This window comes from Mytilus trossulus, chromosome 7 (assembly GCF_036588685.1).
Source record: "Mytilus trossulus isolate FHL-02 chromosome 7, PNRI_Mtr1.1.1.hap1, whole genome shotgun sequence".
Classification (NCBI taxonomy): Eukaryota; Metazoa; Mollusca; class Bivalvia; order Mytilida; family Mytilidae; genus Mytilus; species Mytilus trossulus.
In genome coordinates, this window is record NC_086379.1 from 25,268,835 (window position 1) to 25,321,423 (window position 52,589).

A 52,589-nucleotide genomic window follows, 5' to 3' on the forward strand; every position below is an offset into this window, starting at 1 on the left:
TTTATACATAAACAGTTACAAATAATAAATAAGAAACAACACGAACTCCATTAAAAAAGTTACAATTAAATATGTATCATAATCTAGTTGTTCTTTATCACTTAGATCACATTTTTTTTCCAGATCCGTCAATAGAACAAACACTACCAGTGATAGATATTCAGTTCTAGATGAGATATTAGTTACTTCCAAATTCATCAACATATCATCAATTGATTGTAATGTTTACATGTATATTGTATGTCGAACAAGGTTTATTTGACCTTGATCTCATTTTCATTTGCATGGAATATGGTTGAAATAATTTGGAACCAGTATGTATATATGTTTCTCAACATGTTTTAGGCTAACGTGAAGGTACCCAAATTGTGGCATCTATTTTGACAGTTTTTTCAACAATGTTTTTTAATCTAGACAAACTGAAATTCTATTCTGTGTTTATTTTGAAGCCACATCGTTCTTTATTATATACTGGGTACACAAATTTGATTATTAATCCCTATTGAGTCTATCTGAGACTACTATATATGTGTTATAGTAGTCTCAGAGTCTATAGAAAAATGGGTTGGAATCGATCTCCAAAACTTGAGACTACTATAACACTAACTACTGTGTTATAGTAGTCTCAGCCGGCAAACTATCCATGATTCCGTAATGAGGAGTACCCAATTGCATCCATGGTTAAATTCACATCATTAAAAATCAATTAACAGATGTTTTGTTTTTATCTTTCAAATATTTAGAACAGTTTAACATTAGTACATGCTCACTATTCTTTTTTTTATGGATGCTTCTAACATATTTTTTTGTTCGAGGCCGGCATTTTTAAAAGATGGCGTTTTCGTACATTTTTCAGTGAAAGCTTCATCTGTTGCTAAAAACTGTGTACATGATTTAGTGCATATTTGAATATATTCGCCAATTTTGCAAGACGTGTATAATAATCAAAATACATTGTTTCAAGTTAGTTTCAACAGAGACATATATACATATGTGTATATATGTCTCTGGTTTCAAGGAAAACTTTTACGAATTACTCAAACAGGCACTGAGAATTTTATTTCCTATATACCTTTTTATAACAAAAATCATTTAAATGTTCTAATTATTCATCCACGTGAACATAAAGTATTAAGTTTTTATATTCAGTCTTATTTCAACGGAAACTTTAAAATTCGGTTTTTACAGATTGTTTACGGAAATGTGATCCGTATTTGGACAGTTTTAATAATTTTAAATTGGAGATAACTCTAGGTAAACATGGCTGGAAACCAACGAGACACGTCAACTATTTGTGTTTTTGATGTTGATGGGACTCTGACTGCAGCCAGACAGGTTAATTTATAAGAAATATTATCATTCATTTCTTTCAAGTCGGTTCCTCTTTTATTATCACAATCATTAAGTAATCCGACAGTGTAAAACTTATCTCTTTTATGTTGTTGCGTCAGCCGGCAAGCCGGATCACGGATGTTTGGACTGCTTGAATAATTATGGTGATATGTATTGACCAAATTCATCCATAACATACATATAACTAAACATTAATAGTGAAACAAAATAATTTATGTTTTCATAACTTTAGATATGCAGTGGTAGTGCTATTAGTGGGCTCGGGCACCAGGTGCCGATTTGACTAGAATACACCTTATCGCTAATCCCGGCTGAACCAACTGCTTGAACTTTTGACGCATACAACAATCACTTTTAAATTGTGGCATCAGATATTTGTTTTATGACGTCAAAATTTTAAGGGAACCTGTGTGATATCTACTAGATAATCTAGTAATGGCGGACAAATAACAATAAGGTGTATAATTTTTCGTGGACACAGGCTCACCACAGGGTAGAGTACATTTTGAAAATTTACTTTGGTTTAAATTCTGTCCGTCCTCTATTTTTTAAAAGAGTAAATATTATAGAATGTACATGTACATGTATCTCACTATTTTGGTCTATATCTCCCAGTTTGTCCCAGCTGCGGAACCGTAACTCTTATGGTCCTTTTTTATTTATTTTTTATTTTGCTGTCTATGGTCCGCAAATAGTCAAAAAATAACATAAGGACCTATGAGCTACGGTTCCGCAGCTAAGTTTGTCCATGTTGCTTGCTGTGATAGCACAACTAGATGTTGTAAGATTGATTTTGATGAAACTTTACAGTACACGAGGATATCATCTCGCTATAACATTATAAAGTAACTACATGTATAAATCTGTCTATAGAAATAAAGATTATAAAGTTTGTCAAACAGGGGCATTTATTTCTTAGATGTCTCAGAGGCCTTATTTCTCCTGAATCAGGGGTCCAATTGGTCCAAGATTGTTCTAGATTCTGATGGCCTTTTGGAACATGCTGGGGCTTTTGGGCCTCAACTTACAGTATATGTTAAGATAGATGGATAAGGAATTATTAAGGGTATATAATAAATCTGCTGGACAATAAATCTTTTGTGTTTTGAGACAAAAACTTACAGCTAAAAGTCTGGGAAGAGCTTTTCCATTTTTTCTATCATTGTACATGTATGTGGTATAAATGTAGGCTTTGATGTCTAATGGCCCACAGCAGCTTTCCAAAAGGTGGTCAGACTTAAGAAGTCAGGAACCTTTAATTCCATGGGTGCCATGTTTTGCTGTTTAACATTTTTGTTTTTAGTTCATTTTTGTCGAGCCTTTGACTTAAGTCGAAAAAGCGAGACTAAGCGATCCTACATTCCGTCTTTGTCAGCTTTGTCGGCAGCCACAAATATTCACTCTGTGGTTAAAGTTTTTAAAATTTAAATCACTTTCTTAAACTATACTGGATTTCTACCAAGCTTGAAAAGAAGCTTGTTTATGATCAAAAGATAGTATCCAAAAGTAAATTTTTTAAAAATATTTTTTTCCCCATATGGTCCGAGTACACAGTTATTTCGTAGTGCATTTCTTTTAGACAATAAATGTAAATAAAAAAAATCCCACCTGCGCTTTCTCAATAATATTTTTACAGTGTGTTGTACTACTTTTGGGACAAATTATATCAAAATTATAGAAAACTTCATCAGCTCTAACTCAAAATATGGACAATTTTGTGTTAAGGGGGTCTTGAAATCTTTTGACAGCTTCCGAAGTGCTAATTTTTGACCTTTTTCAGCTGGACCTAATCACTACTTTACCTAAATATTTATGACCCAAATTTTTTTACAGTGTCATTTCACCCCTCAACTTGCTATATGAGGCATAAAACATGGAGAATTAAATTTGGAAGGGGTATAACAAAAATTGGCAAGTAACACACTGTCCACACTAAGGACTATATTCGTGGACAACGAAAATTAAAGGACGATAACTGTGTACTCGGACCATATTTTACTTATAAATGGAATAAGTTTTTCTGTGGGTAAACATTACATTCACTCTGTTGTTAAAGTTTTAAAATTTTTAATAACTTTTTTAAACTATCCTGGGTTTGTACCAAACTTAGACAGAAGCTTGTTAATGATCATAAGAGAGTAGCCAGAAGTAAATTTTGTAAAAAAATAAATCCATTTTTCTGTATTTTACTTTTAAATGGATTTAGTTTTTCTGTGGGGAAACATTACATTCACACTGTGGTTAAAGTTTTTAAAGCTTAATAACTTTCTTAAACTATCCTGGGTGTGTACCAAACTTGGACAGAAGCTTGTTTATGATGATAAGATAGTATCCAGAAATAATAATTTAGAAAAAAATTAAATCCATTTTTTCCGTATTATACTTTTAAATAGACTTAGATATTCTTCCAGTTAACATTGACATACAGTCTCAAGGATTTGTATAGAAATCCTTGACAGTCTGCAGTTAACATGAATTTTTAAAAGCTTAACATGTAGTTAATTTTTCTGTCAAAAAGTGTGCTGTTTCAAGCAAATGTCAAAAAGCGTGCTGTTTCAAGCAAATGTCAAAAAGTGTGCTGTTTCAAGCAAATGTCAAAAAGTGTGCTGTTTTTAGCAAATGTCAAAAAGTGTGCTGTTTCAATCAAATGTCAAAAAGTGTGCTGTTTCAAGCAAATGTCAAAAAGTGTGCTGTTTCAAACAAATTTCAAAAAGTGTGCTGTTTCAAGCAAATGCCAAAAGTGTGCTGTTTCAAAAAAATGTCAAAAAGTGTGCTGTTTCAAGCAAATGTCAAAAAGTGTGCTGTTTGAAGCAAATGTCTAAAAGTGTACTGTTTCAAGCAAATGCCAAAAAGTGTGCTGTTTCAAACAAATGCCAAAAAGTGTGCTGTTTCAAGCGAATGCCAAAAAGTGTGCTGTTTCAAAAAAAATGTCAAAAAGTGTGCTGTTTCAAGCAAATGCCAAAAAGTGTGCTGTTTCAAAAAAATGTCAAAAAGTGTGCTATTTCAAACAAATGTCAAAAGGTGTGCTGTTTCAAGCAAATGTCAAATAGTGTGATGTTTCATTGGCAAATGCCAAAAAAAGTGCTGTTTCAAGCAAATACCAAAATGTGTGCAATTTTATACTGATCAGCTGATTTGAAAAATGTTCAGGTTTGATCATCCCAAAAATCTTCCTTATATTTAAAAGACCTCAAATGAAATACATTGAGCGAATACGATATGACACAAATACATGTATCAATCTGGACTAGTTATTAATTAACATGGTACAACCCAAAGTCACCAAAAAAAAATGTGTTTTTGGTTAGAAATTTTATTGAAAAAAAGGTTCAATCTGTTTTCATATTTAGTGAAGCCATATAGTTTTCTCAATATTGAAAGCTTTTGGAATTAATTTTTAAATTCATTTTTCAAATGATTTTTCTTGTTGATTTATTTTTTACTTTTACTCTTGAAACTATTGTACATGTACAATGCACAGAAGAATTCATGTAATGTGATTTGTTGTCATATTTGGATCTGGCTGTTTTTGACATTTAATTGAATAATCATCATTTGTTTTGTACAAATGTTTTTAATTACATTGTGTATTTATGTATCTGTGTCAATAGATGTTCTCATTTTATGATGTTTTACTTTCAGGAAATATGTCCAGAAATGCAGGAATTTTTGTTAAAGTTAAAACAGAAAGTACCAGTTGCCTTAGTAGGAGGTTCAGATCTTGTGAAAATAGCAGAACAGATGGGTGCTACTCCTGATAAACATGGTAAAGTCAAACAGTCAAGGGTCTAACTTAAAAAGTTATCAGGGGAAAATAACATGCATGTTGTTATTACAGACACTTTCATGAGTTGTCTTCTCTTTTTACCTGAATCTGTAATAACTTATGTTGGTTATCAGTGAAATATATCAAAAATGTTTTATCTTTAATGGGCACTTGGGAATTCTTAAAAACTTTTGCGCAGTAGCTTAATAATTTACCCTGATAACTAATTTTCTAATTCCATTAATACAATTACGATTAACCATGGTAAATCAATGAGACAAGGCTTTTAAGGGCAAACTAAGCTGTAATAACAAGGCTTATGTTATTACAAGCATGTAATTTACTATAAAACATTCTGCAAAAAACTCCACCCCAAAGTTATTGAAATATACAAAAAAAATATATATATATTTTCATTATAAACTTTAGAAAAACGAGGTGTGGCATATAAATCATTTTTGGTATGACATCACTGAACTAGTACAAATTTTTGTTACAGGGCCAGCTGAAGCATGCCTTGGGGTGCTGGATTGTCTTGCTTTGTTTAAGGTGGTACCTAACACTACAGGGAGATAACTCTGTAATATCAGCAGAACGTTTTAATGACGTTGCGATGTGAAGGCAATATAGAGCTTCTAAATGATCAAAATTGGTGTTTTTATATTTTTGTTTAAGGCTCAAAGTAAATACTTTGTCAAAACTTTATGAAAATTAAACCAGCCAAATTAATTTCAGTGAAAGTGTTGGGTACCACCTTAAGACCCATTTGTGGTCTTTGGCTGTTTTCTGTTCTTTAGTCTGGTTGTTGTCTCTTTGATACATTCCTCATTTTCATTCTACATTTCATGTTTTAAAGTAACAGATCAAAGATGTTTGACATTTTGTATTACCTATTAATGTATAGATTTTTCAAGAAAAAAAAGGTGACAATTCTCTTTTCCAAACAAGTTTTAAAAAATGGAGACACATTATTTTAAAGGGCTTGTACAGTGTGGATCTAATAATCAAATTTGTGTTGATGTCCTTGAATGTCTTCATCTACAATATTAATATGTATATTATAAATATTAAATTTTGATTATTTTTTTCCAGTTTCACAGAACTTTGACTATTTATTTGCTGAAAATGGTCTGGTAGCCTATCATAATGGTAAACAAGTAGGACAAGAGGTAATAATATTCATCGTTTGGATAACTTATTTTAAGGCAGAGTATGATTATGTGTTTCATATTTTTATTAAATTTGGCACCTTTTTAAAGCTCATCTGTATGTAAAAAACTATATATGTGTAGCTTTTATATTTCTATACATATAGTGATTAAAAAACAATGAAACAGATCTATAAGTGTATAAATGCACATGAAAATTGCCAGAAGATGTATTTTCACCTCAAATTTACAATTCGACGAAATTTGTACATTTTACTTTCAAGATATATATATATGAAGATTATAAGGGAACCAAGGCTTTTTGTTTTCCCCCTTAATTTTTTAAGTTTAAGCAATAAATGAAAACAAAATTTGAAAAAAAAATAAAACTTACTAGCATAACATTTTGCTTAATTTTTCCTTTCAACATTTTTATTGAATTTCATTCTTTATATTCATATGATAATAAAACATTATTTAATTAAATTGTTGTTAGCCATTATCATTATATTGATGAATCATGTCAATTCTAAGATTGATTGGAAACATCTTAACATTGCATTCTATAAAATTTGAGAGGGAAATTGATATAATTTAACAAATTCATGTTGAACTACTCAACAAAATAAGATTGTAATTAAGAAATAATTCATGAGGGCTTGAATATTTCGTGATTTTACCATGGGTTGTCCCTTTATGACAAATATAATGAAATATATATCAAAGCGCTCTAGATGGAGGCATTATTTGCCGCTCATGTAAATAAACGCCCTATTAAATTGATGTTAAAGAAAGGGAACAAACTGAATAAGTGACATGCTTAACCTATTTTAAAAAAAATATTTTGATAGGTTTGGATGAATCTAAATGACAATTTTACTTATATGTCTTATAAGTATAAAAAAAATGGCTTATATAACACAATTTAGCAATGTTTGTTTACGTTTCCTTGTAAGTGATGATTTTCGGTTTCACAAGCTTGTATTTTCCTGTAAAATGTTGATATTCTGATGTCATCGTTCTATGACACTGGGTAGCTCATTCATAAAAAGCATATGAAGTGGGAGTACGACCGGAACAGCCCAAGCAATATATTCAAATTTTAACACAGGTGTGTACTGATAGTGTTTGAAGTAGGTCATGTTAGAATTCGTTATAATTTTGTATTTTCAGAATATACTTAAATGTAAAGGAGAAGAATGTTTACAGAAAGTGATCAATTTTGCTCTGAAATATATGTCAGAATTAACATTACCAGCCAAAAGGTTTGTTCTACAAAGTTTGTTAAAGGTTTAGTTAATTTAAGATAAAACATGATCAATTGCATGATCTATAAATGCTTATACATGTATAAGATACAATGAACCTACATGGAGAAATCCTACAAACAAATATTCTTTGATTTGTTCAATATTGATAACACAAATTAGAAACTATATAAGAAACTCTAGCTAAATGAACTTGGTAAATACAATACAGGCAGGTTGAGTTAATAAAACAATCACCTAGGTTGGCAATATTTCACAAGGAATTATATAGTATATGAAGCTCTTTTCTGGATTAACCTTTATCAGGAAAAATCCAATTGAAGAAGAGAAATGTATAAATACAATGTATGTAGAAGCTTTATGACCAAAATAAAACTAAAAGTCATATTCATCTATGGTAAACTTTGCCTTAAGAAGTTGGAAACCTGCTATAGCAGTCTATAGATACTGAGTTTAACTTTAGATATGTTGGAGTGCTTAGAAATATATAGTAATTCAAATTGCAGACAAGATATGGATATAAAATGCACCCAGATTGTATCTGTCTAAAAGTCTGTTGAGATCCATACAGTTTCTATACAGCATTTAATTGAAATTTGATATTTGGTCAAGAAAATAAACTTATATGTAAATTCTTGTTTTGATATCTTTTAGGGGAACATTTGTTGAATTTCGATCAAGCATGTTAAATATATGTCCTGTTGGTAGAAGTTGTTCACAGAAAGAAAGAGAAGAATTTGTAGCTTATGACCAGGTTTGTTTTACCCTGCTTTGTTCCTAATTATTTTTACAGTCTCGTCAACCAGATTACAGTCACTGCTTTATCAGCAGTACTAAAAATCTGTTAAAAGAATAACACACACACAGTAGAGTTCCCAAGATTTTGATAAATGTATGAATTTTAAAGAATGCACTGTATACATAAAGAAAATGGCAATATGTCAATAATATGCAGAAAAATGCTTATGAAAATGTAAGATACATGTATACCATTTCGAATACTACTGATGGTATTAGCCAGTTAAAAATAATTGTGTATTTTAAACTGTATTTTGTCATTTCATTTATGTATTTCAACCAACTCTTTTTCCACAAAACGAGTTTAAAATGAATGTTTTATTATATTCCAGGAGCATAATATAAGAAAAAAGTTTGTAGAAAGTTTATATGCTAATTTCCCTGATGCTGGCCTGAAGTTTGCTATAGGAGGACAGATCAGTATTGATGTATTCCCTGTCGGCTGGGATAAAACATTCTGTTTACAGTTTATAGAAAAAGGAGGATATAAAACTATACATTTCTTTGGTGATAAAACTGATCCTGTAAGTAAATAGAAACAAGCCATTTTGATTATCCATGCCAGTTTATTTCTTATTTTAACTGTTTGATAAATTGTATATTGCTTTTGTTATTTAATGAAAGAGAGGCAACAATACCAAAGGGATATTTAAACTCATAAGTAAAAAATAAACTGACAATGTCATCAAAAAAAAGAAAAAAAGTCTAAAAAGACAAACAACAGTATACAAAAAACAACATAGAAAATTGAAGACTGTGCAGATTCCCAACACAAAAAACACTAGGTGGTCTCAAGTGATCTGGAAGGGGAAGTAACTTTGATCTCTGGATCAGGATGAATTTTATGCACTGTCACAAATATCTTTATAGGTTTCACAACCTGTGAGAATATTTTATTGCTTGATATCCACTGGAGTTGTTTAACTTCAATATATTCATAATCATTCTTCAGTCTTGTGCCAGTGTATTATTACTATTTGAATTATATAAAGAGATATTAAGCAATATCCAATTTTACCCAATTGTTAAACCTAGTTCTTTTAGTATAAACATTCTCATTTTGTTTTTAGATTGACAGACAATAAAAAAAAAATCTTGGATGAATTTTTTATAAGACTTCTTTTATTAAAAATATATATGATAATGGATTATTTATTGATATTTTATCTTATTTTTCAGGGTGGAAATGACCATGAAATATATGCAGATGAAAGAACAATAGGTCATAAGGTCACATCACCTGAAGATACAATGAAACAGTTGAAAGAATTATTTTTTAAAGATTAGAATATTTTTTTGTATACAAACTTGATATTGGGACAATCTATGGCTTACACTTTACAGAATGCATTTAATTTTTAAGATGTGTTCAGTATTAGACATTATTATATAGTTGTGAAATCCACTGCTTCTTCTGTGAATTCATTTATGTTCATGGATTGTAGAAAAACTGTATTTTCGGGGATCAACGATTTTGTAGTTTGACCAAAGCTTTTCATACAAGCCCAGAGAAAATTTATACTTCAATGAAATAAAAAATATTCATGAAAATGCATGAAAATTGATAACCCATGAATAATAATAAATCCAAAGTCAGTGGCAGTATCAACTGTTTTCTTGGTTGTTTTCCTAGTTGAAATAAAAGAAAATAGTTCATAGTCAAAATGCTTGTTTTCAAAATAAAAAATAATAATTTTTAGAATTAAAACGACAACTTTTTGGTTGGATATTCTATGTACCAAGTACTCATTTTTTTCTGTCATATAATTTATACTTTAAATGTTTTGAACACCAAATGTATTCAAGAAATCATGTTTTGAACTTTTACTTAAATTTGCTTTATCTGTCTTTTTACATGCAGTTACTATCACAGCTTCAATTCCATGCATTCCAACAGTTGTACTGAACCATGTTTTATTTTACTAGCATATACCCTTATCTTGAAAATACAGAGTTGTCTCCCTTAGAAAATTGATCTGGTATCTAATGAAATCTGGATAAATGGCACAAGACCAAAATTTGCAGTAAAAAATACAGTAAAAGAACAGATATTTTAGACAATCTTTCATCATGGTATATACTTGCTATTATTATGCTATATACTAGAATTATTATTAAAAATTAATATTACTATTCAACTAACACATGCAATTTTTGAAGTTGGTATTAATGAAGTTTTGTCATGAAGAGCTAAAAGTCTTGTGTTTTGGATGCTGGTATCACAAAGAGTGCAGACATATCTATTTTCCTTGGTTTAATGTTTATGAAACATGCATTCCGGTTGAATTTTTTTCATTCTCTGTTTTGAAAAACCTTCAATTGAAATGATTTTATTTTGAATTTCAAAGACACCACACTTAAATTTACTTAAGGTATAACCTTTTGATCATATGGTATGGTACTGGAATTAGTCTGAACTCAGAAATGCAATAATATTTTCTATAGATTGCAAATTGGAATAACTTGGGCGTAATGAATTCTTACATGAATTTAGTAATTTATTGCACTTTTATATAATAAGTTGTTTTTGTGGTATACATTTTTTATTCAATTTGTTGGGATCGATATTTATATTAAAATATATTTTTTAAATTGTTTTTTTATTGTTTATTTCACAAACAGTTGTATTTTGTACTTACCTTCATCAGGAATCCTCAAACATAAACATGAAATCCAGGGACAGATGAATAAGCCGCAACATTAGGAGCTATATAGCCAGGTGAACGGATGACCCTCTTCCCAACTAATTTCACCCCCACATTATGTGTGCCTGTCCCAAGACAGGAGCCAATAATTCAGTGGTTGTCGTACATATATTTTTTTTCATTTTTTGTCCCCTACTGATAAAGTCAAAGGGACTTTAGGTTTGCACTCTGTTCGTCGGTTGGTCCATCCTTAGTCCTGCAAATCAGTTTTCCAATCATTTTTTTTCTTCCTGCTTGAAGATATTAATTTGATATTTGGTGTATTGTTTTATCATGACAAGTTATAGATCAAGTTCAGAATTGTAGCTTATGACCATGTTAATTTTACCCTCATTGTTTCTAATTTAATTATGTGTTCTTATCAACCAGATAACACTAACTGGTTCATCAGCATTGCCAAACATCTGTTAAAAGCATAACACATTCCAGTACCCAAGGATATGATTCTTAAGATTTTGTTCAGTTATGGTCCTTGGACAGATAATTCACTCACTCAAATATACACAATGCCTGTTACCACAAAACTCGGATCAAGTACAAAGGACTAGGTACGGTAAGGGCCCATTTTGGCCTCAAATTTCAGATCCATCTGACGAAAGAGTTTGGATACTTTTTAACACTTAAGTGTCTTACTTCAGTCGATTCAAATAATTTGTGTGAAAGATTCGAACTGATTTAGTCATTTCAGACACACATATTCAAGCTTAAATATGGCAAATCTATCAAATATGCCATAATATGTCAATTTTCAAATAGCTTTTGTCAAAAATGAAAGTGGCTGCATCCATGTTCAAAATACAACTAACATCTATTTATTAAGAATGAACACGAATGCGTCCACTTCCATTAACCCTTTCCTCCATGGATTTATTTTCTCACATACTTGATTCGCATAGGATTTTTTCAATAAAAAAAATCATTAAGTTTAAAGTATTAATGCATTGTGAAAACAAATATTTCATCAATGAAATTCAAGTCAGATATTCTTGTGAATGTCCTTTTCATATTGGATACAATTTTTTAAGTCTGATGCAGACATTTTGTATTCAAAGCATTTCAACTGAGGTACTACACAGGCGTCAAAAAGCATCATTATGGAGGAGAGGGTTAAAGACGAAAATCGTCTAAATTTAACCCAAATGCTAAAATTGTGAAGATTTCAATAATTAAGCATGACTTAATGATGCTGGTACCCAATATGTGTGCATTGTATTGTCAAAAAGAGCCCATATTTATGAAGCAGAAGTATTCTCCTTTCCAATAAATAGCTTAAAGTTTACATTATAACAATTTTCTAAAACTGATATATTTTGGGGCCAAAAACTGGTCTTACTGAACCTACTCCATTGGATAGTGTCAATTTTACTTTTCTTGAGTTATGTCCCTTTATAACATTGTATGTAAGCAGGAGCATCATATGTGTCCCATTCTCCATTTATTGTTGTATTCTTTTGTCTCCCATTTTCCTTTTTGTTAAACTTTCGTTTGTATGAGTCTGGCTGTTAGTATGCTAGCCTCATAAACAAGGTTATGTTGTTATGCGTTTACTTTTCTACATTGGTTAGAGGTATAGGGGGAGGGTTGAGATCTCACAAACATGTTTAACCCCGCCGCATTTTTGCACCTGTCCCAAGTTGGGAGCCTCTGGCCTTGTATTATTTTAATTTAAGTTTCTTGTGTACAATTTGGAAATTAGTATGGCTTTCATTATCACTAAATTATCAGGAGCCTGTAATTCAGTGGTTGTTGTTTGTTTATGTGTTACATATTTGTTTTTCGTTCATTTTTTTACATAAATAAATTTTCTCCTTTGAATTGTTTTACATTGTCTTATCGGGGCCTTTAATAGCTGACTATTCGGTATGGGCTTTGCTCATTGTTGAAGGCCGTACAGTGATCTATAGTTGTTAATGTTATTGTAATTTTGGTCTTTTGTGGATAGTTTTCTCATTGGCAATCATATCACATCTTTTTTTTTATAGTATATATTTGTTTAGGGGCCAGCTGAAGGACACCTCCAGGTGTGGGAATTTCTTGCTACATTGAAGACCTGTTGGTGACCTCCTGCTGTTGTTTTTTCTATGGTCAGGTTGTTGTCTCTTTGACACATTCCCCATTTCCATTCTCAATTTTATTGATGGTTCTATTGCCGTCTTGGTCAAATTAACACTACCGGGTATATTATATTTTTACAATGCACAAAAATAAATGAAAAAGCAATAGTATAAAGAAGAAAGACCAAGCTTATGTGTCAGGGTTGTCAGAGGCGGATATAGGGTGGAAGTCAGGGTTTTCAGACCACTTCTATATTCTCTTGTGTTGTGAGGTAGCACATTCAAAATCCAGCTTAACATTATGTCATGGAACAAAGAAGAGTGCATTCCTATTCAATTATAAAAAATAAAGAGATGTGGTATGATTGCGGCATGCCAATGACACAAATATCCACCAAAATCTAAATGATGTGGATGTTAGCAACTATAGGTAACTATGGCCTTCAACACTGAGCACACATCTCTTAACTCTAGGATGAGGAGCCAATGGATCATTAAAACTGATCTAAAGATAAAAATAAAAAGATGTGGTATGATTGATTATGAGACTACTCTCCATCAGAGACCAAATGACAAAAGGTAAACATCTATAGGCTACTGTATAATTGGGCCTTCAACAATAGAAGATTTTAAATGTGATTTTTTGCAGGGCTTTAATTCTAACCTGTAACTGAGCATTAGTTCATAATGTAACACTTTATTATTCAATAATTCAATAAAAAAATCTATTCACTTTATTGTAACAAAAGTCAAAATTCTAACAACTTTTTATAAATGTAATACATGAAGTCAGAACACAGAACATAATAGTAAGAACTAAATTTCTTAAAAACATTATTTGATTTGGGCCATCCCTCCTCAGATATAAGTGATGGCTATGCTAACAGAAATCAGTACAATTTTAAAGGGGCATTAGCTGCAAAATTCATGTTCACCCATTTTGACTAAAATTTCTTATGTTTGATTTATAACATACTAAAACGTATATTCAAATTACCTATGTTCAAAAGAAACAATAAATGATACATAGACTCAATATAATGTATCAGCATTTTGTGCTATTTAAACTTGAATCCATCTAATTATTCATGGAGATGATCTTTAAAGATTGCCCAGGGTAGTATAATAAGATATAAATAAACAGGAAGCACATGCTATTGGATAAAGATGATTTTTCTTGGTCTGTTTGATTTCAATTTATAGATTAAAAATGCATGTATATTCATTTAGACTTTTGACAAAATCACAATGATTTTTTTAGGCTGGATCAGTGAATGAAATGGCTATTCCTGATACGGGTGAATTATTGACTTGCAAACCAATAATAAATGAGCATTGTTTTAAGCAAATTTTCACAAAATTGAACCAAACTAATTGCTGAAACAGCAAATATCATTTTTGTATTTCCCTTTTAAAAATTTTTGAAGCAATAAAATTTTTGCTAATGCCCCTCTAACAATAAGAATTTATAAAACTATGTAATAATGTAGAAAATTCCATAAATATTGCACATTATAAGATCTGAGGAAATGTAAACATTGTTGCTCCAAAATTTAGAAATATTTTTATAAATTATCAGGCTTAAATGCCCGACTAGAATAGAAAAAAAACACTGGTCTTATACATATACCTTTATTTCCCTCCCAAAAACAATGACATCAGAACAAGTCTGAACCAGGTGCTCTGCAGGGCGCAGCTTTATAAGATCCCAGTGGTCGAACCCTGAACAGTTGGGGCAAGTTTGGTCACAATATTCAAGCTTGATACTATCTGAATTTGGATTGTGATCAAATTTTTTACATAATATGGGTTTTTGTCACAAAATCAATGTGGTCAAAGATCTAACAAATCTATTGCACAAAACTGTGCAATTGAAGATTTCTTCCTAAAACTTTCCAAAATTTGAAATTTTGAAGAAAAAAAAGGAATCCCTTAAAAAAATGCTTAACAAAAATCACCCTCTTCCCAACTTTTTGAAACCCCCCTTGGAGTAATAACCCTTCACCTCAATCCCATGCTTTCTTTTGTAGTATTGAACCTTGTAGTACAATTTCAGAGAGATCCATACACATAAAAACACAAGTTATTGTCATGATTGTTTGGAAACTAGAAACTTGCTTCTTTTTGGCCCTTTTTAGGCCCCTAATTCCTACATATTTTGGTCAATTAACCCAAAACTTAATCCCAGCCTTCCCTTTGTTATACGGTATGTTGTGGTCCAATTTCAGAGAGATCCATACAATTACACTTAAGTTATTGTCTGGAAACTAGAGAAATTTGGCCCCTTTTTGGCTCTTAATTCCTTGACTTTGGCCCCATAACCCCAAAATGAATTCAAACCTTCTACTTATGGTTTTAAACATTGCAGTAATTGAAGTTTCAAAGCAATTGAAATACTTGTACACAAATTATTGTCCTGAAACAAGAAAAATGCTTGTTTTGGGCCCCTAATTCCTAAACAGTTACATTAAGCTTCACACCAAGATAATGGATTATTTTAATGTTTAACTTAATAATAAACAATATGTACTATAAACATGTAATGATAGCTATTGTGATTGGTTCATAATCATTTGGGGTAAGTTAAGGGGGCTCCAGGGTATAAATCAATTTTTTTCTTATATAGGATTTTGCTATATCTTTTTATAAATAAACTTTATCATATACTTAAAAGAAAAATGAAATAAAAAAATGGGGTCACCGTTCATTTAAGCTCACAATCTGCCTCTGGAAGAAGCATACATTTTTGTTAATGTGCTTTTTTTCTGTTGAACTAATAGGAGAAATAGAGGTAATATCGAAATAAAAAAAAAAACCTAATATAAGAAATCCCTTAAATTTTACAATTATTTAGTTTATGTACAGCTTATTTGAAAACAATAATAAAAAACATAGGTCACCGATGAGTTATAAAAGATATTTCAAATTTAATGCCAAAAAATGGCATTTGTGCACCAAAGGGAGATAATTTGGAGGTTTTTCAATGATATAAACATTTTTAAAGTCATCTGGGATCAAACCGAACTGATTTTTTGGGTTGATTTTTGAACCATATTATAAAGTTATACCTAATAGTGTAATAAATAAAATTTGTAATGAAAAAATAAAGGTTTAATTTTTTGCTGAAATTTTTGTACCCACGAGCCACCTATTGTAATATTAGATTGATAGATAATGAGGAGAATTTTAAAAAGCATATATTGGAATGAAACAAAACAACATATGACAGACAATCTAAAAGAAATTATACTGAAACCGTGATTTTAATAAAATGATATGCAAATAAACTGTCCAACATGAAAGACTATATTTTAAAAAGATTATGATCTGATATTATCACATATCAACAAAATTAAATAAAATGTTGTGTAAAATAATATTCTACAGAGTAAAACAAAACAAAATCTGTTTAAACATATACACTGGAATGCATACCACATGATTGGGTTTTTAACTCGACTACAAAATTAATCTTTGAAGAAGAAAAGTGGACATATTCTTTTGGCATTATACAAAAGAGTAATACAAAAAGTATGATTATGCTCACATAAAATAGTGATGGACAGACAGACAAATTGACAACTAGCTATAGAGAGGGTTCACATATTTTAAGTGGAGCCCAGATCAGGGCATAAAACGTAATCTGAACCACTTCAATGAGATGTACCAGTCTGGTAGTAAATTACTCTAAAGTTGAAATATCTTCGTTTTTAAGTACTGAGTTTTAATATCTTTAAAAGATGGGTTGAATAATATAAATTGGAATATCTATTTGTCTCCCTTTAATCATCCTATTTGTCTCCCTTTAATCCTCATCTGCTTGTTCAGTTTTAGGATGTAATAGAGATCTTTCATCAGCAGATAATGTTCCATTTACTCTATGTAAATCCTCTCTCGAGATCTTAAGTGCTGGATTTATTTGTCCACGACTTTCTATTGTTGGTGTAATGGCAGTTAATTCTGAAGGTCCTTTATTGGCTAATGATAATGTTTCTTCTGGAGTATTTACAATACACATAAATACATCAAAGCGACGATGTATCATTCCACTCTCAAATAAATATTTAAGAGGATATGATACTGCTATAATAGACACAAACGACATGATCATACTTAAAGTTTTGAAGGGAAATAACTGCATTTTTTCCGCTTCATCGTACCAAGGGTATTTTATTATTGGAGAAATATTCATACTTTCTTCACCTCCAGCGATACGGAAAAATAATCCTAGGATAAATCCAGCAAGTGATCCATAGGTGTTAGTTCCTTTCAGATATACCACTGATACTAACTGTGGAAACAATATAACATAGACTAAGTCTGAACACAGAAACCATAGGTCGTAGATAGAATCTACCTCGATTGCCATAGCCGTGGCCAAAGCACCAACACCAAATATTCCAAATCTCATTACCCATATTATCTCTCTCTCTGATGCCTAAAAAAGAAGAAGATTCAGTGAAATAAGAAATTGATAAAGAGCTACATATTAAAGGCAAGTATATCTCATTTATGTTAAGCCATTGTAAACACACAACAAATGTTAAATTTTCTTTTTCTATAGCTAGTTCATTTGAGTTGAAAACTACTCTTCTCTAATTTTTGTGCTATTTTCACATTTCCTGACCGGTGTGAGAAAAATAGTTCTCCTCACTAGTGTAAAATCTGTTCTCTGCAAATGATTAGTCGAAACTTGATTTTGATGTCTAAATGTTTTGTTTTGTTTTGAAATTTCCTATTGTGACGCCATGAAAAAAGGCGGCAATGCCTGATGACATCGCATATAAAGAACACAAGTTTCTGAAAATTTTTGAAAAAGAAGGATAAAAATCTTAAGAGACAGATTTTCACACTATAACTCGTGTATTACGATATTCCTCCACTCTCGACATTAGTTATTCAAAGAGCTCCAATAATAAAATTTAACTGTCTTGAGTGGAAAATATAGTAATACACATGTTGAAGTGAAGGAATCTATATTTAAAATATTGCTTATATCAGTAAATATTAAAAGAACAGAGTTAAATGTCACCTGAATTACACATAATTTATCTGTCCAAGGAGAATAACAATTTTTTTGCTCTTTAATTATTTTTATAAATATCTTAGAGGCATGAATGCTTTTAGAGCATAGGCAATGAGACTTCTGATACGATTCATATTTCCAAGGGGCATAACTCTTAAATTTTATCTGCACTGATTTTGAAAATGGCAAAATCTGGCAAAAATTGTACACTTAAGAGTCTTTATGATGATGAAAGATTTTAACAGCCTTGACTGCCTATACTACCCTGGCACGGTCAGTACAATGCAATGTTCCATATAACTGATATTTTCAAGGGCATAACTCTTCTAAAAATAATTGATTCACACTAATTGTTTAGCATGTCAGAGTCATTGCTGACATAAACCATTAATATTGCTAAAAAAGACTAGATGGATAAACAACCAATTTGTCTATGTTGTCTGCAACATGCCACACAGGGGATTCTAAAAACCTTGTGAAATACATTTTTTTGAGAGAGAAAAAAACCTACGATTAATTTCAACACATCAAAATTCATTTGATAAAAAAATTCATCATTCATTTTCAAATGCCAGTACAGAAATTTAATAAAACAACAATTGGAAATGTTTGTTTTACTGGTTATTTATCATTTTTCTCTTCTCAAATGACTTTTACCATCTATTAGGACAAAGGTGTACTTAAAGATAATTGTGATCATCTCAAAGAGCTTGATTTTCCCCCTCTGAGCGGGTATGGTTAAAGTGAGAAAAGTATTGTAGTTGAGATAACAAATGATAATCTGTATTGCTATTTTACCTATGACGGTTGAAGATGTTTTTATTTCATTGACAACAGCCACATGCTCCCTTAAAATTAGTTTCTAGCGATGACTTTTCATATCACACTACTGTGCTGAGAAAGGAAATTATCAATCAGTAAGATCAAAGGAAAGTTTCGTAAAATAGTGAATTTAATATCTTACCTTTTGTCTGAACACACACTTGTAAATGTTCCTGGCAAACATGGCACTAGCAGACAGAATGGAAGAATCAGCAGAGGACATAACTGCAGCAGACACAGCTCCCAAACCAAAGAATGATACCCACACTGGACACAGGTATTGCAATACTAATGGTAGAATTAACTTAACCTCATCGTCCTTAAACACTGGACTGTGTCCTTCAACCTGTACATAATCTGTCATATTCCAGTCTAAAATGTAAACATAACAGAGGTCAATTAAAACTTTAACAATGTCAAGGGATTTTTTTTCTTCAACAGGCACAATTTTATTAACAAGTAAAATTTGACAAAACCAATAATTGCTCTTTGAAAAGGAAGCCCCTTGATCAAAAGATGCAATGATCAATTATCATCTGCATTATAGTCTTTATAGCAATGTTTTTGTTAATTAGCACCAAGTTAAAACCATAGTACGGTAATAAAAACTCATGCAAAAACCAACATTTCACATTTTTTCGGTGATTCCACACTGGAATTGTAATTGCAGCAACAACAATAATTGAATATTACTTGTTTTTACTGTAGACATTCATGGTGCTAAGATATGTTATTTCTCCATTACTTCCCAAGTAACTGAAAGTCTTTTAATCACTAACAAACAAACAAACATACTAAATTTTTATCTATACTAAATTTTTGTTTTCCTGTTTTTGAACAGTTTTTTAGGCTTTTTTAAAACAAGCTCAGCAATTTCCAATAAACATGAGAAATCACCTGTATTTGTTGCTATAGCACCAATCAATACTGCTGGTAACGCCATGACGATACATCCTACAGCAGCAACAAAGGATAGAATCTGGGCATTGGCAGCAGTCTTTGCTGATAAAACTCTCTGGAAATATACCTGTTAAAACACAGATAAATCATGTTATATGCAAAAGTTAAATAAAGGAAATTATCATAAATCTTTACATTTATCAATATAGACCATAAAAAATAAGGTTAGGGTCAGATGAATTCTGACGGACAGATATGCAAACCCTGAATGATGAAGAACAGAAATAAAGGTGCTGTTCCTTAGCTTTTATGCTCTGCATGTCCTGGTTTTGTGTCAAAGATGGATACCCCACATCATTTCTTTTTCTCTATATGAAATAGGCTAAATATAATGTACTAATTACTTAAAACTGTCTGTTTCATGAGTTGAAAAGGAATATAAAATTAAAATGAGGTCATGGTTAGATGAAGCGTGTCAGAAGGAAATGTACATGTAACATTACAATCATTCTTCAGATCAAATGTAATAACTCAGAAAATAGATTAATCATGTAAAAAACAACATTGACCAATGAACTGAAAGACTATAAGGTAAAGTTCAGATAAAAACTATCAGGAAACTATTTCCATACAAATAAAAATGCTTATTATATCTGATTAAATCATCTAAAGTTTCTTTTGATTATTCAAATGTGAGATGAGTCTCACCTCAAAGCAACGAGTTTTGCAAAAACATACAGACTTCAAATATTTTATTCAAACCATTTTCTTTAACATAGGGCTCAACATGCTTTTCTATAATATTTTCTGTAACTGTAAGGTCACTGAATATAGAAGATTTGCTCTAACAAATATTTCGACCAATCTGGTAAATTATAAGTTTAACTCTTTCCTCCATAATGACACCTTTTGACGCTACTCCATAATGACGCCTATTGACGCTTGTGTAGTACCTCAGTTGAAACGCTTTGACCTCGAAATGTCTACATCAGACTTAACAAAATATGTATCCAATATTTGATGAAATAATCATTTTTCCAATGCATTGATACTTTAAACCTGATGATTTTTTTTAATGAAAAAATCCTATGCGAATCAAGTGTGCAAAAAAAAATGTCCATGGAAGAAAGGGTTAATACATCAATCTACATTATAAGTTACTATACCTGCCAAGGTATACCACCAAATATCAACAACAAATAACTGTCTATATAGCTGCCAGTGTACTTTGGATCCAAGTCTTTCACCCACTTTGTTGTTGCATTAAAACCAATGTTAGTGGTAGCTTCGTTTGCCATAGCAAATGGAATTGTTAACCACTGAAAAAAAACCAAAAAAACTTTAACCATGTTCATTATAAACAGAAAAGTTTTTTCTTTGGTACATTTAGTGAGCGCCTCGGATTGGACCCGGAAATGGTTGGCAACAACCGTACCGGTGTGCTGAAAAGACGTATTGGTAATAAAACTATAAGGTGATATGTTTACATATAGAGAGGACATTTTCTTTCTTTCTATGTATTGATTTATCATAAATTATGACTTACAGCTTGACCTTTAACAAAAAATAAAAATATGTGGCTTAATTAGACAGAAACACCAAAGTACTTACAGATCTAAAACTCATCAATAAACAGCCACAAAGCAACATAATTTCAAATAAGGCTTGGAGCAAATTTGAGCATAATGAGACCTTGACCTTTGACTAAGTATCAATAGATGACTTTCACCCCAAAGGATATAAACATAAGTTCAAAAGATATTGTCCAGACATAAAGCCTTTCCAAAATTTCAAAAGCAAAAATTATTTATAGATACTTTGACCTTGCCCATTGACCTACTGAGATTATTTTCCATTAGCTGTTATCAAATGTGGTTTTATATAGACATATACTCAAAAGATATCAACTGAAAACCAAAGTGTTCCTTCAAAAATCATTTTATCAATGGCTATGACTCTTACATTTGACTAAGTGGCATCAATCAAACTCAATAGTGTTGTTTTTCATCCCATGAGGTGTTATTAAAAGATGTAGTTAATGGTGACAATATTGTATTTGACTCAATAGATTTAGTCTAGAAACTTAATTGGTGATGTCTGGACAGCTTTCATTGTGGATTCATTTATTTTCGTAGTAACCAATTTTCATGGATTGAGGAAAACATACATATTTGTGGATATTAAATTTCATGGTTTTGGCAATGTCTGCAAACATACCTTTAGAACATTTTTAATTTGTTGAATATTGAAATGTGTGGTTCTTCACCCACAAAAATTATAATCCAAGGCATATTAGTGAATTCAGTGTTATAATCCAAGTTTGCTAACTTATAACTTATCCGAGGTGTTATGCATGTGCTCATTGTACAGTCCTTTAAATATAATATACTTACAAGTCCAATAAATATACAGAAAAGTTGGACTACATCTGTATAGGCCACAGAGTAAAGGCCTCCAAACAATGTATAAAATATAGCTATACATGATGAGATCACAATGGAGGATTTGGTGTCCAGATCTATGATCACAGATAATGTGGCTCCTAAAAAAACAAAACAAATTAAAGTATACATTTCAGGGCCTTTTATAATAGTGGACTGTACAGTATGGGCTTTGCTCATTGTTGGAGGTCATACAGTGACCAATAGCTGTTAATTTCTGTGTCATTTTGTCTAGCTTGGAGAGTTGTCTAATTGGCAATCATACCACATCTTCTTCTTATATATTTATTAATTTTTCAAAATGTTCTTATTCATAAACTGAAAATGCTAATTGAAATTAAATATACTTTAAATAGTGATAAAGAAGTCTCTAGAATGGAAAAGGACAAATCATTTTAAAGAGTTTCACCTTATGAGTTGATAAATCTCATTTTGTGTAATTTACCAAAAACAGGCTATTATTTGAACTTGGAATTATTTTTAATTATGGAATTTGCCTAATTTCTTGTGCTGGAAATTTTAAATAAATTCCACACTTGTTTTGTATAATAATATGTTCTGTGCTGCGCACAACACTTTCTATTACAAAGAAGAAGGCACATTTTCAATAGACTGTACTGTGCCGCGCACAACACTATCTATACAAAATTCACTGACTGGAAAGGGTTATGCACCGCTCAAAACATTATAATGCAGAATAAACATGGAATTTATCAACAATTTTAAACACAAGAAATTATGCAAATTCCATAATCAAATATAATTCCAAGTTCAAATAATAGCCTGTTCAAAGCTTTTCTTTTCAATTTTGACAGCCTATATTTGGGAATATTCAGAATATAATTTTTCAGTTAATTCTTCTCAAGTCTAAACATTAAGTCTTGAGATGAACCTTACAAAAATTCAAACTTTTAAATTGAAAATTACCCTTGTCTTTACTACTTTTAAAACTAAGGGAAATTTTTTGAAAGATTATGCATTAAGTTTTTGCATGGCTGATACAACACATGGTTTATATAACAACTGCCTTTTGAAAAGAAAACCTTCAAAATAAATTCCCCCCATTAAGTACAGAAAATTACATTGACATCTATTAGAAATATAAACAATCATAAAAACTCAATCTGTTGAAGGCTAAGTAAAGCAGCTGGCAAAGTGTATAACACAATGGCTATACCAACCTAATGCTCCTAATATAGCAGCAGACCAGAAGACCTCTCCTAACAATGCTGGCAGGTACAATAATCCTCCCATCCTCTCACCATACTTTTGTTGGAATGGATCTAACATGGTTACATATCCTTCATTTCTCATTTTTTTGGCAAAGAATAAACCACCTGTTAGAAAGTTGTTGAAAAGAACAATCGGATCATTGATATAGAATAGTTTTAAAAGGTAGTTCAACAAGAACCTGTGATGAAGATTTTTCTTCAAATTAAATATCATACAAAAGAAAAGTTGTTTTCAATATTTTTTAAACTGGTAGATCTTATTACAAATATTGGTTTTAATGTACATTATTTATGAGTAATAATTAACAATACCACAACCAAGAATTAAACTCAAAGGCAACGAAAAAAGGTTGAAGCACAAATTAAGTGATAACTCTCACACTGTGATATCACAATCAATGAAAAGAGGATTTGGTTGTGGTTATGACATTATGGAACATATTCATGGTCATCTGTCACACACATACTGTGGATTCTTTTATATTTGTATGTACAAACTTGCGTGGTTTGAGGTAAACTTGCAATTTCTTTGATATTTGCTAATCAGATTTCATGGTTTTGCCAAAGTCTGCTTATATTTTCAAATATAGAAAATTTGTATTTTGTTGAACTTTTGAATTTGTGGTTTACTTGTGCCCACGAAATCCACAAACTGTATACCTAACGAATAATAATGAATCCACAGTAGTCAATAAAAGTAAAAAAACTTGTTACAGCATAACCCTTATAAACTTACCAAATACAAGACTGAGAGCATATCCAAATGGTGCTTGACACCAGACAAATCCACTCTGATAAATTACTTCCGCTGTGCCATTTATAAATCCTCCTCCCACCCATGTTGCTAAAAATTAAATAAAATAATACTTATATGATCATTGATTTTCATCTCAAACACTTGTTTGATGAGACTGTCATTAAAGTGAGAGGGTAAGTGCTAAAGAACCAGGTTTAATCCACCATTTTCTACATTTGAAAATGCCTGTACCAAGTCAGGAATATGACAGTTCTTGTCCATTAATTTTTGATGCGTTTTGTTATTTGATTTTGCCATGTGATTATGGATTTTCCGAATTGATTTCCTCTAAGTTAAGTATTTTTGTGATTTTACTTTTTGTTAAAGAAAATACACAAAAAAGTGCCAATATTGATACCAAAATTTATGATATAGACATGACAACTTTCTTTTTTCTTTCCTTGATGATGTTTCATCCTTTTCTTCTTATTCCTTTATGAAGTGATACTAGCTCATTGGTTGTCTGGATTGATGTTACTGGTTTCAATTAACCAACTATTTTGAGGGGGATAGGACCTTTATCGGGCCTCGGGGATCGGGTGTTTTTAAGCTCAGGATTTCGGGATTGACCCTTTCGGGATCCGGGATTTTTTCTCTCTCTAATTTTGGGACCTCTGGATTTTGGGTTTTTAAGCCTGGGATTTCAGGATTTCGTCTTTTTAAGCCCAGGATTTAGAGATTAGGACCCTCCTACCCTCCCTCTATTTTCATTTCACCTCAAAATTTATATGTTTCAGTAGGACACTAGACTCACTTGCACTATCACATTTCAATGTTTAGTGGACCAAATAATCTAGGTCAAATTCCTAATTTAGCATCTATTTTGAACTATCGTGTATCAAGTTTTCATTGATCATGCGGCCTCAATTTCATGGTCCAATACCTAAGCAGAAAAGTTTGACCTTTAACAGGAAGGATTACGAAATGAGGCACAAACCAGTAAAACACATCTTGGGAAGGTTTTTATTTCTCATAACTTATTGAAATTATAATAAGCAGCTGCACCAAGACTCATGATATGCCACTTTTATAAGTATTGACATTGTTGCCAGAATAAAATGTCAGTTCTTAATTATTGTTGTAAACAAAATACAGATTTTCAATTGACTAGAACATTCTATATCAGATTTCAAGAACCATGCATTGTTAGAATCCACAAACTAACAACTTTTCTGCATTTCAAGAAAAGGGATATCGACCTTAAATGACATGAATTGAAATCTTAAATATCTCTACACGTATTACAGATCTATATTTCTAACATTATGCCACATTAAAGGGAAATAATCCAGTAAAGTGTCAGTTTTCTTTTAGATTGCATGAAAGACTATAAGATACTCTATTTATTCTTTGCCATTTTTTCCACAATCAATGTTAAAAAGTATCATTTACTGTTGTATAACACTTAACATGTGACAGACAGATTTAGTGATGTCTTAATGGGCCTGTCAATACACTTCTGGACCATTAAATACTACAGAGTACATTAACCAAAGTACCAACATGATAGTTTGAACAATAAATAACCCACTTAGGCGTTTAAGGTCAAAATTGTGCTTTGAATGAAAAATTTAAAGACTCAGGCAAGATATTTAACACCCTATGCATTAAAATGTTATATCACTTAGTTCATTTTCCTGTTAGTCCTCTGACAACTGTTTAAGTTTAAAATTCTATGAAATCTTATAACACTTTAATAAACAGTGTCATACTGCAAACCAACTTATTTTCACGAGTATAAAAATAATGTGGAATATAAATTGTCGAGAAAATGTATAACTTGGATCTTTCTTTATTTTAAAAACTACATCAAGTTAATCAGAAAATCACGAAATCTAATAGCCTACGAGTGGTTTAAAAAGAATAAAACACGAAATAAAGTATCTGCAAAAATAAGTTGGGTTACAGGATATGCTGAATTATTTGAAAAGGTAATGGAAACATATGACGATCTTCTTATACTGCATTACTCACTATGAATATTTCCACAACTTCTTGGCAAGGTTCCTGGGGACAGGTCTGTAAATGTGTTATACATTATGCGACTATATGACAGGTTCCTTGAGACAGGCAATTGAATGTGTGATAGGTTCCTTTGGACAATAAAGTGATGAATCACTTGAGTTATACAAGGCTTTAAAAACTATGACTATTACCGGTAAAGAAGGAATTTTTGAATGTGGCAACCCAACATTGTGGCAAAGGGAAATAACACTCACAAAAACTATGTCAACGAAAACCAATCTATAGTAAGATCAGTAAAGAAAACCCATGTAACTCAATAATACCAGTGTTTACAGTAAAAGCCCACAGTGAATAGAATGCTCTAAAGATATAGCTATAGACTATACAGTAAATTGATATAGAATAAGAATAAGAATTTTATTAGTTTGAAATCCAAACAATAGGATTGTTACTAAAATACACAACAAAAAAACAAACAAACAGGCATATTAAAATTACAAAACGATAGTCAATAAACAGTTACACTACAAACATGTAGCATTGAAAGAAAAACAAAAACATAGATCAATAGTATTAATTATAATACTATTTTTGACAGCATGCCTCCTCTTTAAAGTTATGTATTAAAATATTATGCTTATGTATCAAAAAATATGTTATAATATACATTACACAGTTCATATATTGACATTATAATTGTTTCTCTCATTATACATTTCACTTATGTAGTTAACAATGATAAGTAAAATATCACATTCTTCGCAGGAAAATATAAAATCAAATTTATTTTCTTCACTCATGGAATTAAAACAGGGGACAATATTAGAAATTTCATTAAACATTTTGATCCTAGTTTTATTAATTTCTGAACATGTAATGATGAGATGAAATTCATCTTTAAATTGATAAGATTTACATATCTAACTTGTCAATATCAATCTCCACTGTACACAGAATGGTATCAAATAAAATCTCATTTTATTACAGACCTAATCTAATAAGATTCCCAGCTGACTTCACAAGTTACTTGATTAGCCAATTTTGAACATGGTATAAACATCTGCAATCCTCAGCTAACAGTTTATATGTCTGACACCAATTCATTGCTGTCTCAGGGTTAAAGAGTCTGTACAATTTTTCAATTACTATATTACCCAGGACAATTGGAAAATTGTCAAAGGCTCAACTACGTTAGTGGGAAAATGTATTCTACATAATGTTTACAACTTAACTGGAGTTCAGAAAAAATATTTCTTCTCCTTAAACATAAGAAATGTTTCAACCACAAATTAGCTACAACAGTCTTAACAATGACTTTCAAATGAAATCAATGAAATATTTTTTTTGGGATTATTTTCCTTGAACAATTCTGTAGCCTAAACAGAAGTAAACTATAATTTATGCTACACTTTTGATGCTTATATTAGAATAAAATTACATCCAGAAATAGCCTCAACTTGCTCAAATTATGTATATATATAATTTCAAACTCGGCTTATCTTACCTCAAAGATAGGAGAAAGTGTGATACTTTTTGGGGTATTTATGGTAAAGATCAGCAAAACTATTTAAAAAAAGTGAAGATAATAATTTGGTCCAATTTTGATCCATTTTGTGTAGATGATTCTGGTTTCATCAATTTCATCTTGGTCCTTTAATTTTAATTTTAAAGTTATGACCTTCAAAATGGCTATTGAAAGCCAAAAGGACTAAATGTCCAAATTTAGGACTTAAATACTTTTTTTTACAGTATTGATGATTCAAGAACAAATGCCTTCACAATTCAACCTGACATTTAAATTCAAATTTGCAATTCTCTTACTGAGAAAGTCGAGGCTCTGTACAGATCATATAAAAATATAAAATCCAATACAACTGTCAATTATTTTGTGTCACAAACTCTTAACATAGAAAGGAGAATTTAGAAAGAATTATAAGGGAATACATACAATGAACTTAACTCCAAAGTATTCAAAAATCAATTTCCATTTATACTACAGCTATGGAGAAGAGATCTTTGTACATATGATACATGTATATCAGTAGAGGTAATGAGGCTGCTAAAATAAAATGTAATTTTTTGCATAATTAAAATTTGACATATCTGGAAAAGAAGCATGTTCAACTGATTTTAATCATTGCCTTAAATACACTACATGAACCCCCTTTTAAAAAAAATGTTAGAAAAAACTCAGATATCAATTTGAAAAGACACAGTCACACCCACTCACCTGTCATTAAGACATTTTATAACATACCACAAGAAAGTCACACAGTCAAGCCCACTCACCCGTCATTGTAAAAGTTCCCACAAGAAAGTCACACAGTCAGGCCCACTCACCAGTCTTTGTAAAAGTTCCCACAAGAAAGTCACACAGTCACGCCCACTCACCCGTCATTTGTAAAAGTTCCCACAAGTAAATCACCCAGTCACCCATCATTGTAAAAGATTCAACAGGTAAGAAACACAGCCACACTCACTCACCTGTCATTGTAAAAGTTCCCACAAGAAAGTCACCAAGTCACGCCCACTCGCCCGTCATTGTAAAGATTCAACAGGTAAGTCACACAGTCACGCCCACTCACCCGTCATTGTAAAAGTTCCCACAAGAAAGTCACCAAGTCACGCCCACTCGCCCCTCATTGTAAAAGATTCAACAGGTAAGTCACCCCATCACGTCCACTCACCCGTCATTGTAAAAGTTCCCACAAGAAAGTCACTCAGTCACGCTCACTCACCCGCCATTGAAGTCACCAGTCACACACACTCACCCGTCATTGTAAAAGTTCCCACAAGAAAGTCACCCAGTCACGCACACTCACCCGTCATTGTAAAAGTTCACACAAGAAAGTCACCCAGTCATGCCCACTCACCTGTCATTGTAAAAGTTCACACAAGAAAGTCACCCAGTCACGCCCACTCACCCGTCATTGTAAAAGATTCAACGGGTAAGTCACAAAGCCACACCCACTCACCTGTCATTGTAAAAGATCCCACAAGTAAACCAATATTTCTGCCAGCCAACATGACATCTTCACTCTCCAGAGTGTTCTCCCCTGAAGTTTTCTTCTTTTTCCTCGCTGCCCATAATCCCACAAGTAGAATAAGGACATAGAAAAGAATGACAGAGATCAATCCAGGAATATTAACAGCCATTCTTAATGATTCAGTAATCTGAAAAAAAGTAATTATAAAAATACAAGTAAATTACAAGATGAAAGGGTTTTTAATCATAAGATGAAATGTTCCTTAATCATATGTTGAAATTTTTCATGAAACAAGTGGTTTATTTAAAGAATGGATTTCACTATTTAAACAGGAGCTGCATACACATTTAAAGCACTTGTCAGTTTGCAGAGTTTTCTCTTGGTATTTGAGTTTTGATCATCACCTTGGTATTTTCCTGTTTTTTCTTCAGAATAAATTATGAAATATATATAACAAGATATTTAACTGTGGGAATCCGTCAAATTGGTAAATTAAATTCAATTAATGCAGGTATACTCATTGTAATGTCAAATTTCATGTATGAAGACATGTATGAAGACAAAGCCAATTGTATTCAATATCTTGTGCTTTCAAGATATAACTTTACATTTAAAACTCCCCCTAGTGTGTAGATATTGAACAAAAAATAAAATATATATTGCTTGTTTCATTTTGTAACTCAGTAATTTAAACATTTTTTAGTATATATATATATATATATATATATATAGTTTTAGTGGATATAAGATAAAGAGATGCAGTATCAGATTTCTAACAAGACAACTATCAACCAAATTTCTAATCACATGGTTTTCTGGCACTCACTCAGACTGCATGCTCATACATATCAGCATTCCCACCAAAGGCAATTAAATTATTTTGACTACTACATAAATAACAAACTTTTTTATATTTCTTTGCATTTCCCAAAAATATTCAATAACTGAAAACAATATATTTGGTTTGTATTTGCTAAATTAGACAATATAAAAGAAAGCAATTTTGATGCCTAGATCTTGAGCAAGTCTGTAATCTGAGTAAATCTTCTCCCGTGTAATTACTTAAAGTAACAACCATCCCAAGCAGAAGAAGTCGATAATCTTAGACTATTTACATGGTTTCATTAAAACATAAATTTGTCGATCCCCAAAAAGTAAATATATCGACAATTGAACGATGAATGATGTTTAAGGAACGCTTCCCTCACACTGAGACAAATAGTTTTACTCTTCAGATAATTGCCTAGAAGGACATCGTGAACAAACAACAATCACTTTCTATAGAGATCGGAAATCATTTTTATTTGTGGACACAGGGTGCTTATCCCTTACATGTTTGTTCAGATCAATACACCAGTTAACAGTGGCTAAACCAACTCGTTATCTAGCTTATAATAGTGCGATCAATTTATCCATTTAACATGATGTAAAGCCAGCTATTTTCTGAAGTAATTTTCTATTAAAGAATTATCTTGCTGTGATAAACTGGTTTAATACAGAGTCTGATACAATTCTTAAGATTCTTAAAACCAAATTCTTCCACTGTTAAAGATTTTCTTGGGACTGAAATTGATTTTTGAAAGCATATTTAAATGAAGCAAAGTAATAACGGATATAGATTCTGTTCTTGTACTTGAGACTATTGACTTTAAAACCTATAATTAAAAGAAGCACCAGACAAAAACTTAGTAAATATTCATTAATAACAAAAAAATGTCTAAGAAAATCCCATAAAGACAGACACACACTAAAGCTTTATTTGAGATAGTTGATTATATAGCTTTCAAAAAGGCGAGTAAAAGCTAAAAAGACTTCCCACATGCAAAAGCAATAAAATCTACAAAATTATATGCGAGAACATACAAGAGGTCATTGCAGAACCTCAGACAGTAACTCTAAAACCATGTGAGAAATGTAGATTCCACAACTGCAACAAGTGTATTACGATATTTCTCCACTCTCAACAGTTAAATTTTAATATTTAAAGCGTGAGGCTTGCCAAGCTTTTTAAATAATTGAAATTTAACTGTTTAGAGTGGAGAAATATCGTAATACATCAGTTACAGTGGTGTTTCTCTTATGATTTTTATCCTTCCTTTTCAAAGATTTGAGGAAAGTTGTGTACTTTTTGATGCGACGTCATCATGGAATGGTCGCCTTTTTTATGACATCACAATAAGAAAATTCAAAAGAAAACAAGAATATTTAACATCACAATTAAATTTCAACCAATTATTTGCTGTGAACAGATTTTTCACTAGTGTAGAGAAATATACACCGGTCAGAAAGTGTGAAAATAGCACAAAAATTAGAGAAATTACAGTCTTAAATTCTAGTTTAATGAAACTGAAATACAAAATGATCCATGCAAGTTATGTTCACCATGAATCAAGTTTGCTCATAAGGATTCCCCCTGATTTTTTATGGCCAGAATAAATGTTACACTACCCCCTAGTGGAATTTAAGGAATAAGCTGCATTAAAAATGTTTCGTGAGAAATGTGAATTAAGCATATAGATATAGAGTATACCTAGGGAAATTCCTACAGATTTATTACAGCTGTTTGAGTATTGAAAGATGCCTGGAAAAATTAAGCTGCCACATCAAACTATCTGTAACAGCAACTTCTTCACAATTAAGTATTTTAGGAGTTGTGTATGTTGAGGTAGTATTTACAGCATTTCTACTTTACAATAGGAGTAGGTCCGGTAAGGGCCTGTTTTGGCCTCAAATTTCAAGTTCATCTGACGAAAGATTTTTGACACTTTTTAAAAACTTAAATGTCTATTTCAATTGATTCAATTATTTTTGTGAAAGATCTAAACTGATTCACTCATGAAAAACGCTCGGAATTTAGCTTAAATATGAAAAAATCTATCAAATATGCCAAAAACTGTCGCTTTTCAGATGTTTTTTGTCAAAAATGAAAGTGGCCGCATCCGTGTTCATCCTCGACCTTTATATATGTTATGTATTATCATTAAACACAACTTACATTTCAATAAAAAGAATGAACACGAATGCGGCCACTTTCATTTATGACGGAAACCGTCTAAAATTAACTAAAATGCTTAAATTTTGAAGATTTCAGTAATTAAGGGGGCTCCTGGGTACAAATGATTTTTTTTTCCTAATATAGGATTTCCCTATATTTTTTCATAAATGAACTTTATCATATACTTAAAAGAAAAATGAAATAAAAAAATGGGGTCACCGTTCATTTAAGCTAAAATCTGCCTCTGGAAGAAGCATACATTTTTGTTAATGTCCTTTTTTTCTGTTGAACTAATAGGAATATTATATTTTGGGGCCAAAAAGGGGTCTTTCTGAACCTACTCCTTTTACAGAGGAAGGTGAGGGCACATGTCTATTGAAGGTGACAAGTAAATAGGTCTATCTTTGTATAATTTGTGTTGTGTAACTGTTCCAATGAAGTTTACCACAAATCTTGATTTTTAATCATGATGTCAATTTTATGGTCTTCATTTCTAACTTTAATGTTCATTTAATATCACCACAAGTTTAAATAAATCACTTCAATAGCCAAAACTATCACCTTCACCATCATTGAGGCAAACATTCTTTTTTACATATTGCAATTTTTTTTCCATGAAACAGGTCTCAAAAGATTCTACATCAATATATATGCATATAACATTATATGAGGCCAAAGTTTTTTTTATTGATGTTGGACAGAGAAATCCCTGCTACCTAATGTCTAGAGAAAACTAATCAATTATAGGACAAGAAGTCTCAAGTTTACAACATAATTATATTTCAAAAGCTATTTGTATTTTCAATAAACATCAAACAAACCCTTCTATACAGTATAACAAGAGATTAACAACCAAGTTAGCTAAATCGACTTGAACAACCAAACATCAACCAGTAAAAATACTCTAAAACCAGGAAAGCTTAATAAAAACCAAAAACAACCAATCAACACTGTGTATAATAGATGACTAACAACCACTACATTACTTTGAAATACAAAATGTGTATTAAAAAGTGCTCAAATTTGAACCGACATGACTTCCATTCATGTAAACTTGGGTATATCAACCTTTCCAGGGACACATCTTCAAACATTCCTCATCATATATATCATTGAATTGAGCCAATGTTTTTTAATGATGTTGGACAGAGAATCATTGCTACCTAATGTCTAGAGAAATCTAATCAATTATAGGACAAGAAGTCGCACGTTTACAATATAGTTATCTTTAATCAAGCTACTTGTTTCTTCAATAAACGTCAATCGGTGCGACTTAATGTCATCTACTGCTTCAATCTTATACAATGGAACAACCAATGACTCGTCACCATTTCTAATTTAAAGAATGTTATTTCTCTAAACAACAAATATCTCATGTTATATTGGTTCACTTACAGAAGGAGAAATGTTTTCTTTCCATTATTTTCTAATTCTAAGAAAGAACTCAGTGTCAATTTCCGGGATTTTAAGATATAAAGGCTTATATATAGTTCCTGCATGGATATATACACGATCAATGTCAGAAAATATTTTTGTATTTGAACCACTTTCAAATGAACAATACATGCACAAGAAGGAACTATTATTCCATCTTCTTACTGTGCTAGCAATTCAATTTAGACTTTAACCAAAGGTCACAAATAAGATATATTATAGATTTTTAAAAATGTCTACAACATCATTTAAACTTATTTCTTTTACTGTCATTTAAAAAAAGAACTTAGAATTTCAAACTGGGAACAGTTCAAGTCACCACATGAAAAAGCAGAATTGAAAATAATAAATTGAGAAGCTGAGAAATATGTAGCATGATTTAAAGTATTGTCAAACAAGAAGTGACAGTCAGGCATATTTGGAAATGAATCCCACAGTTTACATCAGTATTATAAAGTTCAAAGCTAGGGAGTAATACATTACAAAGCTATGGTAGTGGTGGCAAATTGTGGTTCATTGATAGTTAATAGAATTGGAAATTGCTTGCTTTATAATCAGTGGCAAATATTTCATGCATTTATAGCCCTTTATAAATGTTTTCAGTGTGAGCCAAGCTCGAGCCAAGGCTCTGTGTTGAAGGTTCTACCTTGACCTATAATAGTTTCTTTCATAAATTGTTACTTGGATGGACAGTTGTCTCATTGGCACCCATGCCACATCTTTCTATATCTAATTACAAAACCAAACTATCTTTTACAGGACATAAACTTATTAGATTCTAAAGATACCGAGATTCATATGGTCATAATTCCTTACACCCACCTGCACTTCTTTTTAGGTCACACAAATACTGATATCTTCTTCAAGAACTAGTATCTACTCCTTCAATGTGAGTTCTTAATTCTTTGACCAATAAATGTGCAGTTTGTACAATGATCCTTTTGATATTTGATTCTAAATATTTTATCCCATTCAATTTCTTCTATAAGACAGCAATCTAAGGTTACCAGATTTGCTGAAAAAAATATTAAACTTGTTTAATACCTCAAATTCACATTCATCTACAAATTTAAAATACACTAACAATATCATAGGATTACATACTTTTATCTTACTTTGTACACAGTGAAGAAGTATTTTGTCGGACTAATTAGACAGACAATCAAATGGTAGAAAACGAACATTTTATTTGTTATTTATGACAAGAAGTAGATGTGGTATGATTGCCAATGAGACAAATATCCACCAAAGACTAGAGGACAATAATTTGAACAACAGAATCAAGTATCAAGTTAATTCATATTCCAATTTTTTTATGTTCAACATCTCATTCGCATTCTAAATGGTATCCTGGTATCTCACTTCCCCCTCCTTCTCACATTTAAGTCAATTGAACATAATACATTTGAGATCATAAATTGATGATGCATTTTCAAAACATTTAAGGAAAAAATAAAACAATTAGATGTAGGATTTATAAGACACTTGGCTATTTCGCAAGTAAAATTATCTCAATTTTCAATTTAAATTAAAAAAACATGGAAAAAAAAAACAAAGAATGTGTGTCCAGTACACAGATGCCCCATCTGCACGATCATTTTTTTGTTCAGTGAACCTTGAAAATGGGGTAAAAACTCTAAATTGGTATTAAAATTAGAAAGATCATATCATAGGGAACATGTGTACTAAGTTTCAAGTTGATTGGGCTTCAAAAACTACCTTGACCAAAAACGTTAACCTGAAGCGGGACAGAGGGATGAAACAAGAGGGCACACAGACCAGAAAACATAATTCCCACATTTTGGGCATGACAATTAGCACATAAAATGTGATAAAATTGTTTTAACTAAATATTAATGAAAAAGTTTCAAATGTGAGGAACTAAAAAACTACATCAAGGATATTTGGGGTTTTACTCATCTACAATCAAACTTTTCCAGCTTTTCGTAATACACCTTATTAATCTGAAGATATTTCTAGAATTGGTTTGTCAGCAAAAATAATCTGAAGCAAACCAATTGCGTAATTTCTATCATGATGAAGAATTATCAGGTTATTATTTTTGCTGAAAAATGATTTGTTCATTAGGCTTCAATAGGCAGTGAAATTAAATCTGATATTCTGCTGTATCTCAAGAGAGATTTGCTGCTAACTAAGTGAAGACATTTACAGATCTAGTATTACTGACAGATTTATGACAAAAAGCACATCAATCTATGTGGGGAATTACCAAAAATCATATCAGTCTGAAATTATCAAAAAATAACAACAATCTGAATCTATATTGACCATAAAGATAAAGTACAGTGCATACAAAAATACAATTGTCAGCCCATTCATTACATGTTTACAGAATCTTGTAACAAAACTCAATATAATTCATAAATGTTAATAATATTAAAATAACCTAACAAACAAATTTCAGAATTATAAATCTTCCAAAATGCATGCATTCAAATGTATTTCAAATAAATCCAAGAATACTAAAAAAAAAAATCATAATATTTAAAACAAAGTGAATTCATATTTTAAATATAATAATACATTTATTCTGAAAAATAAAATTAGAATAACTTTTTATCCTAAATTCATCTGTTTCCAAAATCAATTTTGAATATGTTTTTAGTTGCATACACTATACTGAAAACTCATTCACGTGAAGCTTAGTGTAAAGTTATTAAAGTTAAAAAAAAAAATACAAAAATAATTACAATACATATTAAATCACATACCTTATAACACATAAATCTGACCAATTACCAAAAGAATTTCACTTATAAATATCTTCTTTAGAATTGAAACATGCAAGCAAACCTGATCTAATCCCTAACCGTGTAATTTCTTATAAAGTTTCCTTTCCATGTCAATGAAGAAATGTTTGCCATGTATTGATTCCCCTTCATTTTCGGGTAATGATAAAAGTGTCGTTTATTGATTAGTATACCTCATTAAGGGATAGCTACCTTGTCTAGCAAGGACCATCATTAACAAAAGGTCAGACTCTTTGATCAACTTTTAATCTTTAGGTTTCCGACGTTTTTATAGTTAATAACTTTATATCTCATAACAGACGTTTAGAAAAAAAACAAAATGTTTATGGTTTTTTCATCGATAATTTCTCTCATTATTCTGTTTATTTAAAGTAGTTTCATATCATTACAGATTACTTTTCCATGTCCAATAGATTTTCCATAAAACTATACAGAAATGGAAGTATTGCCAATAATATTCTTTATCAAAAACATTTCTTAAAATATCTGGTTTTCAACTGATAGGCAAACATAACATTTCCAACACTAATTTCTAACCATACTTTTCAGCTTCAGTAAACAATTTATTCCACTTCTTGAGTAAAACTCCAAAAAGGGCTTGAAGATTTTATTAACATAGAACAAAAATCAATTTTAAAATATTACATATATACAGAAGTGAACAATCAAGTTTGAAGGAAATCTTAGCAAAGACACGATTACAACATATGTGACTGTTTGAAGTTCCTTACTATTCAAACTTTGATCAGAGTATGATAAAATATGATGGATCGCTCTTTTATTTCCAACAATTTTATAACTGCAGCAATGATTCAACTTTTAAGCACCAAAACATCAAATAACTCTAGACATGTTGTATTTACTTTGATCCTCCATTTACAATTGTCCCTTGTAACAGAAATGCAAAGTAAAGCTTGACAACTAAAGTTAAATCAGAAGATATTTTCAACTATAGAAAGCTATGTTAATTGTTCCAACAGCAAAAATATTGAGAACATTTATCTATCAAATATGGGAAAATGGAGAAAAAAAAACCTTTTAAATATTCTGCACAAGATGCTACCACATAATCATGAAGAAGCTAATTAGTATCCAATGTTTCATAAAATTCTGTGACTGCATATTGACAAAGTAATTCATGTCCGAAAAACTTAAACCAAAGATAAAACCTAAATGTTGATGATTTAACAAGTGAAACTGCGAGCTACTGCTCACTGATGATACCCCCGCCGCAAGTGGATAATATTAATAGTGTAAAAATATGTAAGTGTTTGGTAAACAAGAAGTTGTCGAGTGATGAATCTGAAAATGCATCACACGGTATAGCTGACTTATATAAATCCTGAAACCAAATTTCAGAAATCCTTGTATTGTAGTTCTCGAGAAAAATGTGACGAAAATTTTCAACTTGGCTATCATGTGTAAAATCATAAAAGTGTTCGGTAAACAGGAAGTTGTCAAGTGATCAATCTGAAAACGCATCACACGGTAAAGCTGACTTATATAAACCCTGAAACCAAATTTCAGAAATCCTTGTATTGTAGTTCCTGAGAAAAATGCGATGAAAAATATTCATGGGACGGACGGACTGACGGAAGGACAGACAGAGGTAAAACAGTATACCCCCCCTTTTTTAAAGCGGGGGTATAATTATGCCAACAAAAGAATGTAGTATGTCAACGCCTCGCCTCCCTTTCAAAATTTTCTCAAGAAAATAATCTTTCAATCAAACAATAATAAAACTTAAGACCCCAAAAGGCATTGACCTACATTGACAACAGTTTGGTTTATAGCATTCATTAGTTGGAATCTGTGAAATGATACATGATGAAAAATTCAATATGGAATATTTTTTTAGCAAATTTTGAAATTATAATCATAATGTTTTTGGAATAACTCTCATGTACTATGTCCAATGAAAAGTTTTATTTTTGTATTATAAAACATTTAGCTTTAAACATTGGTAAAATCAAAGAATGTCATGAACAGAAAATTTTGAAATTAATGAAGACCTTTAAAGGCAAAAACATTGATTTTATCTGTAAATATTAAGTAAGAAAACAAAAGTGAATATTCCCCGTAGGAACTTTTTATCAAGAACAAAAAAAAAAAGTTTTCAGAACCAAGCATTTGATGAATGCTTTAATGCTTCAATACATGGATAATCTAAAATAATCCCATTTTCATTTAAAACACAAGTCTCATTTCATGTTAAATTACCATTAATAGGCAATGTTAAATATCAGATATGCAAAGAAATTTGACATTGTACTGTATATCAAAGAAATGTATTTACTTCTGTTCTACATTTTGAAAGGAGTAGGTACGGTAAGGGCCGAATTTGGCCTCAAATTTCAGGTTCATCTGACGAAAGATTTTGAGCACTTTTTAAACGCTTAAGTGTCTATTTTATTTGAATCAATTAGTTTATGTGAAAGATTTTAACTGATTTACTCATAAAAAACGTACAGATTCAAGCTAAAATATGAAAAATCTACCAAATATGAAGAAAAATGTCACTTTTTGGATGGTTTTTGTCAAAAATGAAAGTGTTCATCCTCAAGCTTTATATATGTTATATATTATCATTAAATACAACTTACCTTTCAATATTAAGGATGAACACGTCTAAAATTTAACTAAAATGCTAGAATTATGAAGATTTCAGTAATTTAGCATGACTTAGTGGTGCTAGTTCCAAATATATGTGCATTGTATCGTCAAAAACAGCCCATGTTTATGTAGCAGAAGCATTTTACTGTCCAATAAATAACTAAAAGTTTACATTTTAATAATTTTGTAAAACTGCTATATTTTGGGGCCAAAAAGAGTTCTTACTGGACCTACTCCTTTGATTGAAACAATAGCAAACCACAGATTTGTATAGAATGCACATAAAATAAGTGAAAAAGTATTCTAATCATTGTCCGGTTATATATTTTTCAAATACCAATCCCACTGATTTTTCTTCAATACTAATCTTAGGTTTCCTGACAAAGTATAGTTTTTAAGATGGTAGATAATATAACCACTAATTTTAAATTTTTGGACTAAGTCAAGTGGTTTGGATTCAAAAAATTGAGATATATAATTTTTTATCTCCAGAATTCTAATTTCATGTTTTATCATTGAGGATAAAATATTTTAGTCATGTTCTCGAAATTAAAAATCTGAGTTCCTTTTATTGTCAAAGTCATTTGACAGCTGAACTTGATAGCAGGGTTGGATAATTTTTCTCACCAAATAAATGGGGATTATGGACACAGATGATGCCCCCACTTGCATATAAAGTTATAAAGGGACATAACAGGACTATATTTTGTACCTAAATGTGAACTTGATCTGAGTTTTGTGGTAATAAGCATTGTGCATAAGTTTTATAACATTTTGTTGGAGCAAAGTTAAGTTAGAGAACAGAAATGAAAAATTTAGCATTTTTTCTCTTTGTATAGGGGCATAACTCTGGAACAGTAAAAGTGACATCCCAAAAATTCAAACATGATCGTGTTTTGTGGTTATAAGCATTGTGTTGACTTCAAATGATAACTTCAATCTCTTAATAATTAAATTCCTGGGAGCACTTGTGTCGCATGATAAAATGAAGATTGGCTTTGTTGCTTAAATCTAAGGCACCCCAAACTCAATTATAGGCAAGTCAAATACTGTCTTCAGGCTAATGATTTTTTGTCTCTGGGTCTGTCAAAAATAAAATACAATTTCAAATCTATTTTTTTTTTTAAACAACACTGAACAATGTATATTTGTTTCCAAGAGAAACATTTCCGGTTAACAAAACAAAATCCTAGAATGAAATCACAATTCATTCACAAATCACCACTCAAGTGAAAGTCAAGAAGGAGCTTTGGGCTGAATTTAACTCCAGCCTCTTCCTTAGTATTGACAGGCTTATATTCTTGTTACTGTCTTAATTGCAATAAAACCCCCTTAAATATAACAATAATTGAGGATAAGACAACTTCCAATCCAAAAATCAATGGAAATTTCTGTTTTAATAACCACTTCAGACACTTTTCCGACTTCCTTTAATCAGTTATCTTCTACAAATTAAATGCATAAATGGATATACAAATGCTGAAAATCTGCATTTGAATAGTGGCTGAACTGCAATAGATAATCATGTCTATTATGAATATTTGTAATACTTTTGACAATAGAATCTTCCTAATGTTTGAATTTGAATGAGGGATAATAATCAAAAGTATTTTGAAAATTACACTAGTCTTCCTGTCCAAAACAACTGAGCTTTCAATAAGAACAAAAAAATCCTTTGACCTGAACAGTTTACCATAAATTATTTTAGAAATTAAACCTAAATCAGCTTGATTCAATATATAAAATAAAAGCATTAATATTGAGAAACTAACATCTTTCATGTCAAGTTCTGTTATAAATAGTTTTTGGAAACCAGCTGCAGGGTTGTATCTGCTGGTAATAAATTTTGAAACTAAAGCAATTTCAAGGATGTATTTTGGTCACAGGGTGTGGGATCAAACATGTTTTTAATTGAACAAATCCTAATTCTTATCCCATCTTCTCCCTTGAATCACAGATGTCAAGATTATAACCAGACTATTGTTTTTAAGGACAAAAAATTCAAAAATTTATATGAGTTCCAACAAGTGAAACTGCGAGCTACTGCTCACTGATGATACCCCTGCCGCAAGTGGATAATATAAATAGTGTAAAAATATGCAAGTGTTCAGTAAACAGGAAGTTGTCGAGTGATGAATCTGAAAACGCATCACACGGTATAGCTGACTTATATAAATCCTGAAACCAAATTTCAGAAATCCTTGTATTGTAGTTCCTTAGAAAAATGTGACGAAAATTTTCAACCTGGCTATCATGTGTATAATCATGCAAGTGTTCGGTAAAGAGGAAGTTGTCAAGTGATCAATCTGAAAACGCATCACACGGTATAGCTGACTTAGATAAACCCTGAAACCAAATTTCAGAAATCCTTGTATTGTAGTTCCTGAGAAAAATGCGACGAAAAATATTCATGGGACGGATAGACTGACAGACTGACAGAAGAACAGACAGAGGTAAAACAGTATACCCCCCCTTTTTTAAAGCGGGGGGGGGGGGGGGGGGTATAATTTTAAGCAGGGGGGTATAATTAGACAACTCTTTATCCAAGTCACAATTTATAAAAGTACTGCCTTCACTGCTCACATCAAACATCAAGTTACACAGGGTCCCAAAAATGAAGTGTAAAAACACTCAAACAGGAAAACCAACGGTCTAATCTATATAAAAAAATGAAAATACGAGAAACCACACATACAAACGACAAACACTGAACATCAGGTTTCTGACTGAGGACAGGTGCAAACAAATGCAGCGGGTTTAAACATTTTAATAGGTACCAGCCTTCACTCTTACCTGAGACAATAGTGTAACATCACAACATAGAAAGACACACTATAAAATATCATTTGAAATGGCCCAACTCAATTAAAAGACATATTAACACAAGTGACATACACTGAACATAAAAAAAATCATCTATGACAAAATGTAAATACAAAATCAACAAGAATGTGTCCAAAGTACACGGATGCCCCACTCGCACTATCATTTTCCATGTTTCATGGACCGTAAAATTGGGTAAAAATGTAATTTAGCATTAAAATTAGAAAGATTATACTATAGAGAACATGTGTACTCAGTTTCAAGTTGATTGGACTTCAATTTCAACAAAAACTACCTTGACCAAAAACTTTAACCTGAAACTCGCACTTTCATCTTCTATGTTCAGTGGACGGTGAAATTGGGGTCAAAAGTTTAATTTGGCTTTAAAATTAGAAAGATCATATCATAAGGAACATGTGTACTAAGTTTCAAGTTGATTGGACCTCAGCTTCATCAAAAACTACCTTGACCAAAAACTTTAACCTGAAGTGGGACAGATGGACGGACAAACGAACAGAGTCACAGACCAGAAAACATAATGCCCCTCTACTATCGTAGGTGGGGCATAGTAAAATAAAGGGTGAAAATTTAGAATTCAGTATTTTTGGTTTTCATTATGTAGTAGATTTTGTATCGCTGTTCATTATTGCTAGTCCTTTACAGTTAATTTATCTCGGTTTTTCAAGTATTTTTGCAAATATGCTATAATCTTTAAAAAAAGACAACATTCACGGATAATAATTTCTTTTTTTGATATACAATTTTCCATCTACATCGATGAAACATACTGGATATGTGGACTATTTACAATTTTTTTTACCCCAATTTAAACAAAATGTAATTAAAGTGCAATGAAAATATTAAATATGCGACCAAAACTATGTACAATTTAAATTAATGCTATAAGTTAATAGAACATCTTATTGGGAGACAACTGATGGTATCAGTCACATGACATATGACATTGTATATTGTTGGTCCCGTTTGCTGATTGTCTATTTTTCAAGTTAATATCATTTAAAGCAATAAAATTAGTCAGTCATCATTTCAGTTCAATAAAACTATTAAATGTTGTATACATTCAATGTTCTCATTTCGACTAGCAATGCTTATAACAGTTTTTTAATGATAATAGCAAGCCTAAATTCATAAATTCTGTTGTTGTCTGTTCTATGGTCGGGTTGTTGTCTTTTTGACACATTTCCCATTTGCATTTTCAATTTTATTTGATTTTTTTAAGGAAGGTTTAATTATGTCAACTTCATCTGATGCAAAAAATAAACTAAAATATGCCTACAACTATACAAGACTATTTTGACTTATATATGATTAAACTAAGGAGACAAAAACTAAAAGTAGTTCAAATTCTATATATGAACAGCTTATCTCTTTACCACATTTTGATTTGGAATCAGTGTCTGGAATTAATTTCTGCATTAAAGTTTTAAATATGATTTTTTTTGCCTACTTTCCTTTTTTTGCATCCTACATAACTTCTTCAAGTAAAGAATTTTTTAATTATATCTAGATATAATCTGACAATAACAACTGCTTAAACATGTACCGTAATAAATAAATATATCATATAAAAAATCAAGAAATGTTGTTTTTTTTATAGTTAAATTTCTTACCTTTAGTGTTAGCCTCTTTTAGCCAGGACAATCAAACACAAACTCCTAACTACCTAATCCTTAACCAGTACAATCCATGATAAGAGAACTACCCACCATCTACAAATACATCATAGAAATCGTTACATAAACTTCACACAGTAATAATCCATACAGGACGACAAAAATCTATATCCTCACTCCTACCAAAATATTTCACAATTAACACCAGAATAAAAGTATCGGGTTGAGAAGTTTTCCTTTTTAGACTAATCAATATAAATGACTCCTCCTTCTCTGAAATTGATCACTTTGTGATTAATCATTATACTTATGAAATTGACAATTACTGTATATATGTTTCCGAACTGATTTCTTGACAAGTCTTATAATGATTATCTACTAAAAACTGCAAGATCTTAGTTAATTAAAAACATTACTATATATGTTTGAATAGATGTCAAGCTGAAATCTGCTTTCTTTAGCAATACCTTTGGAGGCATGTAGGAAATTCATTGACAAAAACTTTACAAATCTGGAAGCAATATTCATACAGAATTATTTAGTCTACATTATTTCCATAGGAAACAAATTCATTCAAAAGATTTTTCTTCACAGAATGTTTTTTTTCCTTCAAGTCACCTTTATAAACAGTGAAATTCCTGAATTCATTATTTTCTTACAACTAAGCTTGAAGGCATTACAGACCAAATATCTGTAATTTATTTACAGACCTACACGGATAAACTTATTGTCCTCTAAAATGTCAAATATAAAAAAGTACTTTGAACGAGAAGTATAACTAAGATGTTTTAATTATTCCAAATAGAATCCCTTAAATATGATGAATTTCAGAAAATTTTCAATACAAAAATATAATACCGGTAATTGAAAGCTAAATTTTTGGCAAAACAATTTGATTTCAAAAATTATTATAATTCTACCATTGATACACCTTTCAGATGTTCAGTGTAAAGACTGATTCCTCAATAGCTATCATTTCATTTCATTTTTATTAGATGAAAGAAGATGTGGTATAGGTGCCAATTAAACAACTCTCCATCCGTCACATTTTGTAACAAGTAAACTATTATAGGTCAAAATACAGCCTTCAACATGTAACCTTGGCTCACATTTAATTTGTATAACCTTTATAAGTTCTCAATTTTTTTATACAACTTGATTTCCCCTAGTTGCATTCAAGCCAAAACTTAAATGATTAGATCAACTTTTATTTTTTCAGTTTGATCTTTGAAAATATGTACGAGTCTTGGCATGGTGAAATCAAATACCAAAATACCTACTTATGAGTTCCATTACAAATGATCACATTTAAAACACAGTGAATTTGATGGAACTAATATGGCCAATCCGATGCTAAATTTATATTCAATGACTTTCGGTATCATCAGCATTTTTCATATTCTTATCTTGCATTAAATTCAACTTTTATCTTGCATTAAAAATTTCAAAGATTGTATCAAATTTCATTTTTATTTAAATCCTTAAAATTTCAATTTAGTATTTAAAGTATATGGTCCGAGACCACCATTGTCGTCCCTTGATTTTCGTTGTTCACAAATATAGTCCCTAGTGTTGACAGTGGGTTACTTGCCATTAATTTTTATACCCCTTCCAAATTTATTTCTCCATGTTCACTGCCTCAAATTGCAAGAAGGGGGATGAAATTACACTGTAAAAAAAATTGGGTCCAGAATTTTAAAGGAAAGTAGTGATTTGGTCCAGCTGAAAAAGGTTGAAAATGAGCACTTCGGAAGCTGTCAAAAGATTTCAAGACGCCCTAAACATAAAATTGTCCATATTTTGAGTTAGAGACGATGAAGTTTTCTATAAATTTGATATAATTTGTCCCAAAAGTAGTACAACACACTGTAAAAGTTTCTTTGAGAAAGCGCAGGTGGGATTTTTTTTATTTTCATTTATGTTCTAAAAGAAATGCACTACGAATTAATTGTGTTCTCGGACCTAAGAGGTGAAATCTGTAAATATAGAATTTGTACTCTGGCAACTTCCCTAAATGATTTGATGGTGTCAACTTGTCAAATAGCATGAAACTAAAGGATTTAAACTTTTATTTTATAGAATTTCTGCAAAAATAACCAATTTTGGCATTTTATGGTTAAAATAGGCATTTTATAACTTTTTCAATATTGATGCATAAATGGCATCCTGACTTTCTATCTGACAGGTTTTTATGGGTCAATATTTGTGTTTCTATGCCTTTACCTGCTTCTTTTACTTATTTATGAACTCTGAATCTACAGAAAAGAAGTTTATCTCAGATAAAATGTGCAAAATGTGTTGTATAAATGACCCTTGTCTAACGCCTTGTTTGGATGAAGGCAATAGTGGGGAGCTTGGTATATAAAATTTGATGTCAATATTACAGACCCCACTAAATTTGTATCAAATGCACTTTACAATGTCTATTGTACCTGTTCCATTTCACATAATAAATTTCTTTTCTTCTGTAGGATAGCAAGTGGTTTAAATATAAGCCTGTTGAGAATAAATTGCATGCAAGTTTTTCCCTAAAAAGGCAAAAATCTTTGTTTCAGCCCATACTGCTTGTAAGAAAAGTTAATTGCAAGAGTCTTTTTGTGCTCAGATTTGTTGTATCATGTCACATGAGTATAGAAATGATAAAAAAGACACAAATTTTTATTTCTTATAGCCTCAATATGCATTTTTTAATGTAAATATGTAGCACGGCCTTAATTGACCCTAAATTTTTTCCAGTCTTACTTGGCCTAAGACCCTTTTAAACTAATATGATATGTTATTTGTAACTTTTCTTTCCATTTAAAGTACTTTAAATACATATGTAAGGATTATTTATAACTAAAAAGCTTCACAAATTAAAAATTGCTGGAAAATATTACATCTTCATGTAAGGCTCCCCTTCATTGAAAAACCTGAATTTTTAGGCACAGGCTCATATAAATTTGACTTTTGAATAATTATGCCAAGTCTGATAAATCAAATGAGTACTCTATTGCTTTTAGTACATGATAAGTTATATGTTAAGGCATTTAAAAAGTATTTTTTTGCAATATTTTAATTTTTAAAGCCCCAAATGTTGATAGTTGAAATTTTTCAATTTTAACGTCAAAATTTTACACGCAAAGATGAGTATAGAACTTAACTTAATGTCTATAATGTACATCCTATTGTCATGAAACTTTGTAAGCAGTGTTATAATACATTAAACTTTGTTCATACCAAGTTTTTTTAAGATTTGTCAACTCTTTCTACCCTATTAGGTCCGAGACCACCATTGTCGTCCCTTGATTTTCGTTGTTCACAAATATAGTCCCTAGTGTTGACAGTGGGTTACTTGCCATTAATTTTTATACCCCTTCCAAATTTATTTCTCCATGTTCACTGCCTCAAATTGCAAGAAGGGGGATGAAATTACACTGTAAAAAAAATTGGGTCCAGAATTTTAAAGGAAAGTAGTGATTTGGTCCAGCTGAAAAAGGTTGAAAATGAGCACTTCGGAAGCTGTCAAAAGATTTCAAGACGCCCTAAACATAAAATTGTCCATATTTTGAGTTAGAGACGATGAAGTTTTCTATAAATTTGATATAATTTGTCCCAAAAGTAGTACAACACACTGTAAAAGTTTCTTTGAGAAAGCGCAGGTGGGATTTTTTTTATTTTCATTTATGTTCTAAAAGAAATGCACTACGAATTAATTGTGTTCTCGGACCTAAGAGGTGAAATCTGTAAATATAGAATTTGTACTCTGGCAACTTCCCTAAATGATTTGATGGTGTCAACTTGTCAAATAGCATGAAACTAAAGGATTTAAACTTTTATTTTATAGAATTTCTGCAAAAATAACCAATTTTGGCATTTTATGGTTAAAATAGGCATTTTATAACTTTTTCAATATTGATGCATAAATGGCATCCTGACTTTCTATCTGACAGGTTTTTATGGGTCAATATTTGTGTTTCTATGCCTTTACCTGCTTCTTTTACTTATTTATGAACTCTGAATCTACAGAAAAGAAGTTTATCTCAGATAAAATGTGCAAAATGTGTTGTATAAATGACCCTTGTCTAACGCCTTGTTTGGATGAAGGCAATAGTGGGGAGCTTGGTATATAAAATTTGATGTCAATATTACAGACCCCACTAAATTTGTATCAAATGCACTTTACAATGTCTATTGTACCTGTTCCATTTCACATAATAAATTTCTTTTCTTCTGTAGGATAGCAAGTGGTTTAAATATAAGCCTGTTGAGAATAAATTGCATGCAAGTTTTTCCCTAAAAAGGCAAAAATCTTTGTTTCAGCCCATACTGCTTGTAAGAAAAGTTAATTGCAAGAGTCTTTTTGTGCTCAGATTTGTTGTATCATGTCACATGAGTATAGAAATGATAAAAAAGACACAAATTTTTATTTCTTATAGCCTCAATATGCATTTTTTAATGTAAATATGTAGCACGGCCTTAATTGACCCTAAATTTTTTCCAGTCTTACTTGGCCTAAGACCCTTTTAAACTAATATGATATGTTATTTGTAACTTTTCTTTCCATTTAAAGTACTTTAAATACATATGTAAGGATTATTTATAACTAAAAAGCTTCACAAATTAAAAATTGCTGGAAAATATTACATCTTCATGTAAGGCTCCCCTTCATTGAAAAACCTGAATTTTTAGGCACAGGCTCATATAAATTTGACTTTTGAATAATTATGCCAAGTCTGATAAATCAAATGAGTACTCTATTGCTTTTAGTACATGATAAGTTATATGTTAAGGCATTTAAAAAGTATTTTTTTGCAATATTTTAATTTTTAAAGCCCCAAATGTTGATAGTTGAAATTTTTCAATTTTAACGTCAAAATTTTACACGCAAAGATGAGTATAGAACTTAACTTAATGTCTATAATGTACATCCTATTGTCATGAAACTTTGTAAGCAGTGTTATAATACATTAAACTTTGTTCATACCAAGTTTTTTTAAGATTTGTCAACTCTTTCTACCCTATTAGGTCCGAGACCACCATTGTCGTCCCTTGATTTTCGTTGTTCACAAATATAGTCCCTAGTGTTGACAGTGGGTTACTTGCCATTAATTTTTATACCCCTTCCAAATTTATTTCTCCATGTTCACTGCCTCAAATTGCAAGAAGGGGGATGAAATTACACTGTAAAAAAAATTGGGTCCAGAATTTTAAAGGAAAGTAGTGATTTGGTCCAGCTGAAAAAGGTTGAAAATGAGCACTTCGGAAGCTGTCAAAAGATTTCAAGACGCCCTAAACATAAAATTGTCCATATTTTGAGTTAGAGACGATGAAGTTTTCTATAAATTTGATATAATTTGTCCCAAAAGTAGTACAACACACTGTAAAAGTTTCTTTGAGAAAGCGCAGGTGGGATTTTTTTTATTTTCATTTATGTTCTAAAAGAAATGCACTACGAATTAATTGTGTTCTCGGACCATATGCATGAAAAAAATCAAATGTGGAACATATTTGCAAAACCACACCAGTCATCGTTATTTTCAAGCATTTCTCCTGAGTGTCATACGAAGGTCGAAGGTAATTCACTGTTAGTGTTTTCTGACTTCCTAAAATATCTATATTACTATTTTCAATGTTAAAACACTCTTCAGTTGACCAGCAGATGACACAACAAAATTAAAGATTTTAGAGTACCACATTAATGAGCATGCTGGCACACTCACTGCACACGTAAAATTTAATAAAAAACACCCATCAGACAACACAAGAAAGTGCATGTCCACAATTGAAGGGAAATAAACCATAATTTTTGGAATACCTCTGCCAACAAAAATTCACCCATCAGACAACATATGTCTGTGCCCACACTTGTATGGAAATAATAGAACTTTTGGAATGGCTATGCCATTCAAAGTTACAGAATAATATGAAGCATCTATGCAATGTCATCGTACCGAAACAAACCATGCAAATATCAGTGAAGCCCTAAATTCATTAGTTGTCTTTACTCATAACATGTTTAATTAACTAACCTTCTAATAAAACAGCAGTTATTTACTCATTTTCTCTTGGGACATACACTGCATGAACTCTTCAATAGAAAATGGTTCTTTATATAATTATATAACCATTCAAACTCACTTTCCAAGTAAAGTGCTCCACTGATGAAAACCGACAGAGATCAAATGTAAGTACCTTCAAAAATTTCAAACCACAAAGCACTTAACAATAGAGCCCACTTGAATTAAATGTATGTACCTATTTCCTTTAAAGGGATTAGTTTCACAAAGGGTCAATATTAGACCTATAAATAGTTTCATGAAAGTTAGCTTCAGATATAGTAGTTAACTGATGACAAAACTTGTAAAATATATAGAACAAAATTTGTAAATAATATCACATGTATAAATAATTTTGACAAAATTTGTAGAGATAAATTGTATAACAAAATATGTATGACAAATATACAGGTCAATAAGTCCCGAGCATTGAGGGCACTTTTGATGTCATAATTGTGCACTCTTATGAACAATCATTATTTTGATTAATGTTTAAGCTAAATTTTGATAGTGTCCACATGCATTGACCACCATCACTTTTGTTAATGTTGTGTTTCTATAAGACCTAAAACATTTTAGAATAATAAATTTTAATATTTTGGTCTTTGTTTTTCAGAAGGATTGAATATACCTTACAAATCCAAAAAATCCTACATCTGAAGGTGTCAGCATGGTTACAAAGAACACCAGACATAAACAGGGTTTTATTTATTTTAATTTGCATATCCAAGGTTATTATAAATATGGGTTTTATATATGTTACAACAAACTTGAATTCTAAAGGTCAAATTAAGACCTTCCTATCCTAACTACTCCTTTTTCTTGAGATACTTTTATTCTTTTATAAACTGTCATGTCATCAAGAACTTTTATAGGATATAGACACTCTAAAAATCAAGTGTCCTATTACAAATTGTAACACATTTATACAGGGGAAAATGAGCAATATTAGTAGTACATGTACCAATTTATTTGGCTGTATTTGCATCTTTGAAGTGTTTTCTTGTTTCACTAGCAAACTTGAAGATGTCTAGACAAGTTAAGGTCAAACTTATCAATGTCGATTCAAACATTTTGACATCGCTTATATGTCCTTTTCAAAGTTATTAAGGCCTGGTCAACCTATTTCATGTCACAAAGCAGTGATTTTATTAAGAGCTGAGCAGAGTGATATGAGCAGAGTGATATAAACAGCGGGACGGTGGATAAGTTTTATTATTTTCGCTCCAAGCAAACTAATATCATAAAATCTTCCAAGTAAAAATATTTTCTCTCAACAAAGGTGGTTTGTGGGAAGAATCAGTTGACAGTGCCAGTTTACGACTTGTTCAGGTGTATCCATTTATAAGCCATAGACAAATATTTGGTATATGAAGTGATCTTGTAATATACAATGGCAGTCTGGCAGTTTACTTGACCTTGACCATATTTTCATGACTTATTGGTCAAGCTAGATTTTTTTGTAGTCACACCTGTTTTCAGAGATACAATAAACAATAGGTCAGATAATATATATGTCAATTGTCATGTTATATCTATAGTGAAACCTGGCATTTTTTGTTCTTGAAGGCTTTCAAAGAAAAATTCAATCAAAATCTGTAAAGAAGGCAGAGTCAAAGTTGTCACTCTTTGTTATATAACAGAATCTCTTTGTTTTGAGAGAGATTATTTTATCTGAAAGGATGAAATGTATGTCATTCAGTTTAATTTTATTGAATATTTCAATTTTGTTTGTATTCTTTGGCCATTTGTCTTCCTTTCTTCCATGTTGATAAACTATTACCAATCAAATACTTTTAAAAATCTTTCAAGAAATTATTCCAACAGAAACTTTCTTGTTATTTTCAATCAATGTACTAGAAAATTAACAATCTATGAATTAAGTGAAAAGTATGCACAGACAAGATCTTAGCATGACAAAATTTAATTAAGTTTCTAAGAATTGTGCAATACTGCAACGTAAAAGTACACAGGACATCATTAGTATACACTTTAAAAAGATTTGTATGACAAATTTTTACCAAACAACTTAAAAACATTTCAAATTGCAATTATAAAAGCAAATCAAAATGATAGCATGGAGGTCTAAATAGGTGCATGGCTATATCTAAGCATTAACAATACAATATGAAGGCTAGGCAAATTGCAGTTTCTAAGCATTATTAACAATATATATAATGAAGGCTAGGTGTAGGGCAATATCTTAGCATTAACCATTTCGAAATGGGTTTAAACAACCCTTACCTGGCAAATTTCTTACAATTTTCTACCATCATAATTATCATGTAGACTTAATATTTTCTTGAAATTCTTTTAAAATTGATTTGACAGCTACTGTCAGTCACAAATTGATGGAAAAGTCTCAATACCATTATATTGGGCAAACTATTACTGTGCATCAGGTACCCTCTTACAAAAAAGCCAATATGAAATTCTAAAATATTATAAAATATATTCAATATCTAAAGTATGCTAAGCAATACATCAGTAAATGGGTACTACTCAAATTTAATCTGTTAGGAGAACAATATTGAATTATGAGAAATCAATCAGACAATGACATAACTTGCTACAGAACAACAATGTTAAATTATTTCCTGAATATTGGCTGATTAATACACATTAAGTTATTACATAAATGTGTCATAATTATTGAACTTTTTCATTTTCACCGATTCTTAAATACATCATTAAATTCATGTTTAATTTATTGTCAGAGATATTTTTCTGGTTCTTTAAATTGATTTTATTTCAATTTCAATTTTACTTTTATAACTGGCATGACTGGGGAGATGCAATGGTAATAAAGCATATCCTGGCTCATTAAGAGAACCCTTTGCTGTTTTAAAAACAGAATATTCAATACAAATTTCAAATGAAGTATGAATTTGGAAGGTCTAATATGACGTCTTTCTTTGTTTTGCTTTGCAAACAAAGCTGTGTTCTAATTAGCACGAAACATGTTTGACACATGCACACAAGCTGTTTTCATTCTCGTTATTTCATCTGTATCCTAAACA

At 31.0% G+C, this 52,589-nt stretch overlaps 2 protein-coding genes across 4 annotated transcripts; one reads left to right on the forward strand and one right to left on the reverse strand.

Annotated features, from left to right (window-relative positions):
• The first annotated feature begins 1,239 nt into the window (after positions 1–1,239).
• LOC134724825 (uncharacterized) lies at positions 1,240–10,925 on the forward strand. Of its 2 annotated transcripts, none has more exons than XM_063588106.1 (7): positions 1,240–1,335; positions 4,996–5,119; positions 6,212–6,288; positions 7,441–7,532; positions 8,190–8,289; positions 8,666–8,857; positions 9,513–10,925. In XM_063588106.1, exons 1-7 carry the CDS (start codon positions 1,261–1,263, stop codon positions 9,618–9,620), a joined length of 768 nt encoding a protein of 255 aa, XP_063444176.1. In that variant the 5' UTR covers positions 1,240–1,260; the 3' UTR covers positions 9,621–10,925. The 2 variants fall into 2 exon arrangements, with proteins under 2 accessions (XP_063444176.1, XP_063444177.1); XM_063588107.1 differs by lacking the exon at positions 1,240–1,335 and adding an exon at positions 1,450–1,496.
• Positions 10,926–16,580: 5,655 nt separating this feature from the next.
• LOC134724831 (high-affinity choline transporter 1-like) lies at positions 16,581–49,658 on the reverse strand. Of its 2 annotated transcripts, XM_063588114.1 has the most exons (11): positions 49,543–49,658; positions 43,529–43,627; positions 34,513–34,705; positions 29,250–29,448; positions 24,250–24,357; positions 23,463–23,618; positions 22,234–22,382; positions 21,007–21,159; positions 19,838–19,967; positions 19,083–19,312; positions 16,581–17,530 (listed from the first exon to the last, which is right to left on the reverse strand). In XM_063588114.1, the coding sequence occupies exons 4-11, from the start codon at positions 29,428–29,430 to the stop codon at positions 16,898–16,900; spliced, it is 1,740 nt and encodes a 579-aa protein (XP_063444184.1). In that variant the 5' UTR covers positions 29,431–29,448; positions 34,513–34,705; positions 43,529–43,627; positions 49,543–49,658; the 3' UTR covers positions 16,581–16,897. The 2 variants fall into 2 exon arrangements, with proteins under 2 accessions (XP_063444184.1, XP_063444185.1); XM_063588115.1 differs by lacking the exon at positions 49,543–49,658 and having other exon boundaries at positions 43,529–44,013.
• Between the last annotated feature and the right edge of the window lie 2,931 nt (positions 49,659–52,589).

Bases quoted from the DNA above. Each gene is read 5' to 3' on its own strand.
- LOC134724825 (XM_063588106.1), top strand. From the start codon at position 1,261: ATGGCTGGAAACCAACGAGACACGTCAACTATTTGTGTTTTTGATGTT. The intron at 6,289-7,440 runs GTAATAATATTC...TTGTATTTTCAG, and splicing joins GTAAACAAGTAGGACAAGAG to AATATACTTAAATGTAAAGG. The intron at 8,290-8,665 runs GTTTGTTTTACC...ATTATATTCCAG, and splicing joins AATTTGTAGCTTATGACCAG to GAGCATAATATAAGAAAAAA.
- LOC134724831 (XM_063588114.1), bottom strand. From the start codon at position 29,430: ATGGCTGTTAATATTCCTGGATTGATCTCTGTCATTCTTTTCTATGTC. The intron at 21,160-22,233 runs GTAAGTATATTA...GTTTTTTTTCAG, and splicing joins TCTGTATATTTATTGGACTT to TGGTTAACAATTCCATTTGC. The intron at 19,968-21,006 runs GTATAGTAACTT...GTGTTTTAACAG, and splicing joins TTGGTGGTATACCTTGGCAG to GTATATTTCCAGAGAGTTTT.